Source organism: Oncorhynchus nerka, unplaced genomic scaffold (genome assembly GCF_034236695.1).
Source record: "Oncorhynchus nerka isolate Pitt River unplaced genomic scaffold, Oner_Uvic_2.0 unplaced_scaffold_1516, whole genome shotgun sequence".
Classification (NCBI taxonomy): domain Eukaryota; kingdom Metazoa; phylum Chordata; class Actinopteri; order Salmoniformes; family Salmonidae; genus Oncorhynchus; species Oncorhynchus nerka.
The window spans coordinates 1-72,089 of record NW_027039801.1 but is presented as its reverse complement, the minus strand read 5'-3'; the positions used below and the strand labels follow the sequence as shown (position 1 = coordinate 72,089).

The 72,089-nt window shown below is 39.1% G+C and overlaps 1 protein-coding gene and 1 pseudogene across 1 annotated transcript; one reads left to right on the top strand and one right to left on the bottom strand.

Moving 5' to 3' along the window:
• Positions 1-26,478: 26,478 nt before the first annotated feature.
• LOC115124992 (acyl-CoA Delta-4 desaturase-like) lies at positions 26,479-38,317 on the top strand. The gene is made up of 10 exons (XM_065015315.1): positions 26,479-26,592; positions 30,052-30,153; positions 30,499-30,624; positions 31,124-31,184; positions 31,299-31,375; positions 33,743-33,840; positions 34,004-34,100; positions 35,264-35,343; positions 35,962-36,087; positions 36,221-38,317. Exons 1-10 carry the CDS (start codon positions 26,575-26,577, stop codon positions 36,270-36,272), a joined length of 837 nt encoding a protein of 278 aa, XP_064871387.1. The 5' UTR covers positions 26,479-26,574; the 3' UTR covers positions 36,273-38,317.
• A 3,749-nt stretch (positions 38,318-42,066) lies between these two features.
• Positions 42,067-55,035, bottom strand: LOC115124994 (acyl-CoA Delta-6 desaturase-like; annotated as a pseudogene).
• Positions 55,036-72,089: the final 17,054 nt, after the last annotated feature.

Here is a 72,089-nt window from a genome sequence, read left to right as displayed (position 1 = left end):
ACTCTATGACATATTACACTAGTTGTTAGTGGATCGTACATTATGACTCTATGACATATTACACTAGTTGTTAGTGGATCGTACATTATGACTCTATTACATATTACACTAGTTGTTAGTGGATCGACATTATGACTCTATGACATATTAGTTGTTAGTGGATCGTACATTATGACTCTATGACATATTACACTAGTTGTTAGTGGATCGTACATTATGACTCTATGACATATTACACTAGTTGTTAGTGGATCGTACATTATGACTCTATTACATATTACAGTAGTTGTTAGTGGATCGTACATTATGACTCTATGACATATCACACTAGTTGTTAGTGGATCGTACATTATGACTCTATTACATATTACAATAGTTGTTAGTGGATCGTACATTATGACTCTATTACATATTCCACTAGTTGTTAGTGGATCGTACATTATGACTCTATGACATATTACACTAGTTGTTAGTGGATCGTACATTATCATTATCACACTAGTTGTTAGTGGATCGTACATTATGACTCTATTACATATTACACTAGTTGTTAGTGGATCGTACATTATGACTCTATGACATATTACACTAGTTGTTAGTGGATCGTACATTATGACTGGATCTATTACATATTACACACTAGTTGTTAGTGGATCGTACATTATGATAATGACTAATTGTGACTCTATGACATATTACACTAGTTGTTAGTGGATCGTACATTATGACTCTATGACATATTACACTAGTTGTTAGTGGATCGTACATTATGACTCTATGACATATTACAGTAGTTGTTAGTGGATCGTACATTATGACTCTATGACATATTACACTAGTTGTTAGTGGATCGTAGACTTATGTATACACTAGTTGTTAGTGGATCGTACATTATGACTCTATGACATATTACACTAGTTGTTAGTGGATCGTATTATGACTCTATGACATATTACACTAGTTGTTAGTGGATCGTACATTATGACTCTATTACATATTACAGTAGTTGTTAGTGGATCGTACATTATGACTCTAGTTGTTATGACTTATGACTCTATTACATATTACAGTAGTTGTTAGTGGATCGTACATTATGACTCTATGACATATTACACTAGTTGTTAGTGGATCGTACATTATGACTCTATTACATATTACACACTAGTTGTTAGTGGATCGTACATTATGACTCTATTACATATTACACTAGTTGTTAGTGGATCGTACATTATGACTCTATTACATATTCACTAGTTGTTAGTGGATCGTACATTATGACTCTATTACATATTACACTAGTTGTTAGTGGATCGTACATGACTCTCTGACATATTACACTAGTTGTTAGTGGATCGTACATTATGACTCTATGACATATTACACTAGTTGTTAGTGGATCGTACATTATGACTCTATTACATATTACACTAGTTGTTAGTGGATCGTACATTATGACTCTATGACATATTACAGTAGTTGTTAGTGGATCGTACATTATGACTCATATTACATATTGTTACACTAGTATGTTAGTGGATCGTACATTATGACTCTATGACATATTACACTAGTTGTTACATATTACATATTACTAGTTGTTAGTGGATCGTACATTATGACTCTATTACATATTACAGTAGTTGTTAGTGGATCGTACATTATGACTCTATGACATATTACAGTAGTTGTTAGTGGATCGTACATTATGACTCTATTACATATTACAGTAGTTGTTAGTGGATCGTACATTATGACTCTATGACATATTACACTAGTTGTTAGTGGATCGTACATTATGACTCTATTACATATTACAGTAGGTTTTACATATTACACTAGTTGTTAGTGGATCGTACATTATGACTCTATTACATATTACACTAGTTGTTAGTGGATCGTACATTATGACTCTATGACATATTACACTAGTTGTTAGTGGATCGACTCTATGACATATTACACTAGTTGTTACATTATGACTCTTGTTATATTATGACTCTATGACATATTACACTAGTTGTTAGTGGATCGTACATTATGACTCTATGACATATTACACTAGTTGTTAGTGGATCGCATATTATGACTCTATGACATATTACATAGTTGTTAGTGGATCGTACATTATGACTCTATGACATATTACAGTAGTTGTTAGTGGATCGTACATTGACTCTATGACTAGTTGTTAGTATTACATATTCTATTACATATTACAGTAGTTGTTAGTGGATCGTACATTATGACTCTATGACATATTACACTAGTTGTTAGTGGATCGTGGACTCTATGACATATTACAGTAGTGGATTTTATGACATTATGACTCTATGACATATTACACTAGTTGTTAGTGGATCGTACATTATGACTCTATTACATATTACAGTAGTTGTTAGTGGATCGTACATTATGACTCTATTACATATTACACTAGTTGTTAGTGGATCGTACATTATGACTCTATGACATATTACACTAGTTGTTAGTGGATCGTACATTATGACTCTATGACATATTACTATTGTTACATATTACACTAGTTGTTAGTGGATCGTACATTATGACTCTATTACATATTACACTAGTTGTTAGTGGATCGTACATTATGACTCTATGACATATTACACTAGTTGTTAGTGGATCGTACATTATCATAATGACATACTAGTTGTTAGTGGATCGTACATTATCATAATACATATTACACTAGTTGTTAGTGGATCGTACATTATGACTCTATTACATATTACACTAGTTGTTAGTGGATCGTACATTATGACTCTATTACATATTACAGTAGTTGTTAGTGGATCGTACATTATGACTCTGACATATTACACTAGTTGTTAGTGGGTCGTACATATTATTACATATTACAGTAGTTTTAGTGGATCGTACATTATGACTCTATGACATATTACACTAGTTGTTAGTGGATCGTACATTATGACTCTATTACATATTACAGTAGTTGTTAGTGGATCGTACATTATGACTCTATTACATATTACACTAGTTGTTAGTGGATCGTACATTATGACTCTATGACATATTACACTAGTTGTTAGTGGATCGTACATTATGACTCTATTACATATTACAGTAGTTGTTAGTGGATCGTACATTATGACTCTATGACATATTACACTAGTTGTTAGTGGATCATATTATGACTAGTTATTACAGTAGTTGTTAGTGGATCGTACATTATGACTCTATTACATATTACACTAGTTGTTAGTGGATCGTACATTATGACTCTATGACATATTACACTAGTTGTTAGTGGATCGTACATTATGACTCTATGACATATTACACTAGACTTGTATTACACTAGTGGTGGATCGTACATTATGACTCTATTACATATTACAGTAGTTGTTAGTGGATCGTACATTATGACTCTATCGTACATATTACATATTACAGAGTTGTTAGTGGATCGTACATTATGACTCTACATATTACACTAGTTGTTAGTGGATCGTACATTATGACTCTATGACATATTCCGCTAGTTGTTAGTGGATCGTACATTATGACTATGACATATTACACTAGTTGTTAGTGGATCGTACATTATGACTCTATGACATATCACACTAGTTGTTAGTGGATCGTACATTATGACTCTATTACATATTATACTAGTTGTTAGTGGATCGCATTATGACTCTATTACATATTCCACTAGTTGTTAGTGGATCATATTCTATGACATATTACACTAGTTGTTAGTGGATTAATGACATATCACACTAGTTGTTAGTGGATCGTACATTATGACTCTATTACATATTACACTAGTTGTTAGTGGATCGTACATTATGACTCTATGACATATTACACTAGTTGTTAGTGGATCGTACATTATCATAATGACATATTACACTAGTTGTTAGTGGATCGTATTCATAATGACATATTACACTAGTTGTTAGTGGATCGTACATTGTGATAATGACTTATTACACTAGTTGTTAGTGGATCGTACATTGTGACTCTATGACATATTACACTAGTTGTTAGTGGATCGTACATTATGACTCTATGACATATTACACTAGTTGTTAGTGGATCGTACATTATGACTCTATGACATATTACACTAGTTGTTAGTGGATCGTACATTATGACTCTATGACATATTACACTAGTTGTTAGTGGATCGTACATTATGACTCTATGACATATTACACTAGTTGTTAGTGGATCGTACATTATGACTCTATTACATATTACACTAGTTGTTAGTGGATCGTACATTATGACATTATGACTCTATTGACATATTACACTAGTTGTTAGTGGGTCGTACATTATGACTCTATTACATATTACAGTAGGTTTTAGTGGATCGTACATTATGACTCTATGACATATTACACTAGTTGTTAGTGGATCGTACATTATGACTCTATTACATATTACACTAGTTGTTAGTGGATCGTACATTATGACTCTATTACATATTACACTAGTTGTTAGTGGATCGTACATTATGACTCTATTACATATTACACTAGTTGTTAGTGGATGACTCTATGATATTACACTAGTTGTTAGTGGATCGTACATTATGACTCTATGACATATTCACACTAGTTGTTAGTGGATCGACTACATATTATGACTCTATGACATATTACACTAGTTGTTAGTGGATCGTACATTATGACTCTATTACATATTACACTAGTTGTTAGTGGATCGTACATTATGACTCTATTACATATTACACTAGTTGTTAGTGGATCGTACATTATGACTCTATGACATATTACACTAGTTGTTAGTGGATCGTACATTATCATAATGACATATCACACTAGTTGTTAGTGGATCGTACATTATGACTCTATGACATATTACACTAGTTGTTAGTGGATCGTACATTATGACTCTATGACATATTACACTAGTTGTTAGTGGATCGTACATTATGACTCTATGACATATTACACTAGTTGTTAGTGGATCGTACATTATCATAATGACATATTACACTAGTTGTTAGTGGATCGTACATTATGACTCTATGACATATTACACTAGTTGTTAGTGGATCGTACATTATGACTCTATGACATATTACACTAGTTGTTAGTGGATCGTACATTATGACTCTATTACATATTACACTAGTTGTTAGTGGATCGTACATTATGACTCTATGACATATTACACTAGTTGTTAGTGGATCGTACATTATGACTCTATTACATATTACAGTAGGTTTTAGACTCTATGACATATTACACTAGTTGTTAGTGGATCGTACATTATGACTCTATTACATATTACACTAGTTGTTAGTGGATCGTACATTATGACTCTATTACATATTACAGTAGTTGTTAGTGGATCGTACATTATGACTCTATTACATATTACACTAGTTGTTAGTGGATCGTACATTATGACTCTATGACATATTACACTAGTTGTTAGTGGATCGTACATTATGACTCTATTACATATTCCAGCTAGTTGTTAGTGGATCGTATTATGACTCTATGACATATTACACTAGTTGTTAGTGGATCGTACATTATGACTCTATTACATATTACATGACTCTATTACATATTATACTAGTTGTTAGTGGATCGTACATTATGACTCTATTACATATTCCACTAGTTGTTAGTGGATCGTACATTATGACTCTATGACATATTACACTAGTTGTTAGTGGATCATACATTATCATAATGACATATCACACTAGTTGTTAGTGGATCGTACATTATGACTCTATTACATATTACACTAGTTGTTAGTGGATCGTACATTATGACTCTATGACATATTACACTAGTTGTTAGTGGATCGTACATTATCATAATGACATATTACACTAGTTGTTAGTGGATCGTACATTATCATAATGACATATTACACTAGTTGTTAGTGGATCGTACATTGTGATAATGACTTATTACACTAGTTGTTAGTGGATCGTACATTGTGACTCTATGACATATTACACTAGTTGTTAGTGGATCGTACATTATGACTCTATGACATATTACACTATTGTTACAGTAGACTTGACATATCACACTAGTTGTTAGTGGATCGTACATTATGACTCTATGACATATTACACTAGTTGTTAGTGGATCGTACATTATGACTCTATGACATATTACACTAGTTGTTATTACATATTACAGTAGTTGTTGTTAGTGGATCGTACATTATGACTCTATGACATATTACACTAGTTGTTAGTGGGTCGTACATTATGACTCTATTACATATTACAGTAGGTTTTAGTGGATCGTACATTATGACTCTATGACATATCACACTAGTTGTTAGTGCATCGTACATTATGACTCTATTACATATTATACTAGTTGTTAGTGGATCGTACATTATGACTCTATTACATATTCCACTAGTTGTTAGTGGATCGTACATTATGACTCTATGACATATTACACTAGTTGTTAGTGGATCGTACATTATCATAATGACATATCACACTAGTTGTTAGTGGATCGTACATTATGACTCTATTACATATTACACTAGTTGTTAGTGGATCGTACATTATGACTCTATGACATATTACACTAGTTGTTAGTGGATCGTACATTATCATAATGACATATTACACTAGTTGTTAGTGGATCGTACATTATCATAATGACATATTACACTAGTTGTTAGTGGATCGTACATTGTGATAATGACTTATTATTTGTTAGTGGATCGTACATTGTGACTCTATGACATATTACACTAGTTGTTAGTGGATCGTACATTATGACTCTATGACATATTACACTAGTTGTTAGTGGATCGTACATTATGACTCTATGACATATTACAGTAGTTGTTAGTGGATCGTACATTATGACTCTGTGACATATTACACTAGTTGTTAGTGGATCGTACATTATGACTCTATGACATATTACACTAGTTGTTAGTGGATCGTATTGACTCTATTATGACATATTACACTAGTTGTTAGTGGATCGTACATTATGACTCTATTACATATTACAGTAGTTGTTACATATTACATATTACAGTAGTTGTTAGTGGATCGTACATTATGACTCTATTACATATTACAGTAGTTGTTAGTGGATCGTACATTATGACTCTCTGACATATTACACTAGTTGTTAGTGGGTCGTACATTATGACTCTATTACATATTACAGTAGGTTTTAGTGGATCGTACATTATGACTCTATGACATATTACACTAGTTGTTAGTGGATCGTACATTATGACTCTATTACATATTACAGTAGTTGTTAGTGGATCGTACATTATGACTCTATTACATATTACACTAGTTGTTAGTGGATCGTACATTATGACTCTATGACATATTACAGTAGTTGTTAGTGGATCTACATTATGACTCTATTACATATTACAGTAGTTGTTAGTGGATCGTACATTATGACTCTCATATTACATATTGTTAGTGGATCGTAGTTGTTAGTTGGATCGTACATTATGACTCTATTACATATTACAGTAGTTTTAGTGGATCGTACATTATGACTTACAGTAGTTGTTAGTGGATCGTACATTATGACACTATTACATATTCCACTAGTTGTTAGTGGATCGTACATTATGACTCTATTACATATCACACTAGTTGTTAGTGGATCAGACTCTCTGACATATTACACTAGTTGTTAGTGGATCTATGACATATCACACTAGTTGTTAGTGGATCGTACATTATGACTCTATTACATATGACAGTAGTTGTTAGTGGATCGTACATTATGACTCTATTACATATTACAGTAGTTGTTAGTGGATCGTACATTATGACTCTATTACATATTACACTAGTTGTTAGTGGATCGTACATTATGACTCTTATGACATATTACACTAGTTGTTAGTGGATCGTACATTATGACTCTATGACATATTACACTAGTTGTTAGTGGATCGTACATTATGACTCTATTACATATTACAGTAGTTGTTAGTGGATCGTACATTATGACTCTATTACATATTACACTAGTTGTTAGTGGATCGTACATTATGACTCTATGACATATTCCGCTAGTTGTTAGTGGATCGTACATTATGACTCTATTACATATTACAGTAGTTGTTAGTGGATCGTACATTATGACTCTATTACATATTACACTAGTTGATAGTGGATCGACATTATGACTCTATGACATATTACACTAGTTGTTAGTGGATCGTACATTATGACTCTATTACATATTACACTAGTTGTTAGTGGATCGTACATTATGACTCTATGACATATTACACTAGTTGTTAGTGGATCGTACATTATGACTCTATGACATATTACACTAGTTGTTAGTGGATCGTACATTATGACTCTATGACATATTACACTAGTTGTTAGTGGATCGTACATTATGACTCTATGACATATTACACTAGTTGTTAGTGGATCGTACATTATGACACTATGACATATTCACTAGTTGTTAGTGATCGTACATTATGACATATTACATATCACACTAGTTGTTAGTGGATCGTACATTATCTATGACATATTACACTATTGTTAGTGGATCGTACATTATTAATGACATATCACACTAGTTGTTAGTGGATCGTACATTATGACTCTATGACATATTACACTAGTTGTTAGTGGATCGTACATTATGACTCTATGACATATTACACTAGTTGTTAGTGGATCGTACATTATGACTCTATGACATATTACAGTAGTTGTTAGTGGATCGTACATTATGACTCTATGACATATTACAGTAGTTGTTAGTGGATCGTACATTATGACTCTATTACATATTCCACTAGTTGTTAGTGGATCGTACATTATGACTCTATTACATATTACAGTAGTTGTTAGTGGATCGTACATTATGACTCTATTACATATTACACTAGTTGTTAGTGGATCGTACATTATGACTCTATGACATATTACAGTAGTTGTTAGTGGATCGTACATTATGACTCTATGACATATTACACTAGTTGTTAGTGGATCGTACATTATGACTCTATGACATATCACACTAGTTGTTAGTGGATCGTACATTATGACTCTATGACATATTACACTAGTTGTTAGTGGATCGTACATTATGACTCTATATTACAGTAGTTGTTAGTGGATCATATTATGACATTACATATTACAGTAGTTGTTAGTGGATCGTACATTATGACTCTATTACATATTACAGTAGTTGTTAGTGGATCGTACATTATGACTCTATGACATATTACACTAGTTGTTAGTGGGTCGTACATTATGACTCTATTACATATTACAGTAGGTTTTAGTGGATCGTACATTATGACTCTATGACATATTACACTAGTTGTTAGTGGATCGTACATTATGACTCTATTACATATTACAGTAGTTGTTAGTGGATCGTACATTATGACACTATTACATATTACACTAGTTGTTAGTGGATCGTACATTATGACTCTATGACATATTCCTAGTTGTTAGTGGATCATTATGACTCTATTACATATTACACTAGTTGTTAGTGGATCGTACATTATGACTCTATTACATATTACACTAGTTGTTAGTGGATCGTACATTATGACTCTATGACATATTACACTAGTTGTTAGTGGATCGTACATTATGACTCTATTACATATTACACTAGTTGTTAGTGGATCGTACATTATGACTCTATGACATATTACACTAGTTGTTAGTGGATCGACTCGTATTACATATATCACACTAGTTGATCGTACTCTCTGACATATTACACTAGTTGTTAGTGGGTCATATTATGACTCTATGACATATCACACTAGTTGTTAGTGGATCGTACATTATGACTCTATTACATATTACAGTAGTTGTTAGTGGATCGTTATGACTGGTTGTTATGGATCGTACATTATGACTCTATTACATATTACACTAGTTGTTAGTGGATCGTACATTATGACTCTATGACATATTACACTAGTTGTTAGTGGATTGTACATTATGACTCTATTACATATTACAGTAGTTGTTAGTGGATCGTACATTATGACTCTATTACATATTACAGTAGTTGTTAGTGGATCGTACATTATGACTCTATTACATATTACACTAGTTGTTAGTGGATCGTACATTATGACTCTATTACATATTACACTAGTTGTTAGTGGATCGTACATTATGACTCTATTACATATTACAGTAGTTGTTAGTGGATCGTACATTATGACTCTATTACATATTACACTAGTTGTTAGTGGATCGTACATTATGACTCTATGACATATTCCGCTAGTTGTTAGTGGATCGTACATTATGACTCTATTACATATTACAGTAGTTGTTAGTGGATCGTACATTATGACTCTATTACATATTACAGTAGTTGTTAGTGGATCGTACATTATGACTCTCTGACATATTACACTAGTTGTTAGTGGGTCGTACATTATGACTCTATTACATATTACAGTAGGTTTTAGTGGATCGTACATTATGACTCTATGACATATTACACTAGTTGTTAGTGGATCGTACATTATGACTCTATTACATATTACACTAGTTGTTAGTGGATCGTACATTATGACACTATTACATATTCCACTAGTTGTTAGTGGATCGTACATTATGACTCTATTACATATCACACTAGTTGTTAGTGGATCGTACATTATGACTCTATGACATATTACACTAGTTGTTAGTGGACATATTAATGACATAGTTGTTAGTGGATCGTACATTATGACTCTATGACATATTACACTAGTTGTTAGTGGATCTCTTATGACTCTATGACATATTACACTAGTTGTTAGTGGATCGTATATTATGACTCTACATATTATAGTTGTTACTCTTATTCTATGACATATTACAGTAGTTGTTAGTGGATGGTACATTATGACTCTATTACATATTCCACTAGTTGTTAGTGATCGTCATTATGACTCTATTACATATTACAGTAGTTGTTAGTGGATCGTACATTATGACTCTATTACATATTACACTAGTTGTTAGTGGATCGTACATTATGACTCTATGACATATTACACTAGTTGTTAGTGGATCGTACATTATGACTCTATGACATATTACAGTAGTTGTTAGTGGATCGTACATTATGACTCTATTACATATTCCACTAGTTGTTAGTGGATCGTACATTATGACTCTATTACATATTACAGTAGTTGTTAGTGGATCGTACATTATGACTCTATTACATATTACACTAGTTGTTAGTGGATCGTACATTATGACTCTATGACATATTCCGCTAGTTGTTACATATTACACTAGTTGTTAGTGGATTGTACATTATGACTCTATTACATATTACAGTAGTTGTTAGTGGATCGTACATTATGACTCTATTACATATTACAGTAGTTGTTAGTGGATCGTACATTATGACTCTATAACATATTACACTAGTTGTTAGTGGATCGTACATTATGACTCTATTACATATTACACTAGTTGTTAGTGGATCGTACATTATGACTCTATGACATATCACACTAGTTGTTAGTGGATCGTACATTATGACTCTATTACATATTATACTAGTTGTTAGTGGATCGTACATTATGACTCTATTACATATTCCACTAGTTGTTAGTGGATCGTACATTATGACTCTATGACATATTACACTAGTTGTTAGTGGATCGTACATTATCATAATGACATATCACACTAGTTGTTAGTGGATCGTACATTATGACTCTATTACATATTACACTAGTTGTTAGTGGATCGTACATTATGACTCTATGACATATTACACTAGTTGTTAGTGGATCGTACATTATCATAATGACATATTACACTAGTTGTTAGTGGATCGTACATTATCATAATGACATATTACACTAGTTGTTAGTGGATCGTATTATAATGACTATTGTTACACTATTACACTAGTTGTTAGTGGATCGTACATTATGACTCTATGACATATTACACTAGTTGTTAGTGGATCGTACATTATGACTCTATGACATATTACAGTAGTTGTTACATATTATGACACATATTACAGTTGTTAGTGGATCGTACATTATGACTCTATTACATATTACAGTAGTTGTTAGTGGATCGTACATTATGACTCTATGACATATTACACTAGTTGTTAGTGGATCGTACATTATGACTCTATGACATATTACAGTAGTTGTTAGTGGATCGTACATTATGACTCTATGACATATTACAGTAGTTGTTAGTGGATCGTATATTACATATTCCACTAGTTGTTAGTGGATCGTACATTATGACTTACATATCACACTAGTTGTTAGTGGATCGTACATTATGACTCTATTACATATTACACTAGTTGTTAGTGGATCGTACATTATGACTCTATTACATATTACACTAGTTGTTAGTGGATCGTACATTATGACTCTATGACATATTACACTAGTTGTTAGTGGATCTACATATCACACTAGTTGTTAGTGGATCGTACATTATGACTCTATTACATATTACACTAGTTGTTAGTGGATCGTACATTATGACTCTATGACATATTACACTAGTTGTTAGTGGATCGTTTACACTAGTTGTTAGTGGATCGTACATTATCATAATGACATATTACACTAGTTGTTAGTGGATCATATTGACTTATTAGTTGTTAGTGGATCGTACATTGTGACTCTATGACATATTACACTAGTTGTTAGTGGATCGTACATTATGACTCTGACATATTACACTAGTTGTTAGTGGATCGTACATTATGACTCTATGACATATTACACTAGTTGTTAGTGGATCGTACATTATGACTCTATTACATATTACACTAGTTGTTAGTGGATCGTACATTATGACTCTATGACATATTACACTAGTTGTTAGTGGATCGTACATTATGACTCTATTACATATTACAGTAGTTGTTAGTGGATCGTACATTATGACTCTATGACATATTACACTAGTTGTTAGTGGTGGACTCTATCATATTACAGTAGGTTGACTTATGACTCTATGACATATCACACTAGTTGTTAGTGGATCGTACATTATGACTCTATTACATATTATACTAGTTGTTAGTGGATCGTACATTATGACTCTATTACATATTCCACTAGTTGTTAGTGGATCGTACATTATGACTCTATGACATATTACACTAGTTGTTAGTGGATCGTACATTATCATAATGACATATCACACTAGTTGTTAGTGGATCGTACATTATGACTCTATTACATATTACACTAGTTGTTAGTGGATCGTACATTATGACTCTATGACATATTACACTAGTTGTTAGTGGATCGTACATTATCATAATGACATATTACACTAGTTGTTAGTGGATCGTACATTATCATAATGACATATTACACTAGTTGTTAGTGGATCATATTGACATTACACTAGTTGTTAGTGGATCGTACATTGTGACTCTATGACATATTACACTAGTTGTTAGTGGATCGTACATTATGACTCTATGACATATTACAGTAGTTGTTAGTGGATCGTACATTATGACTCTATGACATATTACAGTAGTTGTTAGTGGATCGTACATTATGACTCTATGACATATCTATTGTTATGGATCGTACATTATGACTAGACATATCACACTAGTTGTTAGTGGATCGTACATTATGACTCTATGACATATTACACTAGTTGTTAGTGGATTGTACATTATGACTCTATTACATATTACAGTAGTTGTTAGTGGATCGTACATTATGACTCTATTACATATTACAGTAGTTGTTAGTGGATCGTACATTATGACTCTATTACATATTACAGTAGTTGTTAGTGGATCGTACATTATGACTCTCTGACATATTACACTAGTTGTTAGTGGGTCGTACATTATGACTCTATTACATATTACAGTAGGTTTTAGTGGATCGTACATTATGACTCTATGACATATTACACTAGTTGTTAGTGGATCGTACATTATGACTCTATTACATATTACAGTAGTTGTTAGTGGATCGTACATTATGACACTATTACATATTCCACTAGTTGTTAGTGGATCGTACATTATGACTCTATTACATATCACACTAGTTGTTAGTGGATCGTACATTATGACTCTCTGACATATTACACTAGTTGTTAGTGGGTCGTACATTATGACTCTATGACATATCACACTAGTTGTTAGTGGATCGTACATTATGACTCTATTACATATGACAGTAGTTGTTAGTGGATCGTACATTATGACTCTATTACATATTACAGTAGTTGTTAGTGGATCGTACATTATGACTCTATGACATATTACACTAGTTGTTAGTGGATCGTACATTATGACTCTATGACATATTACACTAGTTGTTAGTGGATTGTACATTATGACTCTATTACATATTACAGTAGTTGTTAGTGGATCGTACATTATGACTCTATTACATATTACAGTAGTTGTTAGTGGATCGTACATTATGACTCTATTACATATTACAGTAGCTGTTAGTGGATCGTACATTATGACTCTATTACATATTCCACTAGTTGTTAGTGGATCGTACATTATGACTCTATTACATATTACAGTAGTTGTTAGTGGATCGTACATTATGACTCTATTACATATTACACTAGTTGTTAGTGGATCGTACATTATGACTCTATGACATATTCCGCTAGTTGTTAGTGGATCGTACATTATGACTCTATTACATATTACAGTAGTTGTTAGTGGATCGTACATTATGACTCTATTACATATTACAGTAGTTGTTAGTGGATCGTACATTATGACTCTCTGACATATTACACTAGTTGTTAGTGGGTCGTACATTATGACTCTATTACATATTACAGTAGTTGTTAGTGGATCGTACATTATGACTCTATGACATATTACACTAGTTGTTAGTGGATCGTACATTATGACTCTATTACATATTACAGTAGTTGTTAGTGGATCGTACATTATGACACTATTACATATTCCACTAGTTGTTAGTGGATCGTACATTATGACTCTATTACATATCACACTAGTTGTTACATATCTACACATATTACACTAGTTGTTAGTGGATCGTACATTATGACTCTATTGTTAGTGGACATATTACACTAGTTGTTAGTGGATCGTACATTATGACTCTATGACATATTACACTAGTTGTTAGTGGATCGTACATTATGACTTGTTAGTGTTAGTGGATCGTACATTATGACTCTATGACATATTACAGTAGTTGTTAGTGGATCATTATGACTCTATTACATATTCCACTAGTTGTTAGTGGATCGTACATTATGACTCTATTACATATTACAGTAGTTGTTAGTGGATCGTACATTATGACTCTATTACATATTACACTAGTTGTTAGTGGATCGTACATTATGACTCTATGACATATTCCGCTAGTTGTTAGTGGATCGTACATTATGACTCTATGACATATTACAGTAGCTGTTAGTGGATCGTACATTATGACTCTATTACATATTCCACTAGTTGTTAGTGGATCGTACATTATGACTCTATTACATATTACAGTAGTTGTTAGTGGATCGTACATTATGACTCTATTACATATTACACTAGTTGTTAGTGGATCGTACATTATGACTCTATGACATATTACACTAGTTGTTAGTGGATCGTACATTATGACTCTATGACATATTACACTAGTTGTTACATTATGACTAGTAGTTGTTAGTGGATCGTACATTATGACTCTATTACATATTACAGTAGTTGTTAGTGGATCGTACATTATGACTCTATGACATATTCGTTGTTAGTGGATCGTATTATGACTATGACATATTACACTAGTTGTTAGTGGATCACATTATGACTCTATGACATATCACACTAGTTGTTAGTGGATCGTACATTATGACTCTATTACATATTATACTAGTTGTTAGTGGATCGTATATGACTCTATTACATATTCCACTAGTTGTTAGTGGATCGTACATTATGACTCTATGACATATTACACTAGTTGTTAGTGGATCGTACATTATCATAATGACATATCACACTAGTTGTTAGTGGATCGTACATTATGACTCTATTACATATTACACTAGTTGTTAGTGGATCGTACATTATGACTCTATGACATATTACACTAGTTGTTAGTGGATCATATTAATGACATATTACACTAGTTGTTAGTGGATCGTACATTATCATAATGACATATTACACTAGTTGTTAGTGGATCGTACATTGTGATAATGACTTATTACACTAGTTGATTGTGACTCTATGACATATTACACTAGTTGTTAGTGGATCGTATTATGACTCTATGACATATTACACTAGTTGTTAGTGGATCGTACATTATGACTCTATGACATATTACAGTAGTTGTTAGTGGATCGTACATTATGACTCTATGACATATTACAGTAGTTGACATTATGACTCTATTACATATTACACTAGTTGTTAGTGGATCGTACATTATGACTCTATGACATATTACACTAGTTGTTAGTGGATCGTACATTATGACTCTATGACATATTACAGTAGTTGTTAGTGGATCGTACATTATGACTCTATGACATATTACAGTAGTTGTTAGTGGATCGTACATGACTCTATTACATATTCACTAGTTGTTAGTGGATCGTACATTCTATGAGTTGTTAGTGGATCTCATTATGACTCTATTACATATTACACTAGTTGTTAGTGGATCGTACATTATGACTCTATGACATATTACACTAGTTGTTAGTGGATCGTACATTATGACTCTATGACATATTACAGTAGAGTGGATCGTACATTATGACTCTATTACATATTCACTAGTTGTTAGTGGATCGTACATTATGACTCTATTACATATTACAGTAGTTGTTAGTGACATATTATGACTCTATAACATATTACACTAGTTGTTAGTGGATCGTACATTATGACTCTATGACATATTCCGCTAGTTGTTAGTGGATCGTACATTATGACTATGACATATTACACTAGTTGTTAGTGGATCGTACATTATGACTCTATGACATATCACACTAGTTGTTAGTGGATCGTACATTATGACTCTATTACATATTATACTAGTTGTTAGTGGATCGTACATTATGACTCTATTACATATTCCACTAGTTGTTAGTGGATCGTACATTATGACTCTATGACATATTACACTAGTTGTTAGTGGATCGTACATTATCATAATGACATATCACACTAGTTGTTAGTGGATCGTACATTATGACTCTATTACATATTACACTAGTTGTTAGTGGATCGTACATTATGACTCTATGACATATTACACTAGTTGTTAGTGGATCGTACATTATCATAATGACATATTACACTAGTTGTTAGTGGATCGTACATTATCATAATGACATATTACACTAGTTGTTACGTACATATAATGACTTATCACACTAGTTGTTAGTGGATCGTACATTATGACTCTATGACATATTACACTAGTTGTTAGTGGATCGTACATTATGACTCTATGACATATTACACTAGTTGTTACATATATGACTATGACATATTACAGTAGTTGTTAGTGGATCGTACATTATGACTCTATGACATATTACAGTAGTTGTTAGTGGATCATATTACATATTACACTAGTTGTTAGTGGATCGTACATTATGACTCTATGACATATTACACTAGTTGTTAGTGGATCGTACATTATGACTCTATGACATATTACAGTAGTTGTTAGTGGATCGTACATTATGACTCTATGACATATTACAGTAGTTGTTAGTGGATCGTACATTATGACTCTATGACATATTATATTACAGTAGTTGTTAGTGGATCGTACATTATGACTCTATTACATATTACACTAGTTGTTAGTGGATCGTACATTATGACTCTATGACATATTCCGCTAGTTGTTAGTGGATCGTACATTATGACTCTATGACATATTACAGTAGCTGTTAGTGGATCGTACATTATGACTCTATTACATATTCCACTAGTTGTTAGTGGATCGTACATTATGACTCTATTACATATTACAGTAGTTGTTAGTGGATCGTACATTATGACTCTATTACATATTACACTAGTTGTTAGTGGATCGATCTATGACATATTCCGCTAGTTGTTAGTGGATCGTACATTATGACTCTATGACATATTACACTAGTTGTTAGTGGATTGTACATTATGACTCTATTACATATTACAGTAGTTGTTAGTGGATCGTACATTATGACTCTATTACATATTACAGTAGTTGTTAGTGGATCGTACATTATGACTCTATAACATATTACACTAGTTGTTAGTGGATCTATGACATATATTCCGCTAGTTGTTAGTGGATCGTACATTATGACTATGACATATTACACTAGTTGTTAGTGGATCGTACATTATGACTCTATGACATATCACACTAGTTGTTAGTGGATCGTACATTATGACTCTATTACATATTATACTAGTTGTTAGTGGATCGTACATTATGACTCTATTACATATTCCACTAGTTGTTAGTGGATCGTTATGACTCTATGACATATTACACTAGTTGTTAGTGGATCTACATTATCATAATGACATATCACACTAGTTGTTAGTGGATCGTACATTATGACTCTATTACATATTCCACTAGTTGTTAGTGGATCGTACATTATGACTCTATGACATATTACACTAGTTGTTAGTGGATCATTATCATAATGACATATTACACTAGTTGTTAGTGGATCGTACATTATCATAATGACATATTACACTAGTTGTTAGTGGATCGTACATATAATGACACACACTAGTTGTTAGTGGATCGTACATTATGACTCTATGACATATTACACTAGTTGTTAGTGGATCGTACATTATGACTCTATGACATATTACACTAGTTGTTAGTGGATCGTACATTATGACTCTATGACATATTACAGTAGTTGTTAGTGGATCGTACATTATGACTCTATGACATATTACAGTAGTTGTTAGTGGATCGTACATTATGACTCTATTACATATTACAGTAGCTGTTAGTGGATCGTACATTATGACTCTATTACATATTCCACTAGTTGTTAGTGGATCGTACATTATGACTCTATTACATATTACAGTAGTTGTTAGTGGATCGTACATTATGACTCTATTACATATTACACTAGTTGTTAGTGGATCGTACATTATGACTCTATGACATATTCCGCTAGTTGTTAGTGGATCGTACATTATGACTCTATGACATATTACACTAGTTGTTAGTGGATTGTACATTATGACTCTATTACATATTACAGTAGTTGTTAGTGGATCGTACATTATGACTCTATTACATATTACAGTAGTTGTTAGTGGATCGTACATTATGACTCTATGACATATCACACTAGTTGTTAGTGGATCGTACATTAAGACTCTATTACATATTATACTAGTTGTTAGTGGATCGTACATTATGACTCTATTACATATTCCACTAGTTGTTAGTGGATCGTACATTATGACTCTATGACATATTACACTAGTTGTTAGTGGATCGTACATTATCATAATGACATATCACACTAGTTGTTAGTGGATCGTACATTATGACTCTATTACATATTACACTAGTTGTTAGTGGATCGTACATTATGACTCTATGACATATTACACTAGTTGTTAGTGGATCGTACATTATCATAATGACATATTACACTAGTTGTTAGTGGATCGTACATTATCATAATGACATATTACACTAGTTGTTAGTGGATCGTACATTGTGATAATGACTTATTACACTAGTTGTTAGTGGATCGTACATTGTGACTCTATGACATATTACACTAGTTGTTAGTGGATGGTACATTATGACTCTATGACATATTACACTAGTTGTTATTGGATCGTACATTATGACTCTATGACATATTACAGTAGTTGTTAGTGGATCGTACATTATGACTCTGTGACATATCACACTAGTTGTTAGTGGATCGTACATTATGACTCTATGACATATCACACTAGTTGTTAGTGGATCGTACATTATGACTCTATGACATATTACACTAGTTGTTAGTGGATCGTACATTATGACTCTATGACATATTACACTAGTTGTTAGTGGATCGTACATGATCATAATGACATATTACACTAGTTGTTAGTGGATCGTACATTATCATAATGACATATTACACTAGTTGTTAGTGGATCGTACATTGTGATAATGACTTATTACACTAGTTGTTAGTGGATCGTACATTGTGACTCTATGACATATTACACTAGTTGTTAGTGGATCGTACATTATGACTCTATGACATATTCCACTAGTTGTTATTGGATCGTACATTATGACTCTATGACATATTACAGTAGTTGTTAGTGGATCGTACATTATGACTCTGTGACATATCACACTAGTTGTTAGTGGATCGTACATTATGACTCTATGACATATCACACTAGTTGTTAGTGGATCGTACATTATGACTCTATTACATATTACACTAGTTGTTAGTGGATCGTACATTATGACTCTATGACATATTACAGTAGTTGTTAGTGGATCGTACATTATGACTCTATTACATATTACAGTAGTTGTTAGTGGATCGTACATTATGACTCTATTACATATTACAGTAGTTGTTAGTGGATCGTACATTATGACTCTATGACATATTACACTAGTTGTTAGTGGGTCGTACATTATGACTCTATTACATATTACAGTAGGTTTTAGTGGATCGTACATTATGACTCTATGACATATTACACTAGTTGTTAGTGGATCGTACATTATGACTCTATTACATATTACAGTAGGTTTTAGTGGATCGTACATTATGACTCTATGACATATTACACTAGTTGTTAGTGGATCGTACATTATGACTCTATTACATATTACAGTAGTTGTTAGTGGATCGTACATTATGACACTATTACATATTGCAGTAGTTGTTAGTGGATCGTACATTGCAGGATCCTAATTTCATGATAATCTCTTAACTAATCTCATAGTTAATTATTTAGTATTTATTTGTACTTTTAAAAATATTTGTTAAATTATCTGAGAGACAAATAAAGGACATGAGGACATTTGCATATATTTCATTTGCATATTAATCTATGTCTCTAATTTCTAGGAAGCATTTGTCGCATTCCATCTCGATCCGAATTTTGTCAGGAAGTTTCTGAAGCCGTTGCTGATTGGAGAGCTGGCACCGACAGAGCCCAGCCAGGACCAGGGGAAAAATGTGAGGAGGCCAATCTTTCTCTCTCCCGCTATAGCATCAAACCCATAACATACATCGTTGTAGGCTACATAATGAAACATAGAATATGAAGCCTACAGCCTCTCTCCCTCTGACACAGCACCACACCCACTCTAACATACTGTCGGTTTAGGTAGGGACCCGGGGACCAACGTGAGGCCTGTCTTTCTCTGGCTGATAGGGAATTACATGCATCTCAGACTGAATGCTGTACAGAATGATACTTTCTACAATGTGTCAGAGTGTGGTAAGAGCAGGTGTGATGTGGATGGAGATATTTAGACAAGATTTACCTCCTAGAAAAGTAGTCTGTCATCTACTATAACTAGGGCACATTATACCAGCCTGTCTATGTGCCCAGATGCCCCTATAACTAGATCACATTATACCAGCCTGTCTATATGCCCCTATAACTAGATCACATTATACCAGCCTGTCTATGTGCCCCTATAACTAGATCACATTATACCAGCTTGTCTATATTTCCCTATAACTAGGGCACATTATACCAGCCTGTCTATGTGCCCAGATGCCCCTATAACTAGATCACATTATACCAGCCTGTCTATATGCCCAGATACCCCTATAACTAGATCACATTATACCAGCCTGTCTATGTGCCCAGATGCCCCTATAACTAGATCACATTATATCACACATTATACCAGCCTGTCTATATGCCCAGATTCCCTATTATACCAGCCTGTCTATGTGCCCCTATAACTAGATCACATTATACCAGCCTGTCTATATGCCCAGATACCCCTATAACTAGATCACATTATACCAGCCTGTCTATATGCCCCTGTAACTAGATCACATTATACCAGCCTGTCTATATGCCCCTATAACTAGATCACATTATACCAGCCTGTCTATATGCCCAGATTCCCCTATAACTAGATCACATTATACCAGCCTGTCTATATGCCCCTATAACTAGATCACATTATACCAGCCTGTCTATATGCCCAGATACCCCTATAACTAGATCACATTATTCCAGCCTGTCTATGTGCCCCTATAACTAGATCACATTATACCAGCCTGTCTATATGCCCAGATACCCCTATAACTAGATCACATTATACCAGCCTGTCTATATGCCCAGATGCCCCTATAACTAGATCACATTATACCAGCCTGTCTATATGCCCCTATAACTAGATCACATTATACCAGCCTGTCTATGTGCCCAGATGCCCCTATAACTAGATCACATTATACCAGCCTGTCTATGTGCCCAGATGCCCCTATAACTAGATCACATTATACCAGCCTGTCTATATGCCCAGATGCCCCTATAACTAGATCACATTATACCAGCCTGTCTATGTGCCCAGATGTCCCTATAACTAGATCACATTATACCAGCCTATCTATGTGCCCCTATAACTAGATCACATTATACCAGCCTGTCTATGTGCCCCTATAACTAGATCACATTATAACAGCCTGTCTATGTGCCCAGATGCCCCTATAGCTAGATCGCAATATACCAGCCTGTCTATGTGCCCCTATAACTAGATCACATTATACCAGCCTGTCTATGTGCCCCTATAATTAGATCACATTATACCAGCCTGTCTATATGCCCAGATGCCCCTATAACTAGATCACATTATACCAGTCTGTCTATATGCCCAGATGCCCCTATAACTAGATCACATTATACCAGCCTGTCTATGTGCCCCTATAACTAGATCACATTATACCAGCCTGTCTATGTGCCCCTATAACTAGATCACATTATACCAGCCTGTCTATGTGCCCAGATGTCCCTATAACTAGATCACATTATACCAGTCTGTCTATGTGCCCCTATAACTAGATCACATTATACCAGCCTGTCTATATGCCCAGATGTCCCTATAACTAGATCACATTATACCAGCCTGTCTATGTGCCCAGATTCCCCGCTGTCTGTTTACCTAATCAGGAGTCTTACATCTTATCCTGGTTCTCTTCAGCTTTCTGTTACTTCTATTTCCTTACCCTTCTTCTTCCTCTTCTTCTTCTTCTTGAGCTGGTCTGAGCTGGTCTGAGCTGGTCTGAGCTGGTCTGAGCTGGTCTGCTCCACACAACTGTTTCAACTCCTGCTTGAGCACCTGTACAGTGCCAAAATCCTGGAAGGTGTCAACCATTGTACCAGTGCCTAAGAAGTCAGGAGCCAAATTACCAAATGGCATTTGACCTTTGGCCCTCACACCCCTTCTGGCCTAATGCATGGAAAGGGTTGTCAGTAAGCACCTTACCCTGTCCACAGCAGATCAACTGGACCCGTTACAGCCTATCAGGCACAGAAGGGGGATTGAGGATGCTACCCTGACCTTGGTGAACATGGTGGCTAGTCACCTTCAACATGCTAAATAATATCATCACATTTTATTTATTGATTTTAGTTCAGCTTTTAATACAATGCAAATCCACACACTGCTGAAATGACTACTCGACCTGAATGTCAACGGAGGCCTGGCAGGTTGGATCAAGGACTTTTTAACTGACAGCCCACAGAGGTTCCACATGAATGGGGCCCTCTCTGATGAACTGACCCTGAACACAGAGGGTCCTCATGAATGGGGCCCTCTCTGATGAACTGACCCTGAACACAGAGGCTCCCCAGGGATGGGGCCCTCTCTGATGAACTGACCCTGAACACAGGGGCTCCCCAGGGATGTGTCTTTTCAGCATTGTTGTTGTTGTTCTCTATCTACACTAATGAGATAAAGATCCGAGGAAACAACGTGAGCCTTTTTACGTATGCGGAGGACATGGCTATAGCAGTTTTTTTTTTTTTTTAAGATGCTTCGTCAGATGGGGGACAGCTATTATAAACAGACCAACAACCTTCAAGACTGGTGTCGGTCAAGTGCCCTCCACATCAATGTGTAATAGACAAAGGAGCTGATCATTGATGGCAACAACTTACTAATGTCCCAACCACTGTCTCTGAACGACCAACCAGTAGAGGGGGTTGAGTGTTTTAAAACATCCAGGAACAGAAATTGACGAGAAACTGAGTTTTACAGAGAATGCAGACTGTATTTGTTTTATAGCAAGGCAACGTCTGTTCTTAATCAGGAAAATGAAAGGGGTTTGGAGTCAACCTGGAAGTTCTGGAGAGGGTGTACAGCAGCTTGGTGGAGAGCATCCTCACGTTCAACATGACAGTCTGGTAATCTGAGATGGTGGAGAGCATCCTCACGTTCAATATGACAGTCTGGTAATCTGAGATGGTGGAGAGCATCCTCACGTTCAATATGACAGTCTGGTAATCTGAGATGGTGGAGAGCATCCTCACGTTCAATATAACAGTCTGCTAATCTGAGATGGTGAAAGAGCATCCTCACGTTCAATATGACAGTCTGGTAATCTGAGATGGTGGAGAGCATCCTCACGTTCAATATGACAGTCTGGTAATCTGAGATGGTGGAGAGCATCCTCACGTTCAATATGACAGTCTGGTAATCTGAGATGGTGGAGAGCATCCTTGCGTTCAATATGACAGTCTGGTAATCTGAGATGGTGGAGAGCATCCTCACGTTCAATATGACAGTCTGGTAATCTGAGATGGTGGAGAGCATCCTTGCGTTCAATATGACAGTCTGGTAATCTGAGATGGTGGAGAGCATCCTCACGTTCAATATGACAGTCTGGTAATCTGAGATGGTGAAAGAGCATCCTCACGTTCAATATGACAGTCTAGTAATCTGAGATGGTGGAGAGCATCCTCACGTTCAATATGACAGTCTGGTAATCTGAGATGGTGGAGAGCATCCTCACGTGGTCGTTGTGAGTGAATGTATCAATGTCCTCTATGTTGTTAGTGTATGCAACATGATGGACGAACTGATTTAATTGTGTATGTTGTGCAAATGTACAGTTGAAGTCAGAAGTGTACATACACTTAGGTTGGAGTAATTTAAACTTGTTTTTCAACCACTCCACAAATGTCTTGTTAACAAACTATAGTTTGTGCATAAGACAATTAATTTTTCAATTAATTTTTCCAACAATTGTTTACAGACCGATTATTTCACTTATAATTCACTGTATCACAATTCCAGTAGATCAGAAGTTTACATACACTAAGTTCACTGTGCCTTTAAACAGCTTGGAAATTTCTTCAAAATGACGTCATGGCTTTAGAATCTTCTGATAGGCTAATTGACATAATTTGAGTCAAGGTGTACCTGTGGATGTATTTCAAGGCCTACCTTCAAACTCAGTGCCTCTTTGCTTGATATCATGGGAAAATCTAAAGAAATCAGCCAAGACCTCAGAAAAACATTTGTAGACCTCCACAAGTCTGGTTCATCCTTGGGAGCAATTTCCAAACGTCTGAAGATACCACGTTCATCTGTACAAACAATAGTACGCAAGTATAAACACCATGGGACCACGCAGCCGTCATACCGCTCAGGAAGGAGACGCGTTCTGTCTCCTAGAGATGAACGTACTTTGGTGCAAAAAGTGAAAATCAATCCTAGAACAACAGCAAAGGACCCTGTGAAGATGCTGGAGGAAACAGGTACAAAAGTATCTACCTTGTCAGCTTGGGGTTTGAACTTGCAACCTTCTGGTTACTAGTCCAATGCTCTAACCACTAGGCTACCCTGCCACCTGGTTAAATGTCTGGAATTGTGGAAATGGAGTTTATATGTATTTGGCTAAGGTGTATGTCACCTTCAGACTTCAGCTGGATGTGTATGTGATTATTTTAATGAAAGTGATGCCAAAGAAAAATGTCCATCCTGGATGTGGACAATGAAGTTTTATTCTATTCTTCTTCTTCTTCTCTACAGGTTTTTCTTCTCAATTTAAACTGTCGTCATCCCTGTTCTTATCCCTCTCCTTATCTCTCTCCTGTCCTTATCTCTCTCCTGTCCTTATCCCTCTCCTGTCCTCTTCCTCTCCTGTCCTTAACCCTCTCCTGTCCTCTTCCTCCCCTCCACTCCCTCAATTCTCATCTCTCTACCATCATCCACCTTCCTCCTGGCTCATCTACTTGGCTCTATCACAGTTGGTCTTTCTGCTATCTCCTCGCCTCCTGAAATCAAGGACAGATTCATTGAGATAGACTTCATACGCCTGTATTGATTATTGATCACCTCTAACCCATACAGGCAGTACTGGTGCAGGACTTCCAGGCCCTGCGTGACCGTGTGGAGAAGGAGGGTCTCCTCCGTGCCCGCCCCCTCTTCTTCAGCCTCTACCTGGGCCACATCCTGCTACTAGAGGCCCTGGCTTTGGGCCTGCTCTGGGTCTGGGGGACCAGCTGGAGCCTCACACTGCTCTGTTCCCTCATGCTGGCCACGTCTCAGGTACCATTACAGTATTATTAGGGAGTACAAGAAGATATTTGACAGGCAGATTCAAAGGTTAGGCATAGGGATCGAAGGTTAGGGTTAGGTTTAGGATTAAGGTTAGAATTAGAGGATTAGTTTAGGGTTAGGATTAAGGTTAAGGTTAGGTTTCGGATTAAGGTTAGAATTAGAGGATTAGGTTAGGTTTATGATTAAGGTTAGAATTAGAGGATTGGGTTAGGATTAAGGTTAAGGTTAGGTTTAGGATTAAAGTTAGAATTAGAGGATTAGGATTAAGGTTAGAATTAGTTGATTAGGTTAGGGTTAGGATTAAGGTTAAGGTTAGGTTTAGGATTAAGGTTAGAATTAGATGATTAGGTTAGGGTTAGGATTAAGGTTAAGGTTAGGTTTAGGATTAAGGTTAGAATTAGACGAATAGATTAAGATTTAGGTTAGGGTAAGGGTAAGGGTTTAGGTTAGGTTTAAGATTGAATTTAATTTATTTATTTTATTTATTTATTTAGCATTATTTAATTAGGCAAGTCAGTTAAGAACAAATTCTTATTTACATTGACGGCCTACCAAATGACAAAAGGCCTCCTGCGGGGACGGTGTCTGGGAAAAAAGAATAAACTGTAATAATAATTTAAAGAAATATAGGACCAAACACATCACGACATGAGAGACAACACTACATAAACAGAGACCGAAGACAACAACACAACATGGTAGCAACACAACATGACAACAACATGGTAGCAACACAACATGACAACAACATGGTAGCAACACAACATGGTAGCAACACAACATGACAACAACATGGTAGCAACACAACATGACAACAACATGGTCGCAACACAACATGACAACAACATGGTAGCAACACAACATGACAACAACATGGTAGCATCACAACATGACAACAACATGGTAGCAACACAAAATGACAACAACATGGTAGCAGCACAACATGGTAGCAACACAACATGGTAGCAACACAACATGACAACAACATGGTAGCAACACAACATGACAACAACATGGTAGCAACACAACATGGTAGCAACACAACATGACAACAACATGGTAGCAACACAACATGACAACAACATGGTCACAACACAACATGACAACAACATGGTAGCAACACAACATGACAACAACATGGTAGCAACACAACATGACAACAACATGGTAGCAACACAAAATGACAACAACATGGTAGCAGCACAACATGGTAGCAACACAACATGGTAGCAACACAACATGACAACAACATGGTAGCAACACAACATGACAACAACATGGTAGCAGCACAACATGACAACAACATGGTAGCAACACAACATGACAACAACATGGTAGCAACACAACATGGTAGCAACACAACATGACAACAACATGGTAGCAACACAACATGACAACAACATGGTAGCAACACAATATGATAGCATCACAACATAACAACAACATGGTAGCAACACAACATGACAACAACATGGTAGCAGAACAACATGGTAGCAACACAACATGACAACAACATAGTAGCAACACAACATGACAACAACATGGTAGCAACACAACATGACAACAACGTGGTAGCAACACAACATGACAACAACATGGTAGCAACACAACATGGTAGCAACACAACATGACAACAACATGGTAGCAACACAACATGGTAGCAACACAACATGACAACAACATGGAAGCAACACAACATGGTAGCAACACAACATGACAACAACATGGTAGCAACACAACATGGTAGCAACACAACATGACAACAACATGGTAGCAACACAACATGACAACAACATGGTAGCAACACAACATGACAACAACATGGCAGCAACACAACATGACAACAACATGGCAGCAACACAACATGGCAGGAGCACAAAACATGGTACAAACATTATTGGGCACAGACAACAGCACAAAGGGCAAGAAGGTAGAGACAACAATACATCACACAAAGCAGCCACAACTGTCAGTAAGAGTGTCCATGATTGAGTTTTTGAATGAAGAGATGGAGATAAAACTGTCCAGTTTGAGTGTTTGTTGCAGCTCGTTCCAGTCGCTAGCTGCAGCGAACTGAAAAGACGAGCGACCCAGAGATGTGTGTGCTTTGGGGACCTTTAACAGAATGTGACTGGCAACGCGGGTGTTGTATATGGAGGATGAGGGCTGCAGTAGATATCTCAGATAGGGGGTAGTGAGGCCTAAGAGGGTTCAATAAATAAGCATCAACCAGTGGGTCTTGCAACAGGTATACAGTGATGACCAGTTTACAGAGGAGTATAGAGTGCAGTGATGTGTCCTATAAGGATCATTGGTGGCAAATCTGATGGCTGAAAGGTAAAGAACATCTAGCCACTCGAGAGCACCCATACCTGCCGATCTATGATGTCTGCGTAATCTAGCATAGTTAGGATGGTCATCTGAATCAGGGTTAGAAAGTACTTGTATGAGGTGACTACCTGAAGCTCAAAACCCTCAGAGTAATCACACCAGTAGGGAGTGGGGCATTCTTCATACCAAACCATATGACAGAGAAATCCTGTTGGACACTAAGAAAGCTTTGTTGTGGAGCATTTAACACAAATTCTGGAGAGGGGCCAGCTGAGTATAAGACTGTATCATCTGCATATAAATGGATAAGAGAGCTTCCATCTGCCTGAGCTATGTTGTTGATGTAAATTGAGAAGAGCATGGGGCCTAGGATCGAGCCTTGGGGTACTCCCTTGGTGACAGGCAGTGGTTGAGACAGCAGATGTTCTGACATTATATACTGCACTCTTTCAGTGAGGTAGTTAGCAAACTAGGCCAAAGACCCTTAAGAGACACCAATACACCTTAGCCGGCCCACAATAATGGAATGGTCTACCGTATCAAAAGCTTTGGCCAAGTCAATAAAAATATCAGCACAACATTGCTTAGAATCAAGGGCAATAGTAACATCATTGAGGACCTTCAATGTTGCAGTGACACATCCATAACTTGAAAAGAAACCAGATTGTATACCAGAGAGAAAACTATATACATCAAGAAAGCCAGTCAGTTGATTATTGAGAAGTTTTTCCAACACTTTTGATGAACAGGGCAAAATAGAAATAGGCCTATAACATTTGGGATCAGCTTGATCTCCTCCTTTAAATAAAGGACGAACTGTGGCTGCCTTCCAAGCAATGGGAGCCTCCCCAGAATGGAGAGACAGGTTCAAAAGTTCAGAGAGAGGCTTGGCAATGATAGGGACAGCAACCTTAAAGAAGAAAGGGTCTAAACCATCTGACTCAGATGTTTTTTTGGGGTCTAGTTTCAGGAGCTCCCTTAGTACCTCGGACTCAGTGACCGCCTGCAGGGAGAAACTTTGTAGCGGGGCAGGGGTAAAAGAGGGAGAAGAGAGATAAGGTTACCAAACCACCTTTCAGACACTGTTCAAATTCTGCCTTTCTTTTTCCCTCTCAGGCCCAAGCTGGCTGGCTGCAGCATGACTACGGCCACCTGTCAGTCTGCAAGAAATCCGGCTGGAACCACAAACTGCACAAGTTTGTCATTGGACACCTAAAGGTAGGCTGCTGGACAATGGTTGGACATTTGACAATACTGTTTCTTTAGGCTGATCTTCTGCTACTCTTTGGAAAAGTTAACCGGACACAGTTTAAACCTAGTCCTGAACTGAAAACCATTCTCAATGGATAATCAGCTTTGAAAGTACATTTTACTCCAGGACTATGCTAAATCTTTGTTCAGGAAACTGTCCCTTTCACTTTCCTACATTCACTAGAGCAGTGTTACATTTCCAAGTTCACTGCTATACATTAGCCTTATTTTGTGTAGTGTCCAACAGGTGTAAGTTACAGTAACTGTAATTGTGTGTACCATTAATAAGTAACAGTAGCTGTGTGTTTCCAGGGTGCCTCTGCTAACTGGTGGAACCATCGTCACTTCCAGCACCACGCTAAGCCCAACATTTTTCGTAAAGATCCTGATATCAACTCACTACATGTCTTCGTCCTGGGAGACAAACAGCCTGTAGAGGTAGTTATCATTATAGTATATTTGTGATTCCTGCCCCAACTGGACTCACAACCTAGTAGGTAGCCTAGTGTTTAGAGCGTTGGACTAGTAACTGGAAGGTTGCAAGTTCAAATCCCCGAGCCCACAAGGTACAAATCTGTCGTTCTGCCCCTGAACAGGCAGTTAACCCACTGTTCCTAGGCAGTCATTGAAAATAAGAATTTGTTCTTAACTGACTTGCCTGGTTAAATAAAATATTTAAAAAACTTAGTGCTTTGTGACCCATCTGACTTCCTGTCATATTTGAATAATAATCTAAATATTCATGTAATATTTAAATAACCATGTAATAATATCCATGTAGTATTCAAATATCCATGTAATAGCTCATTAATTTAATGTAATATTCATGAAATAACCGTGTAATAATATCCATGTAACGGTTTGTCTCAGTTGTGTTAAAACGGTATTCGTGTTTCTGTGTAAGATCCATCTGTCTCCTTGTCTCTGTCTATTGCAGTATGGTATAAAGAAGTTGAAGTACATGCCCTACCATCACCAACACCAGTACTTCTTCCTCAGTAAGTTGCTGAACACGTTTCATGGATTTCTGTATAGAATCACATCAACTTCCATTGAACAGGTAAAAGACAGACCACTGTATGTAATACCAATATTATCCTTCTGTGTTCCAGTTGGACCTCCACTAATCGTTCCAGTGTTTTTCAACATCCAGATATTCCGGACCATGTTTTCACAACGAGACTGGGTGGTGAGATTTCATACCAACTAAATGTAGACTTAAACCTCTTCATTCTTATCTGGAACGTAAGGGCTTCCACAAGAGAGTAATTATATATATATATATATATATATATATTTATTTATTTATTTATTTCACCTTTATTTAACCAGGTAAGCTAGTTGAGAACAAGTTCTCATTTACAACTGTGACCTGGCCAAGATAAAGCAATGCAGTGCAACACAAACAACACAGTTACACGTGGAATAAACAAACATACAGTCAATAGCACAATAGAAGAGTCTATATACAGTGTGTGCAAATGAGGTAGGATAACGGAGGTAAGGCAATAATAATGGGGGTGACCAGAGAGAGATACCTGCTGGAGCGTGTGCTATGGGTGGGTGCTACTATGGTGACCAGAGAGAGATACCTGCTGGAGTGTGTGCTATGGGTTGGTGCTGCTATGGTGACCAGAGAGAGATACCTGCTGGAGTGTGTGCTATGGGTGGGTGCTGCTATGGTGACCAGAGAGAGATACCTGCTGGAGCGTGTGCTATGGGTTGGTGCTGCTATGGTGACCAGAGAGAGATACCTGCTGGAGGGTGTGCTATGGGTTGGTGCTGCTATGGTGACCAGAGAGAGATACCTGCTGGAGGGTGTGCTATGGGTGGGTGCTGCTATGGTGACCAGAGAGAGATACCTGCTGGAGCGTGTGCTATGGGTTGGTGCTGCTATGGTGACCAGAGAGAGATACCTGCTGGAGTGTGTGCTATGGGTGGGTGCTGCTATGGTGACCAGAGAGAGATACCTGCTGGAGCGTGTGCTATGGGTGGGTGCTGCTATGGTGACCAGTGAGCTGAGATAAGGCGGGACTTTACCTAGCAAAGACTTATCGATGACCTGGAGCCAGTGGGTTTGGCGACGAATGTGAAGCGAGGGCCAGCCAACGAGACCATACAGGTCACAGTGGTGGGTAGTATATGGGGCTTTGGTGACAAAACGGATGGCAATGTGATAGACTGCATCCAATTTGCTGAGTAGAGTGTTGGAGGCTATTTTGTAAATGACATCGCCGAAGTCAAAGATCGGTAGGATAGTAAGTTCTACGAGGGTATGTTTGGCAGCATGAATGAAGGATGCTTTGTTGTGAAATAGGAAGCCGATTCTAGATATAATTTATCATTTTGGATTGGAGATGCTTAATGTGAAGGAGAGTTTACAGTCTAACCAGACAACTAGGTATTGGGTGGCGGCAGGGTAGCCTAGTGGTTAGAGCGTTGGACTAGTATCCGGAAGGTTGCAAGTTCAAACCCCCGAGCTGACAAGGTACAAATCTGTCGTTCTGCCCCTGAACAGTCAGGTAACCCACTGTTCCTAGGCCGTCATTGAAAATAAGAATTTGTTCTTAACTGATCTTGCCTAGTCAAATAAAAAAATAAAAATAAAAAATTGTAGTTGTCCACGTGTTCTAAGTCAGAACGGGTGGACAGGTGCGATTGGTTGAAGAGCATGCATTTAGTTTTACTTGCATTTAAGAGCAGTTGGAGGCACGGAAGGAGAGTTGTGTGGCATTGAAGTTCGTCTGGAGGTTAGTTAACACAGTGTCCAAATAAGGGCCAGAAGTATACAGAACGGTGTCGTCTGCGTAGAGGTGGATCAGAGAATCACCAGCAGCAAGAGTGACATCATTGATACAGAGAAAATAGTCGGCCCGAGAATTGAACCCTGAGGCACCCCCATAGAGACTGCTAGAGGCCCGGACAACAGACCCTCCGATTTGACACACTGAACTCTGTCTGAGAAATAGTTGGTGATCCAGGCAAGGCAGTCATTTGAGAAACCAAGGCTGTTGAGCCTGCCGATAAGAATGTGGTGATTGACAGATTCGAAAGCCTTGGCAAGGTCAATGAAGATGGCTGCACAGCACTGTCTTTTATCGTTGGCGGTTATGATATCGTTTAGGACCTTGAGCGTGGCTGAGGTGCACCCATGACCAGCTCTGAAACCAGATTGCATAGCGGAGAAGGTACAGTGGGATTCGAAATGGTCTGTGATCTGTTTGTTAACTTGGCTTTCGAAGGCCTTAGAAAGGCAGGGCAGGATGATTATGATTATGATTATTATTAGTATTATGATTATGCTCACACCTGGGGGCACTAAATCATTGTTCGTTGCTCACTAAAGCTAGCGAGCATAATACCACTAACACGGACTGTACCATCAGAAATGACTAGCTTCCTAATCAACAGTGATAATTGTTGCTTTGCTAGGAACCCCAGATGTCATTATGTCTGTCCGTAATGCTTCCTAATCAACAGTGATAATTGTTGCTTTGCTAGGAACCCCAGATGTGGTCATGTCTGTCCGTAATACCAATCTTTGTCTCCTGTGAAGGATCTGGCGTGGTCGATGAGTTTCTACCTTCGCTTCTTCTGCTGTTACTATCCCTTCTTTGGTTTCTTTGGCTCAGTAGCATTGATCAGCTTCGTCAGGTAAAGTATGAACTGAGAGGGAGCTCAAAGATGAACTCATTCATTCATTGTATTCAAACTATCTACAGTATTAGAAAACAACACAATGATGTGCTTGACGTAATAATGTAATATAATATTGTGGCTGAATAATTATATTGTGAATATTGTACTGTATATATAGGTTTTTGGAAAGCCACTGGTTTGTATGGGTGACCCAGATGAGTCACCTTCCTATGGAGATGGATCACGAGCGACAACAGGACTGGCTCACCATGCAGGTAACATGTCATTACTAGACACCAGGACTGGCTCACCATGCAGGTATCATGTCATCATTACTAGACACCAGGACTGGCTCACCATGCAGGTAACATGTCATTACTAGACACCAGGACTGGCTCACCATGCAGGTAACATGTCATTACTAGACACCAGGACTGGCTCACCATGCAGGTAACATGTCATTACTAGACACCAGGACTGGCTCACCATGCAGGTAACATGTCATTACTAGACACCAGGACTGGCTCACCATGCAGGTAACATGTCATTACTAGACACCAGGACTGGCTCACCATGCAGGTATCATGTCATCATTACTAGACACCAGGACTGGCTCACCATGCAGGTAACATGTCATTACTAGACACCAGGACTGGCTCACCATGCAGGTAACATGTCATTACTAGACACCAGGATTGGCTCACCATGCAGGTAACATGTCATTACTAGACACCAGGACTGGCTCACCATGCAGGTATCATGTCATCATTACTAGACACCAGGACTGGCTCACCATGCAGGTATCATGTCATCATTACTAGACACCAGGACTGGCTCACCATGCAGGTAACATGTCATTACTAGACACCGGGACTGGCTCACCATGCAGGTATCATGTCATCATTACAAGACACCAGGACTGGCTCACCATGCAGGTAACATGTCATTACTAGACACCAGGACTGGCTCACCATGCAGGTATCATGTCATCATTACTAGACACCAGGACTGGCTCACCATGCAGGTATCATGTCATCATTACTAGACACCAGGACTGGCTCACCATGCAGGTAACATGTCATTACTAGACACCAGGACTGGCTCACCATGCAGGTATCATGTCATCATTACTAGACACCAGGACTGGCTCACCATGCAGGTAACATGTCATTACTAGACACCAGGACTGGCTCACCATGCAGGTAACATGTCATTACTAGACACCAGGACTGGCTCACCATGCAGGTAACATGTGATCATTACTAGTGATCTAGGATCAGGTCCCCCCTGTCCATACATTCATATTCATTATTATTAAAGGCTAAACTGATCTGGGAACAGCAGTCCTGAGTACAGGCCCAGGAGTGTTTTCTGGGGCTGTGCCTTCTGTAGTTCTCCAGCAGAGGGAGCTGTAACGTGTCTCTTTCTCTGGTCTTAGTTGAGTGCTACTTGCAACATTGAACAGTCAACCTTCAACGACTGGTTCAGTGGACACCTCAACTTTCAGATTGAACACCAGTAAGTGAAACAAATATCTCACCTTTCTGTTGTCTGTCAAACAGTATATACTGTGTTTATATGGTCATTTATCAGGTCACTGACATACTCAAGTTATAGTTTAAGTTTAAGTATTCAGTTTCATTCGATCTTAAATATAACTTGTTGTTTGTACTAAATACTCTACCTCGTAATAGTGTTTAGATACAATATCGATACAATCCTACTCAGAAACGGAGGTTTCTCTGAAAAACTCTGATTGTGTCTGATCTCTCTCTCCTTCCTCCTCCCCCACTCTCTCTCTCTCTCCCTCTCTCCCTCCCCACTCTTTCTCTACCCCCACTCTCTCTCTGCCTCTCTCTCTCTCTCTCTCTCTCTCCCCCCTCTCCCTGCTTCCTCCTCCCCACTCTCTCTCTCTCCTTCTCTCTCTCTCTCTTTCTCTAATCTCTCTCCCCCTCTCCCTCCTTCCTCCTCCCCCACTCTCTCTCTCTCCTTCTCTCTCTCTCTTTCTCTAATCTCTCTCTCCCTCTCTCTCCTTCCTTCCTCCCCCCCCACTCTTTCTCTCACCCCCCTCTCTCTGCCTTTCTTTCTCTACCCCCACTCTCTCTCTGCCTCTCTTTCTCTTTCTCTGTCTCCCAGTCTGTTTCCTACCATGCCCCGTCACAACTACCACCTGGTGGCTCCTCTGGTTCGTGCTTTGTGTGAGAAACATGGACTTCCCTACCAGGTCAAGACTTTGCAGAAAGGCATGACTGATGTTGTCAGGTAAAGTGTTTTAATGAATACTTGTATAGTGCTATTCCTCTGGGAATAGATTGTACATCATAAGGTGATACCTGCTGCTCTCAGTCTCCTATGTGATTTACCTGGTTCTATATCCACCTCTGTTCTTCTCCAGGTCACTGAAGAAGTCAGGGGATCTGTGGCTGGATGCGTATCTCCATAAATAAATCCCTTCCTGACTCTGGACGGGATTTAATCCATCGCAGATTAACGACCTGCGAACAGAGAGGACATTTCCTGGATGTTTTTGATGATACTGATCGCTGCAAACATTATTGTGATATAATTGTTTTAATCCTTGTCAGCAGTGAATGGGGACCCATAGCATAAATAGAGGGTTTATATAGTAGGGCCAGGCGTTTAAAAAAAAACAAAAAAACAATTTATTGACCAATATTCCACCATTATCCACTGGGTTTGATGCAGGCAGAAAATCCTAGGAAATGCTCTGTAATTGACACAAGTCTCAGTCATTCCAGTCTGGTTGTCCATTCGTTTCTGGTGGAGGGATCGCCTGAACCAGAGGAGGCGCAGCATATGAATCTTAATTTCACAAAACCTATTATTTGGCAGGGAATTCTATTTGTAGATCAGTGATTTTACACCTCGTTTTTCTCAAGCTGATCGCCTCCAACAGACTCAATCCCTGATCACAGGAGGTTATATAAATGGGGCAATTAGGACACTTTAAGGGGAAAGACTATGAATCCAAGCAGAAAATATAAGTGTACAATAAAACATCTCTATCGCTTGAAATTCCCCGCTGGGATGTTCTTTGCGGACAACAATATATTCTGCAAAACCTGCAATTTAGCGTCACATTTTAAATGGAAAAACAGGATAGACAGGACATAATTATGCCGTCTCAGAAGAATGCTTCAACCTTGAAACCTTGTGGGGGATATATAGTGAAACAGTCTCGTCCTTACATAACAAGACAACATCAATCAACAACAATATTTCACGACGTCTTCGTTGCCTGTTAATTAACATATGTGTATGATAGGCATTTTTGTATCCGAAAATGTAGAGGGTGGAATATAGACTATTTTCAGAATACTAATTGCTCGCCTATTTTCATTTACTATAGAAAGGACACATTTTATCCATCTCTGTTAAGACGTCAGTATTTGGAGAGATGCGCTTCTCCGCCTCCACAAGGTTCATGTAAAAGTGAAGCTACTCGGAGTGATATTCTAACACTGTCGAATAGTTCTCTGCCTGTAAATACACTCTATCAGCCAGAACTACTTTAACATCTTCACCCAGCTCTCATACACAATGTGTGACAGTGGATTTGTCCGTTACTATGGAGATGCTTTCTGTTGTGTTTTTACCGGAGACTGCGGCTCGGTTCTTTTCACGTGTCTTAATGAAGGTGAGCAATTTGGGATTGTCAACTTTGTTTAGAGGCATGTTGGCGCATGCAAAAGCTATATATATTCCTCATCATTTACATTGGTACACGTGTTTAATGAAAATGGCTAGTTTGTTCGGCTATATTTTCTTAGATAACATGCCTACTATTCCTATATAATTTTGATAACAGACAATGAGTAAGTAAAATATTTATGCCGATTTATTTCCTTAGGTTAATCATTTGGTGCATTAGGCTAAAGTGTATGCTGTTGATGCAAATATTTTGTTTTAATCTCATTTGAAGTCAAATCACACGGTTGGGAATTGATTTTGGACTAATTGGATAATTATGTTAGATGATCACCATGTGAGAAAGTGCTATATCGGACACGGGGTAGAAAAACACCAACCGAAGAACAACCAAAACGCCTGGCCCTAATCATTGGTGCCACCCTGTTTGAACAACATTTATGTATTTACGTATATTAAAAATAAATATGTGTTTAAGCCTTATATTACATATATTTAAATATATGGACATATTACAAAATTGGCCTTTTTGATATATTTCTACATATATGTTTATATATTTAAATATATGGAAATACATTTTGAGAGCATGCTGTGGTAGCTAGTAAAATAAATGCCCAAATATATTTCATAAATATATGTTGCCATGTATTTAAATGAATGGAAATGTTTGCTTTTTACCTTAATGATACTGTAGCTAAGCTACATAAATAAAAACAATCAATGCGTAAAACTACAAAGGTCAGGACTGAATCACAATAGCCTGTGGTGGTAGACTTTGAAAAGTCTGAATGAATGACAACTAAAAGAGTGGTTTCAATCATCTTTATTGTTGGCTCAAATAACTTGGTCCATTGTTGAATTGTTACCTGGGAGTCAACGGAAGGTCGCATCTGAAACAATATAATGTATATAATTACCTCTGTGCTCTAAACATCTGAATGTGGAAATTATGTCTTTCTACATCCGGTTGATACTAACGACGTTGATTCCTTCACCTCCAGTGTCCATTTTCAGACTCACAAGTTGACCGTTACCCTGTGGATAATGCTGAGACAGGTTGGCAGTTACCCTGTGGATAATGCTGAGACAGGTTGACAGTTACCCTGTGGATAATGCTGAGACAAGTTGGCAGTTACCCAGTGGATAATGCTGAGACAAGTTGGCAGTTACCCAGTGGATAATGCTGAGACAAGTTGGCAGTTACCCAGTGGATAACGCTGAGACAGGTTGACAGTTACCCAGTGGATAATGCTGAGACAGGTTGACAGTTACCCAGTGGATAATGCTGAGACAGGTTGACAGTTACCCAGTGGATAATGCTGAGACAGGTTGACAGTTACCCTGTGGATAATGCTGAGACAGGATGGCAGTTACCCTGTGGATAATGCCGAGACAGAGGATCAGTGAAACAATTCCCCACAAGATGAAGAATAAATAAGGTGTTAATGTTCAAATTTGTATTTGTCAAATGCTTTGTAAACAGTGACTTTCAACGTGGCACCGTCATGGAATTCCACCATTACAAGTCAGTTCGTCAAATTTTTGCCCTGCTAGAGCTGCCCGGGTCAACTGTAAGTGCTGTTATTTTGAAGTGGAAACGTCTAGCAGCAACAACAGCTCAGCCGGTAAGTTGTAGGCCACAGAAGCTCACAGAACGGGACCGCCGAGTGCTGAAACGCGTAAAAATCATCTGTCCTCTGTTGCAACACTCACCACCGAGTTCCAAACTCCCTCTGGAAGCAACGTCAGAACAAGGACTGTTAGTTCGGGAACTTGATTAAATGGGTTTCCGTGGCCGAGCAGGCGCACACAAGCCTAAGATCACCATGCGCAATGCCAAGCCGGCTGGAGTGATGTAAATCTCGCTGCCATTGGACTCTAGAGCAGTGGAAACGCGTTCTCTGCAGCGATTCATCACCAAGGTGGCAGTCCGACCAACGGATTTAGATTTGGCGGATGCTACCTGCCGCAATGCAAAGCGACAAATGGGAAAGGAGTAATGCTCTTGGGGGGGTTTTCATGGTTCAGGCTGTAAAGTTTGGTGGAGGATGAATAATGGGCTAGGCCACTTACAGTAGTTCCAATGAAGGGGAATCTTAACTCTACAGCATACAATGACATTCTAGAGGATTCTGTACCTCCAACTTTTTAATTTTTTTATTTTACCTTTATTTAACTAGGTAAGTCAGTTAAGAACAAATTCTTATTTTCAATGACGGCCTAGGAACAGTGGGTTAACTGCCTGTTCAGGGGCACGGGGGGGTTGAACTTGCAACCTTCCGGTTACTAGTCCAACTCTCTAACCACTAGGCTACCCTGTCGCCCCACTTTGTGGCAACAGTTTTGGGGAAGGTCTTTTCCTATTTCAGCAAGACAATGCCCCCCCCCCCTCCCGTGCACAAAGCGGTGCCACTCTTCAGAATTGAAGTCTGTGGGTGTCCCGGAGCAGGCTGATACCCTGTTTCATCGACCCAAGATCCATAGGTAAGACTGTACAGAGCATATAAGTATGGCCCCCAATCCAATTCTGAAGTCTGATACATCTGTACAGCACTTTGAGATATCAGCTGATGTACGAAGGGCTATATAAATAAATTTGATTTGATTTGATTTGATCAACAGTGGGATTTCAACAGTTGTTTTTATTTTTGTGTCAAATTAAATATGGCCTGTTCCCATTATTTGTATCCGTTTGCATCACTTTCAATGGGGAACTTTTATTTTGAAGGCAAACTGCAAATTCCACTACTGGGGCTATTCCTTATTGTGCTAGCTTCACATAGGTGTGAATTCCCGAAGTCAGTTGCTTTCCGCAGTTGTAGGCTATAGCATGCTGCCGGCAGTATCTAAAGTGGCCAAGATTTGTGGTTAAGGCTAAGGTTAGGTTGAAATAACATTGTAAGAAGATAAATTGTAGAAATAGGCAGCCTGTATGACTTTGTGGCTGTGGTAAATAGTGACGAATTAGAATTAGCACATGACACACATGGCTTCATCAACAATAGTAATGTGTGATATGTGAAAAGTTGTACAATAAAAATACCCCGTAAGTTTAACTAGTTACCAAGCCAAGCAGATACCACTAGTAGAGTGATTTTGGGGTTCCCCAGTTGCACAGCGGTCTGAGACACTGCATCTTAGTGCTAGAGGCGTCACTACAGACCCTGGTTTTATTCAAGGCTTTATCACAACCGGCCTTGATTGGGAGTTCCACAATTGACCTAGCGTCGTCCAGGTTAGGGTTTGGCCGGGGGGGTAGACCGTCATTGTAAATAAGAATGTGTTCTTTAACTGACTTACCTAGTTAAATAAAGGTTAAATAAAAATACGATAAAAAATGAAAAGATTGGTCCTTTAGAACAAAAAGCAATTCACTACTTGGCTGTAAATGGAACAGGGAGGACACTTGAATCAGGCTAGTGACATCTGACCTGTCCCAATTCACCTTCATAACCTAGCCTGGTGGAACCTGTCCCAATTCACCTTCATAACCTAGCCTGGTGGAATTAACCTGTCCCAATTCACCTTCATAACCTAGCCTGGTGGAACCTGTCCCAATTCACCTTCATAACCTAGCCTGGTGGAATTAACCTGTCCCAATTCACATTCATAACCTAGCCTGGTGGAACATGTCCCAATTCACCTTCATAACCTAGCCTGGTGGAACCTGTCCCAATTCACCTTCATAACCTAGCCTGGTGGAACAGACTGTCCTAATTCACCTTCATAACCTAGCCTGGTGGACCAGCCTGTCCCAATTCGCCTTCACAACCTAGCCTGGTGGCACCAACCTGTCCCAATTCACCTTCATAACCTAGCCTGGTGGAACCTGTCCCAATGTACCTTCATAACCTAGCCTGGTGGAACCAACCTGTCCCAATTCACCTTCATAACCTAGCCTGGTGGAACCAACCTGTCCCAAATCACCTTCATAACCTAGCCTGGTGGAACCAACCTGTCCCAATTCACCTTCATAACCTAGCCTGGTGGAACCTGTCCCAAATCACCTTCATAACCTAGCCTGGTGGAACCAACCTGTCCCAATTCACCTTCATCAGTGGGTGCGGTTCCCCTTTAAAGGAGATTCGCCATATCAACATCTCGAGTAAGGCCAGATTCTGTTTCAAGAGACACCCAACCCTCCTCTAAAGCTAGCAAGCAACACATTGCTTGGCTAGTCAAGATCATTGTTTTATTCATTTTTCAAATAGTTTTGGCAATTAAATTATATTTATTAATACATACTTGACATTACCTGAACTCTACTCAACTTTAATTTTCATAACAATTCTTACCTTGGTTAGTCACACTGCACGTTTGTGGCAAGCTAAAGAAGGAGCTAGCTAGCTAGCGAGGTGTTTTAGCAAGCTTAATGAAAACTCTTGCTTGCAGTTGAAGAAGTATTTTCCTCTGTCACCAAACAGGTTAAAACATATTTTAATCAAATGTTATGAGTGTTTAGTCAAATAACTTTTCCTTCTGAATAAAATTCTAAATTGTCAGTTGGAGCCGGGGATGGGGCTCGGGACCATTTCAAATTGTGATGGACAGCTCGGGACACCAAGGATGGAAAAGTAAATATATTTACAAATATGTTCTATGTTCAAGTGCTTTTCGAAATATACATCTTGTTTAATTTTACTGTTTCATAAGTGGCAGGTGGGCTATATCTCAATGGCTGCGGAATTTATTCTCCACGACAACTTGTGCATACAAAACACCACTTTAGAAACCTAATGCTGGGTACTAGAGGTCAATAGAGACTCAACCAGTGGAGGCTGGTGGGAGGAGCTATAGGAGGACATGATCGTTGTAATGGCTGGAATGGAATGAATGGAACGGTATCGAAGACATGGAAACCACATGTTTGACTCCATTCCATTAATTCCATTCCAGCCTTTACAATGAGCCCATCCTCCTATAGCTTCTCCCACCAGCCTCCATTGGACTCAAACGTATCATCAGGGTAGAGAAGGTTGTCAGGTGCAAGTGTGTATTTTACACATATTTTACAAATATATTTACATGTTAACTTATATTTTGTGAACTTTTTAGTTGTCATTCATTATTTTGTTGTCAAACTTGCCAAAGTATAGGTCTGAACTTGGTAGTTTTATGCAATGGATTTTAATGTAGCCTAGCAACAGTATTCAGGTAAAAGGCAAACATTTAAATTCAATAAAATATGGCAAAATATATTTATGAAATATAATTGGTCAATTATTTTACTAGCTACCACAGCACGCTATCAAAATGTATTTCCAGATATTTAAAGATATAAACATATTTGTAGAAATATGAAAAAGGCCAATTTTGTAATATGTCGATATATTTAAATATATGTAATATAAGGCTTAAACATATATTTAGATATCTGTCATTTACATATACGTAAATACATGTACATACATGTTGTTAAAATATATATCAATGTATTTTTTCCGTTTGGGGAGGAATAGTCTATCTAGTCACCAATGATTAAGGCCAGGCGTTTCGGTTGTTGTATTCCTAACCCGCATTTCGATAAACTGACCTCAAGTTGCTGATATAGCACTTTCTCACACCATGATCATATAAACATAAATATCCAATAAGTCCAAAATCAATTCCCAACCATGTGGATTGACATCAAATGAAATAATCGCCAACAATTATTCTCATCAGCAGTTATTAGGGTATTTTAAAGGACATTATCGACATACATATTTTACTTATTCATTGCCTGGTATTAACATTATTATGGGAATGCTAGGTATTTTATGTAAGAAAATGTAACACAATTCAGAACCAAGTAGGCATTTTAATTTGCTATAGAATAAATTATGAGGATATGGCTTTTGCAAGCGCCAACATCCCGCTCGAAAAAGTTGACAATTCCAAATTGCGCACCTTCATTAACACACGTAAAGAACGGAGCCGCAGCCCCGAAAAAAAAAAAAAACGGAAAGCATCTCCATAGTAACGGACAAATTCACTGTCACACATTGTGTATGAGAGCTGGGTGAAGATGTTAAAGTAGTTCTGGCTGATAGAGTGTATTTACAGGCAGAGAACTATTCGACAGTGTTAGAATATCACTCCGAGTAGCTTCGCTTTTACATGAACCTTGTGGAGGCGGAGAAGCGCATCTCTCCAAATACTGACGTCTTAACAGAGATGGATAAAATGTGTCCTTTCTATAGTAAATGAAAATAGGCGAGCAATTAGTATTCTGAAAATAGTCTATATTCCACCCTCTACATTTTCGGATACAAAAATGCCTATCATACCCACATGTTAATTAACAGGCAACGAAGACGTCGTGAAATATTGTTGTTGATTGATGTTGTCTTGTTATGTAAGGACGAGACTGTTTCACTATATATCCCCCACAACGTTTCAAGGTTGAAGCATTCTTCTGAGACGGAATAATTATGTCAGATGGCTGTCTATCCTGTTTTTCCATTTAAAATGTGACGCTAAATTGCAGGTTTTGCAGAATGTCTGCAAAGAACATCCCAGCGGGGAATTTCAAGCGATAGAGATGTTTTATTGTACACTTATATTGTCTGCTTGGATTCATAGTCTTTCCCATTTAAGTGTCCTAATTGCCCCATTTATATAACCTCCTGTGATCAGGGATTGAGTCTGTTGGGAGGCGATCAGCTTGAGAAAAACGAGGTGTAAAATCACTGATCTAAGAATAGAATTCCCTGCCAAATAATAGGTTTTGTGAAATTAAGATTCATATGCCGAGCCTCCCCTGATTCAGGCGATCCCTCCACCAGAAACGAAAGGAAAACCAGACTGGAATGACTGAGACTTGTGTCAATTACAGAGCATTTCCTAGGATTTTCTGCCTGCATCAAACCCAGTGGATAATGGTGAAATATAGGTCAATAAAAACATTTTTTTTTTAAACGCCTGGCCCTACTATATAAACCCTCTATTTATGCTATGGGTCCCCATTCACTGCTGACAAGGATTAAAACAATTATATCACAATAATGTTTGCAGCGATCAGTATCATCAAAAACATCCAGGAAATGTCCTCTCTGTTCGCAGGTCGTTAATCTGCGATGGATTAAATCCCGTCCAGAGTCAGGAAGGGATTTATTTATGGAGATACGCATCCAGCCACAGATCCCCTGACTTCTTCAGTGACCTGGAGAAGAACAGAGGTGGATATAGAACCAGGTAAATCACATAGGAGACTGAGAGCAGCAGGTATCACCTTATGATGTACAATCTATTCCCAGAGGAATAGCACTATACAAGTATTCATTAAAACACTTTACCTGACAACATCAGTCATGCCTTTCTGCAAAGTCTTGACCTGGTAGGGAAGTCCATGTTTCTCACACAAAGCACGAACCAGAGGAGCCACCAGGTGGTAGTTATGACGGGGCATGGTAGGAAACAGACTGGGAGACAGAGGGGGAGACAGAGAAAGAGAGGCAGAGAGAGAGAGTGGGGGGGAGGAGCGAGGGAGAGGGGGAGAGAGAGAGAGAAAGAGAGAGAGAGAGTGGGGGAAGAGGAAGGAGGGAGAGTGGGAGAGAGAGAGAGAGAGAGAAAGAGGCAGACAGAGAGAGGGGCGGGGGCAGGGGAAGGTGACAGAGGGAGAGAGAGGGAGGGAGAGACAGAGAGAGAAAACGCTATCAGAGAAACCTCCATTTCTGAGTAGGGTTGTATCAATATTGTATCTAAACACTATTACGAGGTAGAGTATTTACTACAAACAACAAGTTATATTTAAGATCAAATGAAGCTGAATGCTGCTTAAACTATAACATTAGTATGTCAGTGACCTGATAAATGACCATATAAATACTGTCATGAAGTGGGCCTCTTTGGGTACAGCGAGCACCATCCCCCTCTCTCTGCACCACCTCTCTCTCTTCCCCCTACACTCAGGCTCTGTTAGGCAGGTCCTACATTCCTAGAGGAGTTTCTCTCCTCATGGCCAGACAGTATAGAGAGAGTGAGGTTCACAGGAGAACAAAGGAACCTCTTCCAAATCACAGAACTTGAGAACTGAACAATGTCCATGTTTTGGAGAATGTGTTCATGGTCGGGGAAGAATCCAGCTATGAACTGGTCCGTTTTGTACAATTTTGTGAAACTCATGAGACAATACAGCCACATTACTATAACGCTGTTTATACAAGAGTCTCAGTTGTGGGGTTTGCATCTAACTGTTGAATAAAATGAATGAGTAAAGATGAAACTATTTGTGAAATTATGTAAGGTGATGTTAATCCTGTTAATGAAAGCATTCCCTTTAAAATCTAGCCAACTCATTGGCACAGACAGGATATATTCTACTGTTCCGAATATAACCCCCACCTAATAAAATCCTCTAAAGACCAGCTGAACCTCGATTACTACGAGAGGGAGTTAAGGTTTGAGTAGATTGCTGAATCTTTTAACCGTACCATGTGGTTAAACTCTGAGACTATCGATCCGACAGAATAAGAGCTACTCTTCGATACTAATTAGTAGTCTGCAGCTAGAAATGATGTACCCGTGAATGCGAAGGCCGCCAACCGCTGAAACATCTATTCTATAACGACATTTCTGAATGTTACTCTGAAGTAGCAGTTCTAACCAAAGACTCCAGGTACGCAGAGAGAGGAGCGGATGAACTTCCAACAGAGATCACGACGACACACTGAGCGTAAATATATATATATATTGCAATTATTCCCGAATGAGTGAGCGTTCATGTGGATTAGCATTTCAATTGTTAGAATTATCAACTGTGTCGTGTCTTATCTTTGGCGCCCTTCTCAGTCCCTTTGTCTACCAAGCCGCGATGCCGGTTTAGCCCACTAGGGCACATCCCCTATCATTGCCTTGTAACCATATCTACTTTGTTTGTTTGTGTGTGCATTTCTGTGATTATTTAGTTAGTTAATAAATACATGATTGAGACAATTGATGTATGGATGATTCATAGTGAAGACTGGGTTTGTGCAGATAACCAACAATTTACAACGTTTGGAATGGGACTAACATGAGGTAAATAATAATTCATTAATCAGAAGACTAATTGATCAGATATTAAAATATCTGAAAGTTATATTAGGAAAATTATAACTTTGAAATCTGAATATTTTTCCTTGGTGCCCCGACTTCCTAGTTAATTACATTTACCTGATTAGTTAGTCACGTAATGATAAGTACAGAGAATTGATTTGATAAACTAACAGTCTTCAGTTTAATGATGCCAAAGACACAACAATACAGTATATACTGTTGACATATAACAGTAAGGTGGGATATTTGTTTCACTTACTGGTGTTCAATCTGAAAGTTGAGGTGTCCACTGAACCAGTCGTTGAAGGTTGACTGTTCAATGTTGCAAGTAGCACTCAACTAAGACCAGAGAAAGAGACACGTTACAGCTCCCTCTGCTGGAGAACTACAGAAGGCACAGCCCCAGAAAACACTACTGGGCCTGTACTCAGGACTGCTGTTCCCTGATCAGTTTAGCCTTTTAAGATTATAATGAATATGAATGTATGGACAGGGGGGACCTGATCCTATATCAGTTATCTAGTAATGACATGTTACCTGCATGGTGAGCCAGTCCTGGTGTCTCTCGTGATCCATCTCCATAGGAAGGTGATTCATATGGGTCACCCATACAAACCAGTGGCTTTCCAAAAACCTATATACAGTACAATATTCACAATATAATTATTCAGCCACAATATTATATTACATTATTACATCAAGCACAGCATTGTGTTGTTTTATAATACTGTAGATAGTTTGAATACAATGGAATACAATGAATGAATGAGTTCATCTTTGAGCTCCCTCTCAGTTCATACTTTACCTGACGAAGTTGATCAATGCTACTGAGCCAAAGAAACCAAAGAAGGGATAGTAACAGCAGAAGAAGCGAAGGTAGAAACTCATCGACCACGCCAGATCCTTCACAGGAGACAAAGATTGGTATTACGGACAGACATGACCACATCTGGGTTCCTAGCAAAGCAACAATTATCACTGTTGATTAGGAAGCATTACGGACAGACATAATGACATCTGGGGTTCCTAGCAAAGCAACAATTATCACTGTTGATTAGGAAGCTAGTCATTTCTGATGGTACAGTCCGTGTTAGTGGTATTATGCTCGCTAGCTTTAGTGAGCAACGAACAATGATTTAGTGCCCCCAGGTGTGAGCATAATCATAATACTAATAATAATCATAATCATAATAATCCTGCCCTGCCTTTCTAAGGCCTTCGAAAGCCAAGTTAACAAACAGATCACAGACCATTTCGAATCCCACCGTACCTTCTCCGCTATGCAATCTGGTTTCAGAGCTGGTCATGGGTGCACCTCAGCCACGCTCAAGGTCCTAAACGATATCATAACCGCCAACGATAAAAGACAGTGCTGTGCAGCCATCTTCATTGACCTTGCCAAGGCTTTCGAATCTGTCAATCACCACATTCTTATCGGCAGGCTCAACAGCCTTGGTTTCTCAAATGACTGCCTTGCCTGGATCACCAACTATTTCTCAGACAGAGTTCAGTGTGTCAAATCGGAGGGTCTGTTGTCCAGGCCTCTAGCAGTCTCTATGGGGGTGCCTCAGGGTTCAATTCTCGGGCCGACTATTTTCTCTGTATACATCAATGATGTCACTCTTGCTGCTGGTGATTCTCTGATCCACCTCTACGCAGACGACACCGTTCTGTATACTTCTGGCCCTTATTTGGACACTGTGTTAACTAACCTCCAGACGAACTTCAATGCCACACAACTCTCCTTCCGTGCCTCCAACTGCTCTTAAATGCAAGTAAAACTAAATGCATGCTCTTCAACCAATCGCTGCCCGCACCTGTCCACCCGTTCTGACTTAGAACACGTGGACAACTACAATTTTTTATTTTTATTTTTTTATTTGACTAGGCAAGATCAGTTAAGAACAAATTCTTATTTTCAATGACGGCCTAGGAACAGTGGGTTACCTGACTGTTCAGGGGCAGAACGACAGACAAACCCCCAGCTCGGGGGTTTGAACTTGCAACCTTCCGGATACTAGTCCAACGCTCTAACCACTAGGCTACCCTGCCGCCACCCAATACCTAGTTGTCTGGTTAGACTGTAAACTCTCCTTCACATTAAGCATCTCCAATCCAAAATGATAAATTATATCTAGAATCGGCTTCCTATTTCACAACAAAGCATCCTTCATTCATGCTGCCAAACATACCCTCGTAGAACTTACTATCCTACCGATCTTTGACTTCGGCGATGTCATTTACAAAATAGCCTCCAACACTCTACTCAGCAAATTGGATGCAGTCTATCACATTGCCATCCATTTTGTCACCAAAGCCCCATATACTACCCACCACTGTGACCTGTATGGTCTCGTTGGCTGGCCCTCGCTTCATATTCGTCGCCAAACCCACTGGCTCCAGGTCATCGATAAGTCTTTGATAGGTAAAGTCCCGCCTTATCTCAGCTCACTGGTCACCATAGCAGCACCCACCCATAGCACACGCTCCAGCAGGTATCTCTCTCTGGTCACCATAGCAGCACCCACCCATAGCACACACTCCAGCAGGTATCTCTCTCTGGTCACCATAGCAGCACCCACCCATAGCACACACTCCAGCAGGTATCTCTCTCTGGTCACCATAGCAGCACCCACCCATAGCACACGCTCCAGCAGGTATCTCTCTCTGGTCACCCCCATTATTATTGCCTTACCTCCGTTATCCTACCTCATTTGCACACACTGTATATAGACTCTTCTATTGTGCTATTGACTGTATGTTTGTTTATTCCACGTGTAACTGTGTTGTTTGTGTCGCTTTGCTTTATCTTGGCCAGGTCACAGTTGTAAATGAGAACTTGTTCTCAACTAGCTTACCTGGTTAAATAAAGGTGAAATAAATAAATAAATAAATAAATAAATATATATATATATATAATTACTCTCTTGTGGAAGCCCTTACGTTCCAGATAAGAATGAAGAGGTTTAAGTCTACATTTAGTTGGTATGAAATCTCACCACCCAGTCTCGTTGTGAAAACATGGTCCGCCATATCTGGATGTGGAAATACACTGGAATAAGTAGTGGAGGTCCAACTGGAACACAGAGGGATAATATTGGTATTACATACAGTGGTCTGTCTTTTACCTGTTCAATGGAAGTTGATGTGATTCTATACAGAAATCCATGAAACGTGTTCAGCAACTTACTGAGGAAGAAGTACTGGTGTTGGTGATGGTAGGGCATGTACTTCAACTTCTTTATACCATACTGCAATAGACAGAGACAAGGAGACAGATGGATCTAACTTTCAGAGTAGTTTTTTCGGGGGTATCTGTACTTTACTTGACTATTTATATTTTTGACAACTTTTACTTTTACTTTACTACATTCCTGATGAAATTAATATACTTCTGCCATGACACCCAAAAATACTAGTTACATTTTGAATGCAGGAGAGGAAAATGGTCCAATTCACACACTTGTCATGAGAACACATGGTCATCCCTACTGTCTCTGATCTAGCTGACTCACTGTAAATGATGTGTGTGTGTGCCCCTGGCTATCCATACATTTTCAAAACAAGAAAATGGTGCCATCTGGTTTACTTTATATAGGGAATTTGAAATTATTTTTAAATTTAATTTTCATACTTAAGTATATTTTAAACCAAATACTTGTAGACTTTTACTGAAGTAGTATTTTACTGGGTTCACTTTTACTTAAGTAACTTTCTATACTTTTATTCACGTAGTACAATTGGGTACTTTTTCCACCACTGGTTATTTCATGAATATTACATTCATCTAATGAACTATTACATGGATATTTAAATACTACATTAATAATATTACATGGATATTTAAATACTACATTAATAATTATACATGAATATTTAGATTATTATTCAAATATGACAGGAAGTCAGATGGGTCATAAAGCACTAAGGTTGTGAGTCCTGTTGGGGCAGGAATCACAAATATATTATAGTGATAACTACCTCTACAGGCTGTTTGTCTCCCAGGACGAAGACATGCAGTGAGTTGACATCAGGATCTTTACTAAACACGTTGGGCTTAGCGTGGTGCTGGAAGTGACGATGGTTCCACCAGTTAGCAGAGGCACCCTGAAAACACACAGCTACTGTTACTTATTAATGGTACACACAATTACACTTACTGTAACTTACACCTGTTGGACACTACACTAAATAAGGCTAATGTATAGCAGTGAACTTGGAAATTTAACACTGCTCTAGTGAATGTAGGAAAGTGAAAGGGACAGTTTCCTGAACAAAGATTTAGCATAGTCCTGGAGTAAAATGTACTTTCAAAGGAGATTATCCATTGAGAATGGTTTTCATTTCAGGACTAGGTTTAAACTGTGTCCGGTTAACTTTTCCAAAGAGTAGCAGAAGATCCGCCTAAAGAAACAGTATTGTCCAGTAGCCTACCTTTAGGTGTCCAATTACAAACTTTTGCAGTATGTGATTCCAGCTGGATGTCTTGCAGACTGACAGGTGGCCGTAGTCATGCTGCAGCCAGCCAGCCTGGGCCTGAGAGTGAGAAAGAAAGGCAGATTTTGAACGGTGTCTGAAAGGTGTTTTGGTAACCCTATCGCTAAGCTAAACCCTTACCCTAACTTAACCTCACCACCTAACCTTCACCTTAATCGCAACCCTAACCTAATACCCTAACCTTAGATCCTTTTGCCTGACCTTTGGATCTGCCTGTCAACTATCTTCTTGTACTCTCTAATAATACTGTAATGGTACCTGAGACGTGGCCAGCATGAGGGAACAGAGCAATGTGAGGCTCAGCTGCTCCCCCAGACCCAGAGCAGGCCCAAAGCCAGGGCCTCTAGTAGCAGGATGTGGCCCAGGTAGAGGCTGAAGAAGAGGGGGCGGGCACGGAGCAGACCCTCACTCTCCACACGGTTGCGCAGGGCCTGGAAGTCCTGCACCAGAGCTGCCTGTATGGATTAGAGGTGATCAATAATCAATACATATGTAATGGGATCTTTCTCAAAGTAGATGAACCAGGAGGAAGGTGGATGATGGTAGAGAGATGAGAATTGAGGGAGAGGAGGGGAGGAAGAGGACAGGAGAGGGTTAAGGACAGGAGAGGGAGTGGAGTGGAGGAAGAGGACAGGAGAGGGAGTGGAGAGGACAGGAGAGGGAGAAGGACAGGAGTGGAGGAAGAGGACAGGAGAGGGAGTGGAGAGGAGGAAGAGGACAGGAGAGGGAGTGGAGAGGACAGGAGAGGGAGAAGGACAGGAGAGGGAGAGGGAGAAGGACAGTATAAATTGAGAAGAGAAACCTGTAGAGAAGAAGAGGAAGAATAAGAGGAAGGGTAAGGAAATAGAAGTAACAGAAAGCTGAAGAGAACCAGGATAAGATGTAAGACTCCTGAATAGGTAAACAGACAGCAGGGAATCTGGGCATATAGACAGGCTGCTATAATGTGATCTAGTTATAGGGGCATCTGGGCATATAGACAGGCTGGTATAATGTGATCTAGTTATAGGGGCATCTGGGCATATATAATGATCTAGTTATAGGGGCATCTGGGCATATAGACAGGCTATAATGTGATCTAGTTATAGGGGCATCTGGGCATATAGACAGGCTGGTATAATGTGATCTAGTTATAGGGGCATCTGGGCACATAGACAGGCCGGTATAGTTATTATAGTAGATGACTGAAGATGACACACTACGACTTGGTCGAGTGTGGTGCTGTGTCAGAGGGAGAGATGCTGTAGGCTTCACATTCTATGTTTCATTATGTAGCCTACAACGATGTAAGTTATGGGTGTGATGCTATAGAGGGAGAGAGAGAAAGATTGGCCTCCTCACATTTTTCCCCTGGTCCTGGCTGGGCTCTGTCGGTGCCAGCTCTCCAATCAGCAACGGCTTCAGAAACTTCCTGACAAAATTAGGATCGGGATGGAATGCGGAAAATGCGCCCTAGAAATTAGAGTCATAGATCAATCTATGTTGTTTAAGAGAAATACATACAAATGTCATTAATTTGTCTCTCAGAACAAAAATATAATTCATATTCGCCGTGTGATTAAATAAAGACGCATCATGCAGAAATGGCTCCGCCGTTTCCTGGTTGTTACAATTCTAATAGTTCGCTCTAATTTCAGTTTATGTGACAAAACAAGCAAGTATAGTGTAGAGAATCATGTAGATGTATCATCATTATGTAGAGAATCATTGTATGAGAAAAAATGGGAAATAACTTTTTCATAACCAAAAATATTTGCAAACAAACAACAAAACTGAAAGTAAAAGATCCCCAAAAAACAAAAACTTAAGAACAGGAAGCATAGAAATAGAACAGATAGAACTGCTTATTAAACATTTGCATATTGCAGCTTTAAGATCATTATCATGATCCATCAATGTACGATCCACTAACAACTAGTGTAATATGTCATTATCACAATGTACGATCCACTAACAACTAGAGTAATATATCATTATGATAATGTACGATCCACTAACAACTATGTAATATGTCATTATGATGTAATATGTCATTATCACAATGTACGATCCACTAACAACTAGCGTAATAAGTCATTATCAAAATGTACGATCCACTAACAACTAGTGTAATAAGTCATTATCACAATGTACGATCCACTAACAACTAGTGTAATAAGTCATTATCATAATGTACGATCCACTAACAACTAGTAATATATCATTATCACAATTATCCACTAACAACTAGTGTAATAAGTCATTATCAATGTACATCCACTAACAACTAGTGTAATATGTCATTATCACAATGTACGATCCACTAACAACTAGTGTAATATGTCATTATCACAATGTACGATCCACTAACAACTAGTGTAATATGTCATTATCACAATGTACGATCCACTAACAACTAGTGTAATATGTCATACCTACAACATTATAACATTTGCAACAGTCTTCCTGGAATAACTTGAGAACATTTCACCAACAACTTCCATAGTTAGGCTACTGACCGTGGCATCTTCTCCAGCAAAGTGACTGATGACCCTGATGCCCCCCGGGTGTCTCTTCGCCCACTGGGTAATATTATAGACCTTCCTGTCGATGACCAACCACTGGTCGCCTCTGTGGCAGTGCCTCTGAACCTCTTCCCAGGTGTAGACTGCACTGCCACCTCGCCCTCCACCGGGCCCAACCCCGTCACCCTTGGCCGGCTCGCTTGACTCCGTCTGCTGACCTCCGCCCCCCATCCTCGGTTCTCTCTGCTCCACTCACACCGTCGATGTGTCGGCTGCGCTCTGTCCAGTCTGTCCAACTGACACACACTGAGGACCAGTCAAATGCAACGTACAGAGAGGAAGTCAGGGAATGGAATCAGAATCAGATCATGCTGTCTGAGTCAAGTCACACCTACGTGGTGAAAATGTGTGACTCTTCTACAGTTTGATGTTTATTGGGATGAGCCTTGTCCTGGAGGCAGATCTGAGAGATTTCCACTAGATAAGCGAGCTGCAAAGTCAAAATTGGCTATATTAAAACATTTATAAAAACAAACATTTGCTTTTTGGTCTTAATTTAAGATTAGGGTTAGGTTTAAAATTTGATTTGATGACTGTGGCTGTGCTAGCTAGTGACCATTCTGCAGAGCTGCCTCCAGAACAAGATTCATGACGAAAAAGGCTAACCTGCGATTCTTCTGCCAGAGGGAAGGGAGATGTTTTCCAGACAGCGTTGTACAACAAAATGTGTTGTTCAATTCAGTTGCTGAAAATATCGAATGACGAATACCTGTAGAGGCGCAAGAATGTCAGCCAGTCTGGGTCCTGTAATTCTGTGGAGTTCCTTTTCTACCAACATCAAACCATTAAAAATGTTGCTCAAAATATCTAATAACGAAAACCTGTAGCATTCTGTATGGAGTTTCTATTCTAATCTGTGGAGCATCGATGCGATTTACCACGATGTTTATTTGTAACACTATATTAGAATAGAGACAAAGAGCATTGAAATGTTCTCATCAATAAATATTAAAGAATAAGGAGATGCGCCATTGTGTGGGCATGGACTCCTCTTCTGTTCCGCATATGTTTCCCGAGTTTTATATGACACACAGTGCAAACCTTTATGAGTGTTTCATGTTAATGTCTGTATAATGACACACTTGATAAAATCCAATAGTCCATAGGCATGACATTAAATTAAAGTAGATTAAAGTACATTTAAATTAAATTATACAATGATGATGTGGGTACAGAATGAATAGAATAGCTGCACTCACCAACATTTCCAGATGTGCAATCCTCTCTCTCTTCCTCTCTCCTTGTCCTATTCATGCAGATACATTTACTTCTTTCTGATCACCCGTCTCATCATCTATCCAATCAAATCACCAGTAGGCTATTAACGGTATATTTTGTAGCTCACTCTGGTCATTCACCCACCCACAAGTTCCCTAAACAATTCCATGCCGATCATTCGAGTCTCTCGTCCAATGGGTTTATTTCACTAGACCGCTGGCATATCTGCAATTGGTTCACAAAAGTTTATTCGAATTGTATAAAAAAAGTCCGTCCCTATCAATCTGATTGGCCTTCAGGACTGTCAAAGGCTTGCCTATTCCAACCAATCAGGACGCTCTTGGACGCCCTCACGCTGTCACACGATGAAGATAGGACAGCCCCGTTTGTGTTTTCTCCAACTCCAAGTTTAACATTTAATTCTTCACTTTAGTTACATACGTGTTTTTTAAATATTTTTTTATAGATCCATCAATCCACTCCGTTAAATAAATGTAACCCGAGTCATCATTATCTAGTGGATATAAATGAACTAAACCAAAACATTTTCCGTGCTACCCTTTAACAGTCACGAAGGGTTCATTTAACTGCGGTATTAGTGTAACGAGTTATAATCTACAGCCCATAAGGGTTAGCTAAGGTATGGTGCGCGGACTTTGTACATTAATAAAATGTGTAAAGTCCCCTTGATATGGATTTTTCCTCCTGTTCTCTAAACGGAGTTCTTGATTTGCGTATCCATTTTCATTTCCCCGCACCACACTCACACCCCAGTAGCATCCACCACCAGTCACATACAAAATAAGAATACACCTTCATACACTTCAATAACACTTTGCTCTAATGACTAACATCAAGTAAGATGACCAGACTACCATATCATATGGAGCGATACCTTCTTACTCTACGGAGGCTTTGCTTACGAATGCTTTCTCTGAGCAGGCCCCTTGATATATCCCGTTGCCAAGGGAACACCTTATACATAAAACATAACATAATACATTAATAGGCAATTACAGCTGAAGGACAGAACTATGTCAAATTATATAATACATAACTTTAATAGACAGGTACGGAACTACATAAATTAGATATATAAAAAAGGCAATAGAGCAACACAGTGGAGGTGTCATGATACCCAGAAAACCTTGCGGTCAAACAGTGAAATGGTACCCATTGTTTTCCACCATTAATTTTTCCCATGAGGGATTTTAGAAACACTGAACCAATGAATGGTGGGAAAATGATTGGAACCATTTCCCTGTTTGACTGCTAGGTTTTGTGGTTATTGTGACGTATACTGTGGTAGACTGAGCAAAAATATAAACGCAACATGTAAATCATTGGTCCAATGTTTCATGTGCAGAATTTTTTTTATTTTCATACATATTAAAAGCTTATTTCTCTCAAATGTTGTGCACAAATGTGTTTACATCCTTAGTGAGCATTTCTCCATTGTGAAGATAATCCATCCACCTGACAGGTGTGGCATATCAATAAACTGATTAAACAGCAGGATCATTACACAGGTGCACCTTGTGCTGGGGACAATAAAAGGCCACTCTAAAATGTGCAGTTTTGTCACACAACACAATGCCACAGATGTTTCACGTTTTGAGGGAGAGTGCAATTGGCATCTAGACTGCAGGAATGTCCACCAGAGCTGTAGCCGGAGAATTTAATGTTGATTTCTCTTCCATAAGCTGCCTCCAACGTTGTTTTAGAGAATTTGGCAGTACGTCCAACCGGCCTCACAACAGCGGCCCGTGTGTAACCACACACCTTTACATCCTTTACATCCAGCTTCTTTACCTGTCGGATCGTCTGAGACCAGCCACCCAGACAGGTGATGAAAGCTGTGGGTTTGCACAACCAAACCATTTCTGCACAAACCGTAAGAAACCGTCTCAGGAAGCTCATCTGCATATTCGTCATCCTCACCAGGTTCTTGACCCGTCTGCAGTTCGTCATCGTAACTGACTTCAGTGGGCAAAAGTTCACATTCGATGGCCACTGGCATGCTGGAGAAATGTGCTCTTCAAGGATTAATTCCGGTTTCAACTGTACCGGAAAGATGCATGATGTGGGCAAGTGGTTTGCTGATGTCAAAATTGTGGACAGAGTGCCCCCATGGTGGCGGTGGGGTTATGGGTTTGGCAGGCATAAGCTTTCAGATGTCGAACACAATTGCATTTTATTGATGTCAGTTTGAATGCACAGAGATACTGTGACAAGATCCTGAGGCCCATTGTCGTGCCATTCATCCACCACCATCACCTCATGTTTCAGCATGATAATACACGACCCCATGTCTCAAGGATCTGTACATAATTCCTGGAAACTGAAAATGTCCCAGTTCTTCCATGGCCTGCATACTCACCAGACATGTCACCCATTGAGCATGTTTGGGATGCTCTGGATTGACGTGTACGACAGCGTGTTTCAGTTCCCGCCAATATCCCGAAACTTCACACAGAAAGCCCATTCTGGTGGGAAGCTGCTATAGACCACCAAGTGCTAACAGTCAGTATCTGGGTAATATGTGTGAAATGCTTGATAATGTATGTGATATTAACAGAGAAGTATATTTTCTGACTGACCTAAATATTGACTGGCTGCTCACTCAAGAAAAACCTTCAAACTGTAACCAATGCCTGCCACCTGTATCAGGTTATCAGTCAACCCACCAGGGTAGTTACAAACAGCACAGGAATTTAAATCATCAACATGTATTGATCACATCTTTACTAATACTGCAGAAATGTGCTGTAAAGCAGTATCCAAATCCATCAGATGTATTGATCATAAAATAGAAGCCATATCTAGGAAAATGATTCCGATGTTGATGGTGTAAAAATGTATTAGCTGGTCTGTGGTTTGTAATGAGGAGCAACAAGACTCTACACTTGATAGATTTATGAAATGACTTACTTCAGTTACTAATAGACCCTTTCTTCATCAAGGTTGCTGCCCCTATCATTGCCAAGCCTATCTCTGACCATTTTTAACCAGTCTCTCCTCTCTGGGAAGTTTCCCATTGCTTGGAAAGCAGCCAAGGTCCGTCTTTTATTGAAATGGGGAGATCAATCTGATCCTAACTGTTACAGGTCTATTTCTATTTTGCCCTGTTTATCAAAAGTGTTGGAAAAACGTAATAATCAACTGACTGGCTTTCTTGATGACTATAGTATTCTCTCTGGTATGCACTCTTTTCAGGTTATGGATGTGTCACTGCAACCTTGAAGGTCCTCAATGATGTCACTATTACCCTTGATTCTAAGCAATGTTGTGCTGCCATTTTTATTGACTTGGCCAAAGCTTTGATACAGCAGACCATTCCATTCTTGTGGGCTGGCTAAGGATTATTGGTGTCTCTGGCCTAGTTTGCTAACTACCTCACTCAAAGAGCGCAGTATATAATGTCAGAACATCTGCTGTCTCAACCACTGCCTGTCAACAAGGGAGTACCCCAAGGCTCGATCCTAGGCCCCATGCTCTTCTCAATTTACATCAACAACATAGCTCAGGCAGTAGGAAGCTTCTCTTATCCATTTATATGCAGATGATACAGTCTTATACTCAGCTGGCCCCTCCCCAGATTTTGTGTTAAATGCTCAACAACAAAGCTTTCTCAGTGTCCAATAAGCTTTCTCTGCCATTAACCTTGTTCTGAACACCTCCAAAACAAAGATCATGTGGTTTGGTAAGAAGAATGCCCCTCTCCCCACAGGTGTGATTACTACCTCTGAAGGTTTAGAGTTTGAGGTAGTCACCGCATACAAGTACTTGAGAGGATGGCTCGACGGTACACTGTCCTTCTCTCAGCACATATCAAAGCTGCAGGCTAAAGTTAAATCTAGAATTGTTTTCCTCTATTGTAATCGCTCCTCTTTCACCCCAGCTGCCAAGCTAACCCTAAGTGAGATGACCATCCTACCCATGCTAGATTATGGAGACATAATTTAGAGATCGGCAGGTAAGAGTGCTCTCGAGTGGGTAGATGTTCTTTCCCTGCAGCCCTCATCCTCCACTTACAACACCCATTTTACCAGTCACTTTCTGTTAAAGGTCAACAAAGCACACATATCCCTGGGTCGCTCGTCTTTTCAGTTCGCTGCAGCTAGCGACTGGAACGAGCTGCAACAAACACTCAAACTGTAAATAAATTAACAACAAACTTCCAGCACATTTATACAAACACAAATGACTGATGATTGGCTGAGAGAAACTGACAATAAAATTATTGTGGAAGCTGTTTTGTTAGACTTCAGTGCGGCTTTCGACATTATCGATCATAGTATACTGCTGCAAAAACATATATTGAATGGCTTTACGCCCCCTGCTATACTGCGGATAAAGAGTTACCTGTCTAACAGAACACAGAGGCTGTCTTTAATGGAAGCCTCACCAACATAATCCAAGTAGGAACAGGAATTCCCCAGGGCAGCTGTCTAGGCCCTTTACTTTTTCAATGTTTACTAACGACCTGCCACTGGCTCTGAGTAAAGCCTGTGTGTCTATGTATGAGGATGACTCAACACTATACAGGTCAGCTACCACAGTCATTGCAACACTTCACAAAGAGATGAAGTCAGTTTCAGAATGGGTGGTAAGAAATAAGTTAGTCTGACATATTTAAAAAAAAACTAAAATCATTGTATTTGGGACAAATCATTCACTAAACCCTAAACCTCAACTAAATCTTGAAATTAAAAAATGTGGAAATTGAGCAAGTTGAAGAGACTAAACTGCTTGGAATAACCCTGGATTGTAACCTGTCATGGTCAAAACATATTGATACAACAGTAGCTAAGATGGGGAGAAGTCTGTCCATAATAAGCGCTGCTCTGCCTTCTTAACAGCACTATCAACAAGGCAGGTCCTACATGCCCTAGTTGTGTTGCACTTGGACTACTGCCCAGTCGTGTGGTCAGGTGCGACAAAGAGGGACAAAGAGGGAAATTACAATTGGCTCAGAACAGGGCAGCACGGCTGGCCCTTAATTTAGATGTACAGCTAATATTAATCATATGCATTTCAATCTCTCGTGGCTCAAAGTAGAGGAGAGATTGACTTCATCACTATTTGTTTTTGTAAGAAGTATTGCCATTTGTTGCTCTTAAATAATGTCTACAATTGCAGGTTCTGATGCTAATCTCTCACAACCAGCTGTTCTAATCTCTCACAACCACCCGTGAGAATCTCACCACATTAGGAACCACCAGTGAGAATCTCACCACATTAGGAACCACCCGTGAGAATCTCACCACATTAGGAACCACCCGTGAGAATCTCACCACATTAGGAACCACCCGTGAGAATCTCACCACGTTAGGAACCACCCGTGAGAATCTCACCACATTAGGAACCATCCGCGAGAATCTCACCACATTAGGAACCACCCGTGAGAATCTCACCACATTAGGAACCACCCGTGAGAATCTCACCACATTAGGAACCACCCGTGATAATCTCACCACATTAGGAACCACCCGTGAGAATCTCACCCCATTAGGAACCACCCGTGAGAATCTCACCACATTTGGAACCACCCGTGAGAATCTCACTACATTTGGAACCACCCGTGTCCTTGGTTGTCCCATTTGACGTCAATACTGTTCATAATAATGTGATTCATAGATGCTACTGAATGCAGCAAGTGTAACAAAAATGACAACGGAAATGCAACAATTCCTCCAGCCAACCACAGCTTTTATTTTACCTTTATTTAACAAGTCAGTTAAAGAACAATTTCTTATTTTCAATGACAGCCTGAGAACAGTGGGTTAACTGCCTTTTTCAGGGGCAGAACGACAGGTTTTTACCTTGTCAGCTAGGGGATTTGATCTTGCAACCTTTCAGTTACAAGTCCAACGCTCTAACCACTAGGCTACCTGCCGCCCCTCCACTCTAACCACTAGGCTACCTGCCGCCCCTCCACTCTAACCACTAGGCTACCTTCCGCCCCTCCACTCTAAACACTAGGCTACCTGCCGCCCCTCCACTCTAACCACTTGGCTACCTGCCGCCCCTCCACTCTAACCACTAGACTACCTGCCACCCCTCCACTCCAACCACTAGGCTACCTGCCGCCCCTCCACTCTAACCACTAGGCTACCTGCCACCCCTCCACTCTAACCACTAGGCTACCTGCCACCCCTCCACTCTAACCACTAGGCTACCTGCCACCCCTCCACTCTAACCACTAGGCTACCTGCCACCCCTCCACTCTAACCACTAGGCTACCTGCCACCCCTCCACTCTAACCACTAGGCTACCTGCCACCCCTCCACTCTAACCACTAGGCTACCTGCCACCCCTCCACTCTAACCACTAGGCTACCTGCCACCCCTCCACTCTAACCACTAGGCTACCTGCCACCCCTCCACTCTAACCACTAGGCTACCTGCCACCACTCCACTCTAACCACTAGGCTACCTGCCGCCCCAACTGTGCCATTCAGCTCATAAATGGCTAAATACGGAGTTTCGTCCCCGCTAAGGCTTCGACTGAATCCTTCAGCTCAGCAAATGTGATGGAGTTTCCAAATGTGATGGAGTTTTTCCAAACGTGTTGTAGTTTCCAAATGTGTTGGAGTTTCCAACCGTGTTGGAGTTTCCAAACGTGATGGAGTTTCCAAACGTGTTGGAGTTTCCAACCGTGTTGGAGTTTCCAAACGTGTTGGAGTTTCCAACCGTGTTGGAGTTTCCAAATGTGTTGGAGTTTCAAACCGTGTTGGAGTTTCCAAATGTGTTGGAGTTTCAAACCGTGTTGGAGTTTCCTCCCCGCTAAAGTTTCAATTGAATCCTTCACTTTAGCTACGTGTGGATTTTTTTTTAGCTCCATCACTCCACTCAGTCATCATTAAGATCAGATGGGTTTCACATATGTCCTTCGCCCTTTCTACTGAATAGAAATTAAACTAAACTAAACCAAACATTTGTGGTGGGCTCCGTGTGTGGCTTTTGATCATTTCTTTGGATTCCTCATGTCTAAGTCATCGTTAGAAAAAGTTTGGGCCAAATTGGATGTTAGGTACTATATTCATTCAATATTATATGAATCCTATAAATTAAAATGGCACATTTTTGGGCAATCGATTTTAGGTTAATTTCTCAGAGATTAAATTATATTTCAACAAAATAATGTTGCAGGAATGCTAAACCTATCCATTTGTAAGAACAGAAACGATTTCAGAACAATCTGTGTTACAGTGTACCGACCATAAAGGGTTAGCTAAGGTATAGTGTAATGTGTTACAGTGTACCGACCATAAAGGGTTAGCCAAGGTACAGTGTGCTGCCTTTGGACGAAACTGGACAAGTTGTGTTTTTTTTCCTCCATTTTCATTCCCTGCAGCACCAGCAGTCACATACAAGATAAGAATAAACCTTCATATACTTCAATACAACTTTGCTCTAATGACTAACATCAGTAAGATGACCACACTATTATATCATATGGAGCAATACCTTCTTACTCTATGGAGGCTTTGCTTACGAATGCTTTCTCTGAGCAGGCCCCTTATGTCCCGTTGCCAAGGCAACACCTTATCTTGAACTTTAACCCAAACATCCGATGTGAGGGAGGGAGGGAGATGCTACAGCTATTTAGGTCAGAGGCATTGTGATGTTTTATCAGTTTTTATAAGCCAATGTTGCTGCTTGTTTGAGTGATTTGAGATGGCAGGGAGTTCTGAGAATACTGAGCATCTCCTTATCACAGACAGGCTTCTCCCCTATCTAGAAAACAATTTAATCGAAATGCCTTGACCATGACAATTTACAGTCTAAGTTGACACTGAGAAGTTTAGTTTCCTCAACTTGTTCTATAGACACATTTTTCATAACCAGATCCAGCTTAGGTCTAGAGTTTAAGGAAGGATTTGTACCAAAAACTTTGCTCTTAATCTTAGATATATTCAGAACTAGTTTATTGCTGGCCACCATTCTGAAACTAACTGCAAGTCTTTGTTTAGAGTTGAAGTGATTTCACTATCTGTGGCCGCTGATAAGTACAGTGTTGAATCACAAGCCTAGATAGACACACAGGCTTTGTTAAAAGCTAATTGTAAATCATTATTAAAAATGGAAAACAATAAAGGGCCAAGACAGCTTCCTTGTGGAATTCCACAATTTACATGTATTACATTAGAGAGGTTTCCATTGAAGAAAAACCCTCTGTGTTCTGTTAGATAGATAGCTTTTGATCCATGATACGACAGAGGGTGTACAACAATAACACACACATTTTTCTGCTAACAGGTTATGGTCAATGATATCAAAGGCTGCATTGAAATCCAAGAGTACAGCTTCTACCATCTTCAACATCAATTTATTTCAGCCAATCATCAGTCATTTCTGTCAGTGCAGTACATGTAGAATGCCCTTCTCTATAGGCTGAAAGTCTGTTGTTCATTTCTTCATAGACAAATAGCATTGTATTTTATTCAAACACAATTATTTCCAAATGTTTGCTAAGAGCCGACAGTAGACTTATTGGGCTGCTGTTAGAATCAGAAAAGGGGGCTTTACCATTCCTGTGTAGTGGAAAGTCTTCTTCTCTAGGCCCAGTCCTGTACAATATTCTGCTCTAGGTGAGACAAAATAAAATGGACACCCTCTTCCTATCCCCACAAAGTCGAATAGTAGCCTAGGCTATACAGTGTCATCCCAGAATGCACTTTTATGAAAGTCTATCTATGTGTTTGCAAAACAGGCATTTGCATAGGCTTTATTGTCCTGATACCTAACAAAAACTTAAGACCCTTTGCAATTATATTAACACCTGGTGTAGAGGTCCTTGAAGGCAGGGAGCTTGGCCCCAGTGATGTACTGGGTTCATCTGAGGTTTATCATTTTAAAATGCTAATTGACATTATTAAACCCTCTGTAGTGCCTTGCGGATCGGATGCCAAGCAGTTGCCATACCAGGCGGTGATGCAGCCAGTCAAGATGCTCTCAATGGTGCAGCTGTAGAACTATTTGAGGATCTGAGGACCCATGCCAAATCATTTCAGCCTCCTAAGGGGGAAGAGCTGTTGCTGTGTTTGGACCATGATAGGTCCTTAGTGATGTGGACACCGAGGACCTTAAAGCTCTCGACCTGCCTATCGATGTGACATGTTCTCCATTTCCTGTAGTCAACGATAAACTCCTTTGTCTTGCCCACGTTGAGGGAGAGGTTGTTGTCCACACAGCCAGATCTCTGACCTCCTCCCTATAGGCTGTCTTACCGTCGTCGGTGATCAGGCCTATCACCGTTGTGTTGTTGGCAAACTTAATGATGCCATTGAAGTCATGAGCGGCCAGATTGTCATGGGTGAACAGGGAGTACAGGAGGGGACTGAGCACGCACCCCTGAAGAACCCCCGTGTTGAGGGTCAGTGTGGTGGATGTGTTGTTGCCTACCCTCACCACCTGGGGGGCAGTCTGACAGAAGGTCCATGAGCCAGTGGTGGAGGGAGGTGTTCAGTCCCAGGGTCCTTAGCTTAGTGACGAACTTGGAAGGCACTCTGGTGTTGAACGCAGAAATGTAGTCAATGAATAGCATTCTCACATAGGTGTTCCTTTTGTCCAGGTGGGAAAGGGCAGTGTGGAGTGCAATAGAGATTGCATCATCTTTGCATCTGTTGGGGTGGTATGCAAATTGGAGTGGGTCTAGGGTTTCTGGGATAATGGTGTTGATGTGAGCCATGACCAGCATTTCAAAGCTCTTCATGTCTCCAGATGTGAGTGCTAAGGCGTGGTAGTCATTTAGACAGGTTACCTTAGTGGTCTTAGGCAACAGGGGACTATGGTGTTTTGCATGAAACATGTAGGTATTACAGACTGGGTCAGAGAGAGTTTGAAAATGTCAATGAAGCCACTTGCCAGTTGGTCAGTGCATGTTCTGAGTACACATCCTGGTAATGTTTAAAGGTCTAATCACATCGACTACGGAGAGCAAACAGTCGTCCGGAACAGCCAGATGAACATTGTCTTGTTTGCTTATGGCCGTTGAATGCAGTCTTAGTGCCAGCATTGGCTTGTGGTGGTAAATTGACAGCAAAAAAATACAGATGAATACTCTCTTGGTAAATAGTATGGTCTACAGCTTATCATGAGCTATTCTAACTCAGCCGAACAGAACCTCCAGACTTCCTTAATATTAGCGGTTGCTGTCGTTAATAAAGAGACACAAACCACCCACCACATCACAGAGACTATTATGACATCACTGAAATGATCTATTATGACATCACATGGTTCTAACTGGGCTGACTGTGTGGCATGGTAGATTCCCGTGGCGACAGGGTTGTGATTGGTTGCTACTGTACGCTGCCAGAACTGTCAATAAAGAGGTTATGTGTTCTGTTGTGAGCACAATGCTTAATGGTAGAATCAGAGGGGACGCTTTAGGTCAGTTTACTTACTGCTCAGCTCTTGGGACAAGTGTAGTCGATTATGCAATCACTGACATTGACCCCTCCTCCGTTATAACATTCACTGTCAGACCACAGACACCATTGTCAGATCACAGTCAGATCAACGTGTTTTCTGAAGAAATGAACCATCATCTTTACCGGACTCTGCCGTTCTGTCCTGCCAATGTATAGAAACACCAGCTAGATGTCCTGTATATTATCTATGTCCTTGTTCAACCATGACCCTGAGAAGCAGAGGATGTTACAATTCATAATGTTCCGTCCTATAGGACAGTCTCGAACGGAGCTCGTACAGTTTATTCTTCGGCACATTCGCCAATATAACGCAGGGTAGAGGAGGAAGTGTGGGATAAGGGGAGTTGGACTCTCTAAATCTTATGTTTACAGTTTCTGTTTTTTCCTTTCCAAACTGTCTCTGAATCTGGAGGCATTGGAAGTGTTTTCGGCTGGAGATGACAGTGGACTCAGTGGAGAACATTCCAGCCACTTGGCAGTGTTGGCACTGCTACTCGGTCGGTCGGTCGGTCGGAAAGGAAAACAAAGTGAGAACCACCTTTTTGGTCCTCACTTCCAAAAATGAACACACACACAGACAGACGGACGGACAAACTTACCAAGTCAATTCAAACCTGCCAAATTCAGAGATAAACAACTTTTCAAAAACACCAACAAGTCTGAATAACAGACAATGTTAAAAGGAGAGGCCGTCCATCTGTCTGTCTGTGTGTGTGTTCATTTTTGGAAGTGAGGACCAAAAAGGTGGTTCTCACTTTGTTTTCCTTTCAATGACAGCCTAGACCTGGCCAAAATATTCATCTGGCAAAAGTTTCTCATTGAACCTCACTAAGATAGAATGAATGTTATGGCAGGTGTTTGTTTCTCTGTGCTCTTTGGCTCCACATGTGTACTGCAGTGAGAGTTTCTAATTGGCTGGCAGAAAACGTATGGATTTTTCCAATTGGACCACAGTGTCTGGTTCAGGAATTATTGTGATTGGCTAGAATTTGCCATTTGAGCATAAGGAGGGAGGGAAGAGGCGTGGATTGGAGCGTTGTTGACAATATTTACACAATAGTGGAAACTGTCTGATGAATCCAAAACAGAATACCTTGATCACTGTGAACAGCTAACCAACCAAACCTTGTTGAGTTTATCACCTATTTATCTCTCAATGTATGTATGTACATTTACGGTATATACAATTGATAGAGGAATTCTAAATTCCTTTATGCTTTAATTGCCAAAATCAATTAGCACTCATTTCTAATTCATTAATGAATTGTAAGTCTTAATTATGCATGAAGTAGATCGAGAAATGTTTTATTTTTGTCAGACAGATTTATGAATTAGTAGATTTGAGGGAAAAATTTGACAGTCTTAAAAGCCAGGTAAAGAGCGTTTATTACGAGAGAGTACTGAATGCTTACACACATTTCCACAGGTTATAAACTGAAAATGACGTCAGCGTTTTCCAAACGTTCCGTTTCACAAACAGAGGGCCCCTCTAACTCTCAAGCCTCCGCGTTATCAGCACAAAGTCAAGGCCAGTCAGCATAAATCAACATTCCCGACCATTTGGAGATGTCCCCATTCCCACCACCTGGAGATTTGTACAACTGAATGAACTAAAACAGACCTACATTGTTACTAACTCCTGACTACATTATATACAATTGGGAAAGGGAGCAAGAGGGAAAACTCACATGTACAGTACATTATAGCATTTGGACTAGTCAGTTTCTGATTGGAATGTATACATAATTAGTCATTTCAACCATATTTTCCTCTGTCAACAATATGTATATTAAAAATAATGTGGGTCCAAATAATGAACATTTTATCACGATTATGCAGATTAAATGCATATAATTGTGTTTAACTTGACATCATTATATCCCATTTCAATCCAAATCTTTTATATTTTACAACCAATTAAGTTATTTAAAAATATCTATATTGTAATGTCAAATGCTTTATTTTTGTCAGGACAGATTTATGAATTAGTAGATTTGAGGGAAAATTTGACATGTCATTTGGAATATTGATAGATTTTCGGGAGGAAAAGTTGTCTCTAGAGCCAATCAGTGAGATTCTAGATCTGTGCTATGTCATAATATCTACAGCAAAACAACATATTTTGTTTACTTCTGTGTTAGAGAGCATGTGAGAAGCTCAGATGGATTGAGTCTGGTCATGTAAAATTACATATTTGAATGGCAAATGCTTAGTTTCTTTTGTCAGTACGTTGTCTTCCACAAGACACATTCTACCGTGGGCTTCACACTCTCATGCTCCAAGTGTGTTCCCCGAGGACGTTCATTTGTGTTTTTCTTCATTCTTGTGAGGACGAGAGTGTGGAGAACACATAAAACATTACTGTTGTAATTACCTCACGCTGCACCTCCCCATTCACTGACCCATCCATCAGCCAGGACAATGGCAACAATAGAGACAGGTGTTTACGTTATACAGTAAGAAAACGTTTAACTTGATAATAATCAGATATATGTGAATCGTAATCTAGCTTCCAGCTAGCTAGCTAAACAGGGAAAAATTACCTAAAACAAGGTCGATGTCAGTTGTTCGTTGGTAGCTAGTTAACAATTCTTCATGGCTAGCAAGCGAGCCAGTTAGCCCTGTTGACTTAGTATGGACTGGCACATTCACCGAACCTTCCTTCTTCTGGGCCAATAGAGATGAATCAAGATACACAAAGCAAATGTTTTACTTCGTAACTATCAGCTAGCTATATGTGAATCGTAGTAATGTAGCTAATCAGATAGTATAACTTGGCAACATGTCATTCCAAAGTCGGAGTGTATTTTCTCTCGCTTCAGCTTAAATAACGTCTTCCACAGGACAGGGACTGTGTAGCCTTGGCATGTTACTGGGAAGATTTAAGAATTAGTAGATTTGAGTGAAAATTTGACATGTCATTTGGGATATTGATAGATTTTCTGGAGGGAAACTTGTCGCTACAGCCAATCAGTGAGAAGGATAAATAATGTCCGCCATTGATTTAAAGCAAATGTTAGTCATTGTTTTACATTGTTGCGTCAAATTTCTTTGCCTACTTTCCATTGACGTTTGCATTGATGCATTGATGTACAAACGGAGTACACGTTCGAGAAGTGCCCTCCTTTGCTCGGTTTAAGTATTGTTATTGTAACTGTCTGGTAGGGCCAAAATTATTCCATTTGGGTCTAATAAATCTAATTGAAAAACCATTTTCATTTCATTTTTTTGTGTTTAGCAAACAGATTTGAAATGATGTTGCGAACAGAAACAGGAAGAAACCTGAATACAAGTATCTTTTTACCAGATCTAATGTGCTATATTCTCCTGCATTAATTACACATTTCCACAAACTTCAAAGTGTTTCCTTTCAAATGGTACGAAGAATATGCATATCCTTGTTTCAGGTCCTGAGCTACAGGCAGTTAGATTTGGGTCCTGAGCTACAGGCAGTTAGATTTGGGTCCTGAGCTACAGGCAGTTAGATTTGGGTCCTGAGCTACAGGCAGTTAGATTTGGGTCCTGAGCTACAGGCAGTTAGATTTGGGTCCTGAGCTACAGGCAGTTAGATTTGGGTCCTGAGCTACAGGCAGTTAGATTTGGGTCCTGAGCTACAGGCAGTTAGATTTGGGTCCTGAGCTACAGGCAGTTAGATTTGGGTCCTGAGCTACAGGCAGTTAGATTTGGGTCCTGAGCTACAGGCAGTTAGATTTGGGTATATGATTTTAGGGCGAAAATTGAAGGGGTAAAAAAGGGTCCGATCCTTAAGAGGTTTGCTTCAATCACATACTGTAACTGAAACTATGAACACATGTCAAAGTCACTACAGCCAATCAGTGAGCAGCACCAAGCCGTTGTTTGGCAAAAGAAGGACAATTCAAAAAAGGCAACATACCTGAAATGAAAAACAAAACTTAGAGGTTTAATTATCGATTTATGGATTCATGGATTTTCAGTAGAGATGGGGTGCATCTCTTTAACATGTCCGATCTGTTGAACTTACAACAGGGGGGTACTCCAATCAACTTGTATAAACATCAAAAGGAGGGTCAATGGAAACAGGATGCACCTAAGCTCAATTTAGAGTCTCATAGCATCAAAAGAAGGGTCTGAATACTTACACTACCATTCAGAAGTTTGGGATCACTTAGAAATGTCCTTGTTTTTGAAAGAAAAGCAAAAAAAAAAAAAGTCCATTAAAATAACATCAAATTGATCAGAAATACAGTGTAGACATGATTAATGTTGGAAATTACTATTGTAGCTGGAAACGGCAGATTGTTTAATGGAATATCTACATAGACGTACAGAGGCCCATTATCAGAAACAATCACTCCTGTGTTCCAATAGCTAATCCAAGTATGTTATTTTAAAAGGCTAATTGATCATTAGAAAACCCTTTTGCAATTAAGTTAGCACAGCTGACAACTGTTGTCCTGATTAAAGAAACAATAAAACTGGCCTTCTTTAGACTAGTTGAGTATCTGGAATATCAGCATTTGTGGGTTTCGATTACAGGCTCAAAATGGCCAGAAACAAATAACTTTCTTCTGAAACTTGTCAGTCTATTCTTGTTCTGAGAAATGAAGGCTATTCCATGCGAGAAATTGCCAAGAAACTGAAGATCTCGTACACGCTGTGTACTACTCCCTTCACAGAACAGCGCAAACTGTCTCTAACCAGAAGAGAAAGAGGAGTGGGAGGCCCCGGTGCACAATTGAGCAAGAGGACAAGTACTGTACATTAGAGTGTCTAGTTTGAGAAACAGATGCCTCACAAGTCCTCAACTGGCAGCTTCATTAAATAGTACCCACAAAACACTAGCCTCAACGGCGAAGAGGCGACTCAGGGATGCTGGCCTCCTAGGCAGAGTTGCAAAGAAAAAGCCATATCTCAGACTGGCCAATAAAAGATGGGCAAAAGAACACAGACACTGGACAGAGGAAATCTGCCTAGAAGGCCAGCATCCCTGAGTCGCCTCTTCAAAAATTCTAAAAACCTGTTTTTGCTTTGTCATTATGGAATATTGTGTGTAGATTGATGAGATACATTAACAGTGTGATTTCAACAGTTTACATTTTTTTCCATCAAATTACCTCAATATTGTCTTTTGTTTCATTTATATAAGAACATTCCGATCTTATTTAGCATTATCTAGTCCAAATGTGGCATGTTTCCAGTATTTTAATCAGTTTGCATCACTTTCAAATGGGGGGACTTTTATTTTGAAGGAAAACCGCAAACTCCACTATTGTTGCTAATCCTGATTATGGCTAACTTCACATAGGTGTGAATGCCGAGGTCAGTTTCTTCCACTGAGGTATAATAAGAGCTGGAGACTGCAAACAAGATGTCAGGGAGCAGGGTGACTATTCATCACCTTAACCAAAAACATGGCAGAGATCGTCCGGGTTGGGCCTGGGTAGACCGTCATTGTAAATAAGAATTTGTTCTAACCTGAATTGCCTAGTTAAATAAAAGGTAAAAAATATTTTTTTAAATCACAATATTGGTATTAACAATCTGGATGTCACCTTGATAGTCTACTGTTCAATGGTAGGAGCAACTTTGTGCAAGTTTGTGCAAGTTTGTGCAAGTTTAGCCAATATCAAAGTGATAAAATAGTTAACAGTTAACTAGGTAAGTCAACAAATTCTTATTTTCAATGATGGCCTAGGAACAGTGCAAGTTTGTGCAAGTTTAGCCAATATCAAAGTGATAAAACAGTTAACAGTTAACTAGGTAAGTCAACAAATTCTTATTTTCAATGATGGCCTAGGAACAGTGGGTCAACTGCCTGTTCAGGGGTAGAACACCAGATTAGTACCTTGCCAGCTCGGGGGTTTGACCTTGCAACATTCTGGTTGTTGCTCTGGTTGCTGCTCTAATGTTCTAACCACTAAGCTACCCTGCGGCCCCAGGTGAGCATTAACATTTGATTTGATTGCAGTCATTTTCACACCCCCAAAATGTAGCGACTACACCATTAAAATCTAAATGTTTTATTTATTTGTCAACAAAAAAGACAAATGACTCCCTTCAAAAGGAATGATTATGAACCCTGTCACCTGTTGATAATGGGTGTCACTAGAAAGCCGAACACAGCCACAAAGTAAAAATGGGCTACGTCATAAAAGGAATGAAAACCAAAACTAGATTTTGGTCTTCATTTAAGGTTAGGTTTAGAAGAAGGTTAGCGGTGTGTTTAGGTTTAAAAAATCAGATTTTAAGAAGATAAAACTGTAGAAATAGACTGGGTTTATTACTTTGTTGCTGTGGTAATTAGTGATGACCCTGATAATGCCTCCAAATATTTTGTGTTGAACAGGAATTTACGGTTTTGGGACAAAGACAGCTACTGTTCCCTGATTGGTTACTTTGAAAAATTCGACGTCAAGTGTCAAATTTGTGGTTTGAGGTGTAGAGGCGGAGTTTATTATAGACAGAAACCTGCCCCTCCTACCTGTGTGACGGTCCTCTCTCTCTTTCATCTCTCTCTCTCGCTGTCTCTCTCCCTCTCTGTAATGCAAAACTCATCTCTGGAAAAGAAGAGGAACATCACAACATGGAAACACTAATGACGACGAATAGAAGCCCCAAATAGCTCGATTATGTTATGTGCTTTCATAATCATTGCCATTGCTTAATACATACATTGCGATTTTGACATTCGAGGTGTGTTAATGTTTATTTTAATTTTTTTTTAACACGACACAACTCATTACTTGCCCCACGTTTTCATTATACGATGTAAATTCTACAGTTGAATTTGGAATATTTTGTATTCTCCATATTAGTAGCCTACTGATGATTTGATTGGATATATGATCAGAAAGAACTGAGTGTATTTTTAT

Bases quoted from the DNA above. Each gene is read 5' to 3' on its own strand.
- LOC115124992 (XM_065015315.1), top strand. The intron at 30,154-30,498 runs GTAGGCTGCTGG...GTGTGTTTCCAG, and splicing joins TTGTCATTGGACACCTAAAG to GGTGCCTCTGCTAACTGGTG. The intron at 31,376-33,742 runs GTGAGATTTCAT...TCTCCTGTGAAG, and splicing joins TTTCACAACGAGACTGGGTG to GATCTGGCGTGGTCGATGAG.